At 38.3% G+C, this 61041-nt stretch overlaps 3 protein-coding genes across 29 annotated transcripts in view; 2 read left to right on the top strand and 1 right to left on the bottom strand.

Annotated features, from left to right (window-relative positions):
• Positions 1-477: 477 nt before the first annotated feature.
• PRXL2C (peroxiredoxin like 2C) lies at positions 478-6124 on the top strand. Of its 5 annotated transcripts, none has more exons than XM_068928598.1 (6): positions 478-885; positions 1451-1519; positions 3129-3182; positions 3602-3716; positions 3984-4115; positions 4794-6124. In XM_068928598.1, the coding sequence occupies exons 1-6, from the start codon at positions 598-600 to the stop codon at positions 4919-4921; spliced, it is 786 nt and encodes a 261-aa protein (XP_068784699.1). In that variant the 5' UTR covers positions 478-597; the 3' UTR covers positions 4922-6124. The 5 variants fall into 5 exon arrangements, with proteins under 5 accessions (XP_068784699.1, XP_009680178.2, XP_009680180.2 ...); XM_009681885.2 differs by having other exon boundaries at positions 623-844; XM_009681884.2 differs by having other exon boundaries at positions 623-847.
• A 2342-nt stretch (positions 6125-8466) lies between these two features.
• Positions 8467-53841, top strand: CDC14B (cell division cycle 14B). Of its 20 annotated transcripts, XR_011137876.1 has the most exons (16): positions 8481-8669; positions 16048-16141; positions 17177-17252; positions 19111-19203; positions 28762-28838; positions 31378-31444; positions 32897-32959; positions 33889-33976; positions 34310-34540; positions 36906-37044; positions 37177-37330; positions 38089-38189; positions 40784-40929; positions 46255-46371; positions 49983-50048; positions 50298-53841. XR_011137876.1 is itself a non-coding variant. In XM_068928150.1 (15 exons), exons 1-15 carry the CDS (start codon positions 8504-8506, stop codon positions 50335-50337), a joined length of 1572 nt encoding a protein of 523 aa, XP_068784251.1. In that variant the 5' UTR covers positions 8482-8503; the 3' UTR covers positions 50338-53841. The 20 variants fall into 20 exon arrangements, 16 of the variants coding, with proteins under 16 accessions (XP_068784268.1, XP_068784257.1, XP_068784256.1 ...); XR_011137878.1 differs by lacking the exon at positions 46255-46371; XR_011137877.1 differs by lacking the exon at positions 49983-50048.
• A 6632-nt stretch (positions 53842-60473) lies between these two features.
• Positions 60474-61041, bottom strand: part of HABP4 (hyaluronan binding protein 4) — a 24691-nt gene continuing 24123 nt past the window's right edge. For all 4 annotated transcript variants that reach the window (XM_068928169.1, XM_068928168.1, XM_068928170.1 and 1 more), the window contains one exon: positions 60474-61039. In XM_068928169.1, coding sequence (XP_068784270.1) covers positions 60983-61039 — 57 coding nt within the window. In that variant the 3' untranslated portion in view covers positions 60474-60982. The remainder of the gene's footprint in view (positions 61040-61041) is intronic.

Genomic DNA, 61041 nt, shown 5'->3' with positions numbered 1-61041 from the left:
ACAGGTGCTGTCCTCCTCATAAACTTTCAGCTAACAAAACACACCTTTACAACTTGAGATATTCTTCGTCTGTTTGGTGTTCTTCTTGTTTTAAGAAAGTCTGTTCTGTTCATTCATTTCTGTGTTGCTTCTGTGCTAACATGAACATCTGTACTGCTCAGCATCCTCTGCATCTCTGTTTACCTACCAAAGTCAAATAAAGTTCTACTTTTACTTCAAAACAGGAAAACGGGCTCCACCCTTTCTCATGCAGCAGCTTGACAGTTCCTAGAAGACAGAAGTTTCCAGTTCATTCACAATCCTCTGAGCCGTTGTGGCATCCTGCAAAATGAACCCTGATCTTGAAACCTTACAATAACATCAGTGCTATAATTACACATAATTTCTGGTAGGTTTGGTTTGGTTTGGTTACGTTTTCTAGGAACAAACTGCATTCTGGCTCTCCTTATAGGTAATTTTGGCAGCTGATTTCTCTTTTTTTACTGAAAGAGCCCAAACTCATCAACTCCTCCTTAAGTGAGTGAAGTGTCTGCAGACGTGGAGCGTTCAGCTGCTGACCCTGCTGCTATTGGAGGTGGATGCGTTCCAGGAATAGAGATGATACCCTCCCACCAAGCCTCACTTCATCACAGTCACATCCTCCCTGAGCTTTTCTGTCTGGCTCCGCCTTTCTTTTCCTCCGTTTTCCAAGGCCAGGAAGGCCAGTCAAAGACGAGGAGAACTGAAGTGAGGCCATTCAGCTATGGCCCATTCTCCAGCAGCCCCTGTCACGCAGCAGATCTGCAGCACGCCTGTCTCACAGCACCGGGAGCCGGAGGAACTGCGAGAGGCCGCCCAGTGCCTGGTGGTAGATGCGGACGGGAAAAAGATCCCCTTCAGGGCCCTGTACGGGGAGCAGAAAGCGATCGTGGTGTTTGTGCGGGTGAGGAGAGAGGAGTTTCCAGGCAGGGTTAGTCGCCTGTCTGGAGCTTACAGGCACTTGAGCAAACTAGCAAATAAGTTACATGCCGGGAGCTCTAGCTTGGCTATAAACAAAAAGGGCCTTAAACAGGCTAGGCTGGAGCAGAGAGAAAAGAAAATATAAAGCAGATCAGTTATTTCCAGGATCTTCCATTCTTTAGTAAAAAGATATAACTTTTATTTGAAGGGAAAGAAGTCTATCATGTGTTTAGGGAAACAGCTATTATGTTCCCTGATTTCCCTGGCTGATAAGTCAGCTGTTGCGCTCCTAGTGATAAAAAATAATAGCAAGGCCTCAAACCCAGTGTCCCTGTTCAGCCTTGGATAAAACGAAGATCCTAATCTGAATTTGGCTGCTGCAGTGAAGTCTAATCTTTCCCGTTCCCAGTTTCTGGTCCTCTCCAAAATGGTTTCTGCCTGAAGTCTGAGTCTGATGCTGCATTGCTATGCAATTATGTCTTTCTGACATGTCCAACTGGCTATGTTGCAGAATTTTTTATGTTACACCTGTAAAGAGTATGTAGAAGACCTGGCAAAAGTCCCCAAGAGTTTTTTAGAAGTAAGTACAATGCCCTTACTATGTATTTGTACATGGCGTTGCTGCAGTCACACAGATCTCTTACCTCCTGCTGCATGATGTTTAAGCCTTCCGGGAACAAAACAGAAGCTCAAACTAAAGTTAGTACTTTCATTGTTTGCTACAATTACCGTAATGTATCTGCCTAGGAGACACATGCAGGAATCTATTGCCCGACATGCTCATTTGCAGCAACATTATTTCTCCCTACACTATTAGCTTGATGCTGTTCTTCTGACTGTGTTCTGAACAGTTAGGCAATATTTGACAGGTATTTCTTTCTAAATTAGTTCTACTCCGGGCAGCTGCCTATTCCCTACTGCTAACTAACTACTGCCCTTTCTATTACACTGGTACAGCTGATTAATGGTGGTGCATGGAACAAAATCAGGAAGTTGATCTGGATTAAAAATAGTCTTTTTCTACAGGTTATTGGCAAGCTGCATCAGTTCTGTAACCTGTTCACCAGGCAGCTGCACAAACAGGAGTGAAATAGTGACAGAAAGGAGAAATGGAATAGGTAGCAGTTGCTACAGACTGGTATCTATTGAGTGGTAGGAGATAGCAGAGAAAGACAATGATCCCTTGCTAAATTAGAAAGATTAATCTATCTCTTCTAGTCTGCTGATTGAAGTTTTGTCATATTTTGTTCCCAACAGCAAGATAGCTGAGGATAGAGACCCAGCAGGCCTTAGATGGAATAGGAAATTGGGGATGGAAAGGAGTAACTTCTTCAGGATTCCTTCTCAGTAGAGAAGCTTCAGCTCCCCTTCCGAGGGCAAGACTTATCTAAGACGCACAGTTAATGTTACTCAACATGACATTTTTTAATTTGGCTGCTCATATAAATATATAGAGAAAATCAAATTCTTTCTTACTTTTTTAGTATGAGTATTTGATTTTTAGGAAGATTCCTTTTGCTAAAAAGCAAAGTGATTCTACTGGGGGATGGGCAAGCACTATATCATAATATTCAAGTAACCTTAAGTTCCATTAGCTATATCACTGTCATTTAAATAAACTTACATTTTGGTCTGCATTTTAGGCTCAGCCCTAATGTTGCACTTGCAAAAGATATCAGTACCTACGGATCTAGGTTATATACATATACATATATGTGTGTGTGTGTGTGCGCATGTGTGTATACACACACACACATATATATATAAGAATGGGCATTGGTATAAGTAAATCACAGAGGTACTTGCACATGCACCAATATTTGTGTGTTGCTTTTCTAGATGTAGGTAAAATTCGGTAGGAATCTTACATTTCCAAGATCATAAACTGCTTGCAATCAGTTGAAAATATGACTCTACTAATGCTACAGAGAACATAAAATTTACATACCTGTAACTTAAAAGCTATCTTTAAAAAAAAACAATTTATTCCTTCATAAGTTAGTACAGCCACTTACTGTAGGTGACAGACAAAAGTAAGTGCTCCAAGTAGGTAAATGACTTTAATTTCAAATAATTTTAACACAATACACCCTGATGATTAACTTGGAGCACTAGATTCTGCTAATGTTTTGCAGCCATGCAGAAACAGAGTTCCTCTTTATAGTTTCAGTATCTATGTTCTGTTCTAGGATGCAAATGTGAGGCTTATAGTTATTGGACAGTCATCTTATCATCACATCAAGGTAAAGCAGTCATTAAGTAAATTGTATACTCTATTGTGTTTTATGTGTTAATGATTTGCACTGAAGGATTTTGTTCTGAGGGAAAAGGTGGTCATTTACAGTCACAGAAAAATGAGCTCTTATTACTTCCTCGAAGCAATCCTAATAGTAGCACATGAATAAAACAAATAACTAAAACTTTTCGTTTAAAATCCACTAAGATTTGTCCAGGAAAATCTTTGCTTAATTTCACTGGAAGCTGTGTTTTAGTAAAAGCTTCAGGGCTAAAAATTTTTGACCTTTACTTTCGTTTAACATGATGGATTCAGAGGTTTTAAAATCAGGATTTTTTTCAGAATATTTTTCCACTGTCAGTAGATCCTAATTAATTCCTATCTTAATCTTAAACATACTATTTTTTGTATGTACATATTTTGCAGCCCTTTTGCAGTTTAACTGGGTATACACATGAAATGTATGTAGATCCACAAAGGGAAATTTATAAAACACTTGGCATGAAAAGAGGCGAAGGTAACAACATATCAGGCACATCAGGTAAGAGTAATTTTCTCACCTTGATTTGTCTCACTCAGAACAAAACAAGAATATTCTGATAAAATAATATGATCACGATGGAAATAGGAAGGGAGCAGCCCACCAGACCTCTTGGAGGCTGTACTGTACTTTGTCTAAACTTTGAAGAACTTTTGTTTCTTCAGTAATCGGGAAACTGTAAGCTATTCATAGCAACAGCTTACTTTTTGGTTTTGCCTTAAGTAGTTTTGTATTTCTAGGTAAAAAGTATATTGCTGTTTTGTTTAGTGCAGAGCCCTCACGTCAAATCAAACGTGCTGTTGGGAAGTATTAGGAGTATGTGGAGAGCGATGACCGGCCCAGCTTTTGATTTTCAAGGAGACCCAGCTCAGCAGGGAGGAACTTTGATTCTAGGCCCAGGTGAGCCTGTTTGCTCCGTCTGAAAGTGACAGTCCCCTCCGTCAGCTGTTCGCCATATCTGTTTCTGCCTTGGCTGTTGTCCTGAGGCTTTCCAAGGAGGAAGGAGAGTCATGTGTTGTGCAAGTCTGCCACCCAGAAGAACGTGGCAGAAGTGGCATTGTGTTGTTTCACCTCCCACAGAGAGGGGACAAAGCTCATCGCCATCCTCATCAACAGGAATGTTGCCTTCAGCATAGTGGAACAGCTAGCTTGAAGTTCGGAGGGTTGGGTTTTTTTTGGTTTTGGCGGGGGGCGGGGGTTGATATCTCCATGTTTGCTTACACTCTGCTTTTATATTTGATCTTAGGCATTTAATATGTTTTTAATAGAGGAATGAAGCATGAAGGGAGGCTATAATGTGACTAAATCACCTACATGAATAGTTGGAAAGCACCCTGCTACAGTAGATTTAATTTAGTTACATCCCTCAATGCCCCATCTTTCTAAAACTTAAAAAATCTTAATTTAAAAAAAAAAAAGCCATAGTTTAAAATATAGTGTACTGCAAAATCTACAGAGCTAGTGCACAGTTCTACAAGAACTAGTAGGAATTTAGAATGCTTCTTTGATTTATTTATGTCTTAAAATAAATTAATATTTTATTCGGCTATTTAAATTTTTTTTCTCATTCTTTTCCAGGTAATGAAGTTCATTTTTTGCACCTTGATAAACATAGGTTGGATCACGCTCCCATTAACAGAGTTTTGCAGCTGGCAGGAGTTAAAACAGTAAATTTCACAGACAAATCCCAGATTATTGACATATGACACTGAAACAATATATCAATTTCTTATTTGTAATCTACAAGGAGAATACTCCAGAGATTTCCCACCAGCATCAGTACTGTTCTGTCTTTATGGGACATCTGAAACCATATCCAGAATATCAGAGCACTGAACAAACTGTGCACTTCCTTGCACTGCAGATGGACACAAAAGTGCTATTTCCATTGTACATAAGATAAAAGTAACTGATTTTATTGCAAAAATTCCTTTTGCTTATTATTTTCTAATCAAACAATCTTGTTAATATTTCTAAAAATTTTTGTTCAGGATGCACTAACCTTTACGGGAAAAATCTCTAAACCTGTCTTTGCTTAGAAGGAACTTGGGTTTCTTGTCTTTCAGCAGATAACACTGACTTTTCAATTCAACACGTTTCAGTGGTATTTTAAAAGTGCCAGCATGTGTGACATGAAAAATCACAATTGCAAACACAGAGGCTTAAGCTTGTGCCTACTCTTGCATCTGGCAGTGACAGACACTATGAAATACTTTTTATAATTTTAAATAAATATTTTAAATATATCATCTGTTGCATGCAATTCTTTTCTATTCACACAAAAAGGCAGGTTTATAAGACAGGGAGAAGTGTGTCTTAAACATATTTCTGATCAGATTGTCAGTTTTAAATAGGCCATAGTTGATTAACTGTCTTCCTATGAGTATTTGCAGAAAAATTTTCCTTTGTAGGTAAATTTTCCCTTGCTCTCTGAGCAAGAGGTCTGTGACAAAATATCCTTAGTTATTTCTGCTATAGACAGCAGAGCTGAGGACAATAACATTTTAGTTTGTGGCTGTGTGTCTGATTTCTCATTATCTATTTATCTGGCAATATTTATGCGCAGAATCTATTGCTTTCACTAGAGTAGAACTTCCCCTCTGTTATCCATGAGCCACATTTTAGCAATTTTACAACGAGATTTTCTGAGATTTATGGAGGAGCACATCCTCTTCTGCAGCTTCTGATTTTTGGCCTTCACTGTAAACTGCTACTGTTCATACATACTTCATGTGCAAAATCTCTCCAGCTTTAAACCTTAGCAATAATGCAATTGTAAAATGTTTTTCTACGAAGAGGTTTGTCCCTGCATCCTGTAAAACCATTGGCAGGCTCAGATCAAACTCTACACCATTAAGATCATGTGAAATTAAATGTAGTTTCTTTGACCAAAAATAAATCTCATACTTAAAAAAATAATGATATTGAGTAATGTAATTTCAGCAGAAGGTACTATCCACAGCAACTTATTAATTACATATGTATGTTTTACAGTGATTCAAATGCTTGAGAGAAGGATATTATTACCGTGAAAATACTGTATTCAATTCCCTACTGTGATTAAACAGCACTCAAAACAAGACTAAACGTGATCATGTGCAGACTTTGAACTCTCATGATGTCAGAGTTGGTCTAAGCTTCTCTCAGTATTTAGCATAATAGACTGTGACCAGCTCAAAAGCCTTTCTGGTGGCTACGATTCACAGGAGTAAAGTCTGCTTTTAATGAACTACTCTCTCTACCTTCATAAATGAGGAACTATCCTCCCCTCTTTCCACGGTTCCCGCACCTTAAGAACATTTCTGAGTAAGCCAGAAACTCTGGATTCCAGCTGCCTGTAGGTTACTAAAACCACAGCAAAAAGCAAGCTAGAAAACTGTTCCTGTGTTTGTTAAACACAAGTGTTACTAGAAATGCAGAAAATTTAAAATGTGTTCAAAGTGAAAGAATGATAAATAATCAGTTTCTCTGTACTGTTTCCACTCTAATTCATTTATCTGATCATCACTGTCAAGGATATCGAGCTTAGTTCCACTTTTGTTTTGCAGCCATTTCATTTTCATGTTCTTGGTGCTGCAGTGCTTTGATTTTAAAGGAATTGTTTGGCTGCTTGTTTTTCTGCTTGTTTTGCTGTCAGCAGAATTAAAAAAAAAGATGGGAATACTTCTACTATTAAATTTAACATACAAAACAGTAAATAAACTTAGCTATACCTAAAAGAAATGTGTACTTTTGACAGGGATTGGAAGGCATTAGGTTGTACTTTGACAGCTCTGTACATTGAAGTCAACTGTGCTCACCATTCCAATACTGACAGGAACCATACCATGGTCTCTTGAGTTATCGCAGCAAAATCACTTCTTCTTCAGAAAGCAAAGACAAACAAACAAACAAACAAGAGACACAGAGGAGGATTCAGTAGAAGAGCAATCCTAATTAAGGCATAAGCCCTACATTTGTTGCATGCAGATGGACTACTGCATCTGTCCACAGGTTCACTGGAGCTCTGTGAGACAGCAATCCCCATCATACATAATAAATTGCAAGAATTATTGCCATGTTTCTCCATAAAAGAAATGATTCTGGAAACATCAGCACAATTTTAGGTCTTTTGTGCTATTTTAAAAAGTATTTTTAAAAGGGAATACAGTGAAAGGTGGGAAACAGTGGGACATAATCGCTGACCTCATACTCAGCTGAGGGTAGAATACTGTCTGCGAGGGGTTTTGGCATGGCCAGTTCGACAGAGATAGGACAGGGCAGGTTTTAGAAGTTGCTTCAACTATGCTCTTGGTTTAGTTGAACACCTACTTATAATACTAGTGTATTTTAAACGGTCCTGGTGCTTGAGAAGCAGATACAAAAATAACTAATGTAACTTTTCAAATAAATCACTCGTATCTTCAGACCAGAAGAAAGATGCGTGCCCTGGGTTGTCTTCTTTCCAACCGCACCAGTTGGTCTCACAAAAGAAAAAAAGAGAGAGCCTTCTCCACAGAATCCTTGCCTTGTATATATGTTATTCGGTATCCAAAAGACTGATACACATCAAGCACGCGCTTTACGGTACGCTCTTCCCGCGAAGACACAGTTTTACGTGAAGGAGCAGCGTTCCAGGCCTTTCCACGGGGGCCAACCCCTCACCGGGCCGTACAGGCAGCCGGCACGACTTCGAGCGACCAGCAAGGGCTCCGTTAATTAACTGCCGGGGGGCGGGGGGGGCGCCCCGGGAGCCCTCGACAGTCTCGCCCCCTGGCTGAGCCCGCCGACGCCTCCGCTCACGGCTGCCCCGCGGCGGCGGAGGGCCGCTGGGTGCCCCAGCATGGCGGGCCGCGCCCGGGCGGCCGCCAGGCCGTAACGGCCGCGCTCGCGCCCCGTCCCCACCCGCCTCGCCCCTCCCGGCCCACCTGTTACGGCCGGCCACTATGACATCACCGCACCCCCCCCCGCCGCCGCCACCGCTCCGCGCTGGTGACGCCACGCCGCCCTGACCCAATCAGCGGCGGTGGCGGCGGGGGGAGGGGGGAGGGGGGGGAGAGGGGCGGCGGCGGCGGCGGCGGGGCGGCCGCGCCGCCGGTTCGGGGCGGGGGGCGGTAGGTGCATGGGGCGGCGGGAGGGGGCGGCGTCCGCGGAGACGCGTCAGCCGCCCGCTGCCGCCGTCGCGGGCTCCCTGCCCTCCCGTCCCTCCGGCAGCCCCGGCCCCGCCGGGAGGGGAGCGGCGCGGCGCGGCGCGGCGGGGATGAGCCGCGCCGCCTCGCACCCACCGTAGCGGCGCGGCCGCCTCCGCCATGAAGCGGAAGAGCTGGGCCGAGGCGCGGCGCCGCGCGGCCCCGGCGCCGCCGGCTCTGAAGAGAACTCGGAGCGCGGCGTCGAGGGCGGCGGCGGCGGGAGGGGGCGAGGCGGAGCAGCGGCAGCCGCCCCCCGCCGTCCCGGAGACCTGCGTGCAGCTCACCGGTGAGGGGGCGCGGGCCGCGGCGGAGACCCCTTCCCTCCCCCCCCCCCCCAAACTCCTTCCGCGGGGCGGCAGAGTCGCCGCTGCGCAACTTGGCCGTTGCCCGCGGGGACGGGACGGGACGGGACGGGGATGGGGCGGGGCGGGGGCGCCGCGGAGGCCCCGGGCGGCGGGCGTGACCGCCGGGAGGGAAACTTACTGTCCGCGGGTCAGCGCGGCCCGGCCCGCGCCGGCAGCGGGGCACCGACTGCGGCTCCGCGGGTCCCGGCCCGGCCCCCGCCTCCGCGGGCTTTGTCCCGGCACCGAAGCGGGGCGGGAGCGGGAGCGCCCTGGGCGGCTGGACGGCGTGCCCGAGCTGTTTGGGCTGTTGGAAAACACACGAAGGGGAAAACCACCCCTCTCCCTCTTTTATTTTCTTTTTTTCCCCCTTTATCCACTCTGTCAACTTGTGCGCGTGATGCGATTCGCAATTACTCGCTGAAGAAAAACGCAGGCACACGCACGCAGAAACAAACCTCGCTTCCCTCTTTTTCTGTGAAAGACGGGCGCAAACGGGAGAGCGTGTGTGGGCAGGGCGAGCAACAATGCCGAGTAAACACGGACAAAAGGTGCCAGCCTTCCCCTCGCAGCGAAGCCGGGTTGTTTCGGGTAGCTGGTGTCCAGAAAACCGTGGGACTCTGGCAGTGTTTCGGAGATTAAGCGCAGTGATGTGGGGAGAATGTAAACTCCCATGCAGACCCCTGTTTTATAAATTCGGATATTTTTGGGGAACAAAGTCCCCAAATACTCCAGCCTGAAAAACAACATTTTAGGCCTAATCTACACAGGGGGGACATAGTGATATAAGCAGCGTTATAATTTAGGATTATGTTGATACAGAATTATAATAACTCCATGTGTGTATGGTGCTGTGCCTTCTTAGCTGCAATCTCTGTATAGACTGGTCTGGTACAGTTTTAAGGTTTACTGTAGAAACCTCCAATTTGGCAGGTGATACCTTTCTGATATCAAAAAAAATGTTACTAGTTAGAACAGTATTGTGCAGCCCTACCCAGCTCTGATCTTCATCAAACAGGTCTGCCTAACCATTCTTACACAAAAGTTGTTTGGGTCTGATGATACAGTCTGGCATTAAATAGGCCCCTCAGATTACTGTATTTTCTCTTCCCAGGAAATGTTTCCCTGTTTAAATATTACAGTGGAGCACCTAGCGTCTGACTTGTATTTTTCCCTGGGATGTCGTCACACTGAGCAGTATATGGTATACCAAACTGGATTAAAATGCAGTAGATTCTTAGATCTAATCATCTAATATTCTTTGGGGTTTTTTTCTTACTATGTGTATTGGCTGCTGTTTACACGCTTCTAATAACAGAACAATTACACACTAATCTTTATTTCACCAGTATGACGTACTTATTTTTTAATAGCATAACCATAAAATAAGAAACCCACAGGTTTATGTTTTCGTTCAGCTACTTTTAAAAGTTATTTCAAGTCTTGAACTGACAGTTCTGCCTTTGCGTAATGCAGTTCTGAGAAATGAATTAATTGTTCTGTATTGGCGATAGATAAAGACATAAGGCTCTACTCTTGCAAATGGGCGTGCTCGTAAATATTTTAGAGTCTGTATAGGCTAAAAGATCTGCGTTAGCTTGTCTGCTTACAGAAACAGTGCAAAACTCATTAGGAACACTGCACGCTACCCTCATTTTCGTCTTTGCTAATGACAACAGTAGTAAACAAACCCAAATACTTGTAAAGACTCCTGGATGTAACGTATTTTCTTGCCTTAGTTACATTCGTACTCAATAGAACCTGTAGTCCATTATGTGCATAGATTTAATACTCAGAATACCTACAATATTTTTTGCACTTATTTCCTGGTGAATTTTTTCTGTCAGCTGTGTGTCAGAATCATCTTCAAGGAGCGCTCTGAATATTTTTGTTTGCTATTAAGAGTAGTTCAGAAATACTGTTCTTTAAAAAAATTCTTTATTATGCTCTGTTAAGTTGCAGGGAAAGTCGTACCATTTTGTCTTTGTCAACTAATGCATGGGCTTGCTGGTATGAATTCAGTTTGCTGGGTCTGAATGTATTTCTGCCATTTATTAGAAGCATATTCCCATATCCTTGTGATCTCTCAAAGGAGTAATTTATATAACCTGAAGAAAACTTAGCAATTTTATTTGAGAGGCTTGAAAGATTTCCTGCAAAGATTTCCTTTCTGTGGCTGTTTATCTTTGCCCTAATTGTGTAAGTAACTTTTTAAAGAAGATGTGCAATTGTAACACACAGACTTTGGGCAAAAAGTGTGTATTTTTCCCTCACCTCTTTTCTGCAGTTAATTCCAAAATGAATTTGGCAAAACTGTATCTGAAATTAGTTTTTTCTAAGTGGGGCATTTACTGAAGATTGTTTTTCCTCCTGCTAAATGGATGTCCGCTTTGTTTACAGTGAAGAACTAACTTAAAAGGTGCTCGAAATTGTATCATAGATGCCTTTTTTTTTTTTTTTCTTTAACTGAGAATCATTTTACTTGCCTGCTGTTTGGAGTTGTTATGAAATAGCATTTGGTTTAATATATTTATTGATGAGTTCATTGGTTTCAACAGGAAAAATATTTCTTTCCGTATTGCTGGTTTGTTGCTTTAAAGCTTCTGCATTATGGAGAAAACAAAGTTTCCTGGGAATGATAGGAACACTTTTATTAGTGAGTGTCACTAAGCTTTTCAAGATTGTCAGTTAGTTTTCATCATACAGCTACCTCAGCACAAAAGTTGTGTTTACGTTTTTATCAAAATGATCTCATTTGCTTGTGAGTCTTGACCTGAAGATTTTAAAAGTGAGTTTAAGGATTTTACTGTCTAATCCAGCACTGGAAGTGCCTGAACATGTGTGATGTAGTCTTGTAAATCTGACAGGAGCAGTAGCATAGGGACTATATGTGATAGGTAAAATAATACATTGCTGATCAGTCATGACACGACCCTGAAATAACTTTCCATAGTTGTCTCTTAAATAAAAAGTTCCTGTAACTTTTTAGTGTCTTCATTTTCTTTTTCAGAAGAAAATTTTTTGTTATAATTACCAACAATATCGTGATGTAAATTTGAAATATATTGTGGTGATGAGTGACGGAACCTTTTCAAGGATAGAATGACTAAAAAAAAAAAAAAAAAAGCTTGTATTTTTACTTATCATTTTGACATTGCAACAGCATTTCTGTCTTTTATGTTTTCTATTGTATCTCCCTTGTATCTTGGAGCCTTTTAAGTCTAGCTTATAACAAAATACTGCGTGCTAATCCTAAATTTAAAAATACACTGCAATTTTGCTGCAATAGTAAAAAAGTTCTCTGGTTACATTTCTGATAATTCAAAACAGACTTAAGCTGTTTTCAGTTGTAGTGTTAGTCTCCTCTGCATTTTTTATGAGGCATCTGTTTAACAATCGAATATAGAATTTCTCTTTTTATGAAATAGTCTTTGCTCAGACTTCTTGTCTGCAGTAAGCCTCTAATCAGTATTTGGTTGCTTCTTGAATCATTGAAATTTTTTTTTCTCAAAGGCCCGTACAGCAGATCCCCAGAAACATCAGGCTTATTGAGAGTAAAGGAAAGGAGATTATTTTGTGTCGTCTCTAGAATTATATAAACATTAGTATGAAGTGGTAGCTCTCAGTATTCTACACGGATATTTGCACGAAACACTGTTGATCTGAAAAACGAGCAAAATGCTTTTCTTCCTGTATGCCTGCTGCAGTCAAATTATAGCTTGTGTAGACATGCATGTGCTAGCTTTAATTTCACCAGTTCATGTACCAGGAGCAGTGAAACTATGGTAGCATAGTCTTCAGTTAGGGATATACAGGCTTATTTTGCACCTGAGATGCTTACTGAGGTTAATAGCCTGCGGTCCAGTCCATGTTTCTGTATTTTTAACTCCCATTATTTGAGACTAACAAAATTAAATGTAACTGAAGTGTATCTAGCCTGCTGCAATCATATCTTCTAATTGCAATGCAGAAGCAGCCTGTAAACTGCATCTCATTCTTATATTAGAGGATTAGAAAAATCCTATTAGTTTATGATAGTTCACAGATGACCTTTTATCAGAAATTTGAAAGAATTTGGGAGTGTTTAAGTACATTAAATGTAAACGCAGTACCAAAAAAACTAAAATAAACCAAGGAAACATAAAATTATATTAAAATGGAAGCCTTGCTCCTTCAGTCCAAACCTTTGTGGAGTCTCATTGGAAACAATTCATCAGGGCTCCAGTGTATTATGTGTAGTAAGCCCTGATCCTACAATCAGACACTTAAGGCTGGAGTGTGCATTTCACAGTGTGTATTACTCCTGTTCAAAAATGAGTGCAGTAATCCTTGGCTACTGTAAAGCTGGGAATGTGTTTGCAAAAACGAGATGAAAGCAGACATAGCAAGTAATTTATCGTTTGTCTAAATGTGCTAAGCCAGTAGACAGGTAAATACATTTATGGGAAAAGACTTCTCCGTGTAGTTCGTATTTAAATCTCCCAGTAGGAAACACCTAAAAATGATGGTGCTTGCCATTTACTCAATGGGGAGCAATTGTTAGTAGTGCACTGAAATGGACAGCTTGTTGGGGTAATGATGTTTGACACACTCCGCTCTTATTGTGCGGTAGCTATGTAAATTCATTAAACTTGAGTTTCTAAGCTAAATTCTTTCAGGTGTGTTAAGAATAGCAATAACTAACGTGATTCAAGGATACCAGTGCTGAATATAATGCCAACAGCAATTCAAAAGGCCGCGGATGTGCTATTCGCTCAAAACATGAATTCTTATTTTTGCTGAGGAGCCCCAAGTAAACAAGTGATTCTTTTACTCCAAATCCAAATGCTGCATTTTGGAGCAAAGCACTAAGGTCTTTTAGTTCTTTGACTTAAGCAAACATATTTCTTTGGGTTTTTTTTTTCCCTTGCTTTTGTATTTAAGGTTTTGGACTACTCTTACTATAGTGCTTTTATGTTTGCTACAGTGATGTAGGGTTTTTGTGAAGACCCTGGTAGGCAGGAGGGTAGCACATGAATTTTGGTACTGCAATTGTTCTGCGCAGACAGTGGTATGAATGTGTTCACCAAGAGCCCAGGCCTATGCGGTGATGAGACTGGTCTGAAGAACGGATGCCGCAGAGGAAGAGCTGCTGGCTGTGTGTTCCCACTGCTGACCCACGTGGAGGTGGTTCAGGGAACTAATCGGAAGAGAGTTTTTCCATGTTGGGAACCTGGTGACAGCTAGCCACTAAATGAGTTTAGAAGTCATGTGCAATTACAGCTTGGGGCTATAATGTGTTTAATCTGCCAATGCCAGTTTAAACACAGTACCTGGATATCATATCCTCTCAGTTCTTTCTTTTACTTCCTCCTCTGCCCCTAGTCCTCCCTGCCACGCAAATGTTAGTGCTCGTCCTCAGGGTAGGAGGAACTCAACCAGCAATGAATTTTATTTATTTTTATTATTTTTTTGAATTTACTAGGACACCTGCCATAGATGCTGATCTGGGTTCCCAAAAATGTATCTTGGCACGACATAGGGAATAGTGCAGGGACAGATGCAGGGGAGGTGTGGGAGGCTGGGATCCCCCCCACTGCCTCGTGTCAGCCAAAACGTGTTTCTGAGGCTGCTTCTCTGTGTAACTCTCCCCCTAACACAGGCTGCCTCCACTTGGGGTACTGGTGCACTTGTTCCTCCTCATTTGCTGCCCAGCATGGGCCAGTTTAGCCACTTAGGAAGTCACAGCGTTACTCTGTCAGCTTGACGTTAGGAAACGCCTGGCTAAATGCTGGAAATAACAGAAGTTCCTAAGCAGGGAAAGCAGCTACGTACTGCAGCTACTGTGCCTACGTGATGGGACTCCTAGTAGTTAAATAACTGAGTTTGGTGCCTTGCTCCTTCTGAGAGTGGGAGGGAAGCTGGTGCATAACTTGCTCAGGAGTTAGTGTGCATCCCACTGGTTGCTTCTAGCCTATAAACGTGGAAGTTAACTGTTTGTGTCACATTGGTGTTCGGCAAAAATGTACAGTTACTGAATGTACGCTGTCTGGTGTCATCGTTGGCTGTGTACCCCCCGCCATACCGTTATATATAGGTGAGCCTTGAGAATGTGAGCATTGAGATAGAGGTCGGGGCCTGTTTTGGTGTATATTTTGGTGTTGTATTTTGAAGGAACAGTTTCTAACTGCTAGTGAACTTGATTTTGATTTAAAGACATAAAATGACTTTCTTTTTCCCTGCTGTCAGAGAAAGGAGTTACAGTTCTTCTCCTTTATGAAAAAGGGTGCGTATACATTTATATGCAGGTGATAGGTTTTTGTGTTTAAGTAAATATATCTGTTCCAGGCAACTAATTTTGCAAAAAATAAAATCCATCCTTTTAGGTTTGAACTTTATATATTTTATAATGCTATTTTTTTTTTCAGCAGGAGGAAAAAGTACTGCTATGTGCTGCAAGGCTTCAATTTTTATTGACCAATTACCACATGCACTGCAATTTACAGCAGCAGCACTGTCAGTATTTAACGTTCACTGAGGCTACAGCTCTCACAGCCATAAAAATAATTTATTTCAATATGAGTACCAGTTGCATTTTTTTTTCCCCCTCAGCCTAACAAAACAAACCAGGGCAAAACTAAGATGCCTGCCAGCGTGTATGTCTGGAAGAGGCTGCCGGGGTTAGATGGTGACAGATAGCCGGGGCCTGACTGCAGCCTGCTCCAAGTCTGGGAAACTCAACTGGGGCGAGAAGCATCAGTGCAGTCACCTCCTAACCCTCCTCATCCCTCAAGCCTGTGTCCCCTGCAAACTTTAATTTCACACCGCTATCATCAAAGTCATCATTTTACCAGAAGATGGGAAGCTTCTGATAGTTCAGTGTGAATATAGCTTACAGTTTAGTTTAATGAGGTGCTAGGAGATATCAGGGATTTCATGTTTGGTGGAGGAGAGGGGGTTTGTGTTTGGACTGCAACAGCTGGGGTTTGCTGTGTGGTGGGCTGTTGCCAAGAGGAGGTGGGCCTCTTCTGTGTGCATGGATGCAAGTTGGGTTCCTGCTGTATTTCAAAGTCTTCAAACAGGCAGCTTTCCTGGGAATGCTTTGTTTGGCAAAGAATACTAAAGAGCCGTGGATTACAGGAACCACTTCTAAACAAAAAGTCTCAATCTTTGTGTGTCTCGTTACCTAGCACCTGAGAAATAACAACATCTAACTCGGTAATAGTTAAAGGAAAATGTGGTTCATTTTATACCATATAAAGTTGTTTTGCTGAGAGCAATACTTCAGACTTTCTGCATAAAAATATGATGTTTGTAAAAGATTTAAATTCTCTTGCATTTCAGATCGCCTTCATTTTGCAATTCTCTGCCAAAAACCAAAGAGTGGAGCTGCAAATACCCATTATTTCTGCATAGATGATGAACTTGTATATGAGAAGTAAGTACTGTCATTTTATTAGTCAGAACAATAGTAATGAGGAACCACTCTAACTGACGTTCTGTTTTCAAGTGTATCTGAGGGAAATGCATCATTCCGATTATAGAATTCATTATAGAAGTTCTGTCCTCCCAAACTTATCTGCCATAATGTTTTATACCTCTTAGAATGTTTTATTGGCTTCCCATCAGAATTTCTCAGGAATCTTTTCAAAGCAGAAGCTCTCATTGTAACAGTTCTTGTTAGAAGATACTGGGATGGGTTGCAGCAATACCTGCGCAGAAGTGTGTCTTGCAGTACTGAGCTAACGGGGATGTCTTCCGTTGTTCAAGTGTAAGGTGGAATGTCGAAGCATCCTAGCTTGAGAGAAAAAAACGTCAAACTTATTACAAGCTTTTATGAGCCAAGGAAGGATGTATTTCTCCTTAGTGAATAGCATATGCCTTTATATATAATCGTAAATGCTACTAATACTTGAAACATGTTTGACCAAGGACATACTGTTTTTTAAATTCATTTCAGAGTTGAAATACAATGAAATTCATGAGTGAATGAACCTTTGCTGTCTATATTCACATTTCTCTAGCGGTACTGGGTATTGTGTCTTTATTTCATTGCGGTGTTTTACCACAGAGTGTACCAGGAACACTGCATATGTGTATACAAATTTATTTCCTTGTTTATGAGATACTATTAATTGCCTTCTAAAGTCAGGCTTTCAGATAGTTCTCAAAATAGTTTCTGACCTGGTGCCACCGAGTGATGTTTTACTGAGAACTTTTCAAGCCTTGAGTATTCTAGTTAGTTTTTGAGTGGTTTTGTGTGGAAAACAAAGAAAAAAGTCTCTCTTTTAGTTTCTATTGAAAGATGACAAAACTGTTTCCTCCAGTAAAATAGTATGAATGCAAGAAGGCAGTCTTGTATTTAGAATCAGGTATGTATGTGTTATTACTCCTTGCTTAGTACATTCACTTTAAAAAAAGAAGGCATTTACAGAGTTCACGGACAAACAATTTTTCCCCTTTTTCCTACAAGTTTCTATGCAGATTTTGGACCGCTCAATCTGGCAATGGTCTACAGATACTGCTGCAAGCTGAATAAGAAATTAAAGGTAACAGTTTTTTATTATTATTATACAATATTCTTGCCTTTTTAAAGAAGAAAACAAATGGGCCAGAATTTTTTTGTTCAAGGGCTTGCCTGGGTTCCTCATCAAGCTAATTTTTGAATGTGCATGTTGAACTTTTTGAAGGGGCATTTAGGGAGGAGGAGACTCAGGAGAGGAAAACTGCTTGCTTTTAAGATGCAAGTTGCACCATCATGGCAGTTAAGGATATTAAGCTGCTGGAAGATAGAAGTACTCCTCTACTAAGTGGGTACAGACTTCTTTGAATGTAAAGCTTCTCTCCTCTGGAATTTAGTCTCCATGGTGATCTGCCAATATTTAGTGAGCTTGAGGGTACAATGCAATGTATTTTTATTTTTATTTGAGACGGCTTGTGTTTGACTAAGGTTTCTCTTCTGGTCCTGGTATCACATGTGTAAGAAGCAAACATTTGATCTTCAAATGATAGCATTTACAACGTGGTCCTGAAACAGACTGTTACACTCCCACTACAGGAATTGAAGGTTAGCATCTGTGAGGGGTGCTCAGTAATCTTCAGGATTGGACTCTTGGTAGAGCATAGTGTCTTTAAAACAGGGAGTTCCTATATTAATGAAAATGAACCACTGCAAGTTAGTTGACCTCTAGCAGAAGCTGGAGTACAAAACCTGTTAGGCAGATAAAAAAGCTTATTAGCGTTAATGTGAATCACAGTTTGCCTCTTCCAGAGTGCTTAGATCTTGAAACAGCCACTGAACTGTGAAAATTGAGAAGTATGCGAAACATTATAGCTTAACAGAGAAATCTCTCTTTTTTGTTTTGTTTTGTTTTGTTGTTTTTTTCCTCTCTCCATTCCTTCATGTATATTCCTGGTTCTAGTTTGCATGATTCAGATCCATTTTGTGCCTGTGGCATTAGGAACAAATTTGTCTGAGACGAGATTATTTGATTTTTGTTAAGAAGGTACTCTGAAGCAACACAAGGCTATATTATAATTCTTTTGAATATGCTGGGTTGTGATATTTCAGAGGTATGTTAAGATTGATGAGAGCCTATTGCTGCTAGTTATCTAGGGTTTATTTGTCTTGAGTGCCTTGAATAACTGAGGAAGTAACATTGTTATTTAAATAGTGATCTTTTATGGTAGATTCACAGCTGATCATTTGAAGCGTACAGCTTCAGGCATATTGAAATTTGTCGTAAGGGCAAGTTAGGATTTTGCTTCCATCATAGGTGTCGTTGTCCTTTCTATTAACAGGGCTGTTTCACTCCCTTTGTAAGTTAGAGAAACTATATGGCAAGCACTGAGGTGAAATTTTGAGAAGTTATTTCTGATAAGGTTTAGAAATATTTTCAAAGTATTTTAATATAATCCTGTATTTTCCAATGTTTCTGTTCAAGTCATATTTTAGAAACAACTATTAGTAGAAGACTAATTTATGGAGAGTCAGTATTTCTCTAAAAATAAAAAAAGTCTAAATTATATTTTCAAAACTAGTTAAGACTTTAACATGTCTGTGATGTTTTTAAGAATGCCATGTAGTATATACTTCTCATAAACACATATCTGTTACTTAGGAATAGAAGTGAGAAACGTTGAATGTATCCAAAGAGGAAAAAAGAAATCAGTGTAATTTACATCAAATATGATTTAGGCTGGGTGCTAGTGGAAGTACTGAAATAATCTAACTAGAGATCCAATAGACTCTTTGGAAGCTATTGAGAGATTAGCCTACCTGGTGCACTCTGCACATATGGTTGAGAGTAAATTGTCCCCAGCCTAACATTTCTCTGATTTTGTAAAAGAAGGCATAAAAATTCTAAACTGCAAAATTACAATATTGCTGTTCATTTCTCAATACAGTCATTATCATTGATAAGGAAGAAAATAATTCATTATACTGGCTTTGATCAGAAAAAACAAGCAAATGCTGCATTCCTCATAGGCTCTTACGCAGTAAGTATTTAAATTTTTACTGTTACATCAGCATGCTAAATGTTTTCATTTTTTCATGTTCAATTTTAAAATATCAAGATAGAAGGGGTTTTTTTGCCTTAAAAAATCTTCCTGCAAATGTATTTTATAATAAGGTACCACATTCTAAGACACTTCTTAAAGTTTAGCAGGTATGAGTAGATGGGGCTTTGTTTCCCCCCCGCCCCCCTCCATTGCAATCTGTGCTCTTTAGCCATTTTAATCCTTCTAGAGAAATAAGAGCACTGCTGGGGGAAAAATAATCTTTTTGAATGTTTTCATTTAGAAAAAAAGACTGTTTCTTGATGTTTTTCCTCCCCCCCCCCCACACTCTCTGTTTTTCTTTTTCAAATAGAGAAATGTTATCTTGCACAAAATATGGTGTATCATTTCCTATTGTGTGCACTTTGAAACATGCCTTTTATTCTCCAGTTTCTTCTTTTCTAATGTGAGGTGATCTCTTCAATTAACCTAGGAGGAGGAGCGAGATCATGTGTGAAAGGCACAGAGCCTGTATAAAGCCTGGGAACGTGCAAGGTGGCTGAAATTGTCCTGGGTCAGAGCCATGATGTTGGAGGGGAAAAAATGACTTGCTTTTTATCATAACTACCTCTAAAAAAATCAGTGTTTGGTGCAACCAAAGGGGAATGTCAGAACAAAACGCTTAGTGCTTAAGAAGGAAAAATGTGATGTCCAATATTCATTTTTTGCTTTGACTTGTACCATGCCTGTGTTGTGACCATGTCTTTCTCTTGTTCGCTTATTAAGAAAGTGAAGAGAGAACCTGTGCTGCTTCTTATGTTGGAGATTTGAGGGGTCAGAGTTCATGTAGCCTTAGGTCATTCCTTTTTATTGGCTGCAAGGCTGTGCAGTACTCAGTGTGATGCTAGCGGTCTCCTTGCTGCTTCTTTACATTATGGCAGGAGTTCCATTTCCTGCTCCCCAGGGTTTTCTCTGTTGTCCATTTTCCAGAGTACTTATAAATAAAGAACTTGACTTTAAAATGTGTCAGTGTTCTATGTGAAGCACACAAAAGCTTTAGGAATGTTACTGTTGACCCTTGCATTCTTAGTTACTAAATTCGTTTGCAGTTGAGGCTTTATGTTAACCAAGAGCTGTAGCTTTTAGGAAAACTAGTTTTTCAAAGTGACTTGGTTGTATTATAGACCCAGAAAATTAGGGTGCATTGGTTTCAGTTATTAACTGAAACGTCCGTTTGGATGGACGTTGCTTTTGTTCTTGCCCAGACTTTTGTTCTGAACATGTGTAGTATTGCTGTGCAGCCCAGCATCTGCCTTTTGGAGCAGCATCAGCAATACAGAAGTAATTAACTAGTAACTGTCTGATTTGAAAATATTATGGTTGACTACCCTAAAAATGAACAAAATCTCTAACTTTATTTGTGATTGTTCAGTAGCCCTGCCATGTTGCATTAACAGAAAGCAGATGGAAGGAATCCTTGGATAGACCTAATGTCTTAGATTAATATGATGGTTTATGGTGGTGTGAAACTCAGGGTTTGGTTCTGCTTTTCCTATAAGGTAGTATATAATTTCTTCATGGGTTGGTGTGGGAGGTATTCCAGTGAAGGAAGATCAGAGAAGAAAAATTCTGCCTACCCCGAGGCATACTTTTTTTTTCCTGCACCTTTTGATCATCTTTCATGAAGAGTTGTGCTTAATTACAGCAGGCATTTTTAAAGTGTTCAGGCATACACATCCAACGTTTCCTCTTTCTGCAGGGAGATTTTGGTTGTACTTCAAGTGGTGAGGAATGGCGTAAGATATGTTTAGGATGTATGATACATGTATGTCTACAGTCATATTTCCTTATTGAAAGGAAATGTATTAAGGCTTTTCCTGTTCTAAATAGGTTTAAGCATCCAATTACTTCTTCAATTGCAATGATAAAGCTTTGCTTTCTGATGAAGGATGATCTGTTTAGCTATTGGTCAAAAACTTCAGGAAGCTTTTCTGTAACTTTAGTTTATCGCACCATGGACCTGTTGGTAATACTATTTGGTGTTTGAAGTGAAGATCATAATTTAATTTCTGATTTCTGATCTCTTGCTGTTTACGTGGTCAGTTGTCATTGTATTGTGTATTCTGTGAGTTGAATTTTGGGTTTTTGTTTTTGTTGTTTTGCACTTCCAAGTGGGTTCCCACTTCTATGGCTTACCTATAGAGGTAAGCGTGTGACAGTGCATCACGTTGGATAAGAAGTACTCAGGTGGGAAGATGAGGAAACTAGAAATGGGAAGTAGCATCCACCAAGCTACCCATAATATAGTGGTTGTCTGTGTGTGTCTTGTAAGGCCTTCAACGACTAAAGCCTAATTTTGGAGGCAAGTTATGCCTTTGCTGCAGATGCGTTAAGTTGCTTGTTAGGAATAACAGACTGCCGGCTTGCAGGAATGGCGCAAGCACAGCATGTGCGCGCTTTGATTTTTTTTGTTTGTTTGTTTTAAATGCAAACATACTTTAACACATAGCTACATTAATCTATAACGAAGTGAATATAACAAGTTCTCCTCTGCAACCTATGTCTCTAAGAGCAAGCACTCAGCGTTATTATGCTAGCAACTTGCAAGTCTGTCATTTTATAGGCTGGTTGACCTTACAGTTGCATTCCTGTGCAGTCTTAATCAGGTGTTAAGTCCTGCTTAAACAAATTGGAATATATCAGCAAGACTTATCATTTGACCCCTTTTGTTTATATGTGTGTGCACATATACGTTATGTATATATACATATACATATCATGTGGGGATATGCTAATTTTGACTACTGAAGCAATTATGAAAGTCTTCATTAACTGTGGTGAAGTGTAAGGGCAGCTGTTAGTGTTCTGGTTTACAAGCAAAGTCTGTTCTCAGTCTTTTCTTCACAGTTGGTGTGTTTTATTGTTCCCTCTGACCCCATCATCTAACTTGTCTTTCCTTCCTCTTTAGTGGAGATAGTTTCTGAAGGGGCCATCCAGGCTACACACTCCTTTCTTCCTCCTGCAACTACTGCTTCCTTCCAGGTGTACTTTGATGTGCCAGCACAGTCTAACTAAAGCTACAGGGTTCTTCAATATTAAATGGCCTTAAAGATGAAGAACAAAGTTTTAAACACATTGTTATATATGTAGTTTTATACCACAATAAGAATTTTAGAGTGAATCTTAACAGTTTAGACCTTAATCCCTTTATCGTTCATCTTGCATCTATTTTAATACTGTATTTTGTTTAATTTTTACAGATAACAAAATAATGCATAATGGGAATAATATTATTCTGGGAAGATTAGGATAAATTTGGCATGTTCAGCCACGCAAAGGGTACCTAAAATTCAGTGTGTGGGGGGTGAATGTCTATACTTTATTTGGGAGGTGGCGGGGAGAGGAGGGAGGGGAAAGAAAACCTTTGTTCTTCACCTTTTAAAGAAGAATTGCTTTTCCTTGGAAGCTGTCTGCACTGTTCAGGCCTTGCCACTCTACCAAAGCAGCAGTGATCTTCTGAGTTGATCTCTACAGTGGCCTCTCTTGATTCTCGCCAGGACTTGGCTGTGGGTGAGGAAAGTCTGCTTCTTCCATCGTTGCTCCTTCTATATTAAGAAAGAAAATGTACCCTCTGTGCCCTGTCCACCCAATTCCCAAGCTCCCCCTCTCCCCTTCACTGCATTAACTTAGTAACAGTGTTTCTTTTCTCAGGCCTGGCACTAATTATGTACTTGGAGGGCGACCCTCCGTGGGTACCTCCCCATGAACTGCTGTAATTCAGGTCACCTTCTCCAGGACTCATCTCTGTACTTTGTCTATTTTCTCATCTTCTTTCTTCAGGGTAAGCAGCGTTTCCTTCATCTGTTCTGATCCATAGTACTGTTTTTGCCTTTTCAATTTGTTAGTGTCCTTGCCAGGTGTGGCCTGTCGTTCAGTAGAAGTTGGAAGCTGCGGAATCGATTAGTATCAGTATTGAACTGCTCTGCTCTTATAGTGGCTATTGGAGAATTAGCTCTGGCTAAGCAGTGGGAAAGTAGGTAAACCTGCCTGTTTTGTGGTCCAAGCGGAGTAACAGCAAGTGGGTAAATGCTGCAGTGCTCAAATTAGAAGTGGGTAAACTATGTTTACCCTCAGCTACGTTTTGGCAAAGGGCTTGAAAAAGTGCCTGAGAAGTGAGTGGCAGAGAGGAGATGGAGAAAGAAGTACCTGCTTTTCATTTAAGAAAAGTTGCCTCAAGTCTTTTGTCTTTCTCTGTACTAATGTTCTCTAAAAGAGCTACCGCCTCGGAATTGTGTTTTGGAAATCGTGATTAGCCTTCATGATGGCAGTTTTTGCTGCTATTTCTGCCAGGTTCTTCCTCAACATGTTCTTACCAGACTCCTTGTCTCCAGAGTAGAAGAAGGGTTGCTCTCTGGGGTTCCCTCACTGTAGTACCAGCTTCCTTTCTTAACTGTCATGCAGCACTCCCAGTGTGCCCAGCCTGGTCTGTTCCCAGCTAATAGGGATTTTTATGCCTCCTTTCCCTCTACTATTTGAAAAGTCCTTCTGCTTATGATGAACAAAGAGAGTTGCTAGAGGCAAGCAGTCATTCCCTCTCTGCCACTTGTATTAACTTCTGACTGTTTACTTTAATAAAGGGACATTTGGCCACTTGTGTGTTTCTTTAGGTCACCACACAAGTTTATACAGGAGGCTTTTTTGTTTTAATGTGTTTCTAGTTTAATTTTGCTGTTTTTAACCTTGTCTTATAAGGAATTTTGTCAGAAAAATGCAATTTGTTAACGACTAGTATATTCAATGGAGCCTTAATGAAATAAAATATTTAATACTGTGAACTTACAGTAAAATTATGCATGTATGTGAGCTTATGTTTGAGCCTGGTCGACATCATAAAGGACTTACCGTATTTGTTCAGAATGGGTTTGTGTTTATTTGCAGCTTACAGCTTTTGAGATTATTTTAGGTGATATTTAAACAGTTGTATCACATGAAGTATGCTTGTATTGATTTTAAGGCAATATGTTTAGCAAAAAGCATGATTTTGTTAGCAACCTTAATTAGATTTTGCAGTTAGGATGGTCAGGAAAACAAATTTGATTACACCAAGCACTTTATGAATGGGAATTCAAAGTTTTATGTCCAGGCTTGCGTTGATATAGTTGTTAACAGGTTAGTATATTTAAATTTCAGATTTAATTTTCCTGAAAAAGCAACAAGTGATATCAAAGAACATTATCAAACATATTTTGCCTGGCCTGCAGTATTGCTATTTCACTTAGTAATGCCATATATTGACGAAGGTGCCTTTTTAAGCTGGAGCTTCCTTTCCTTTTCTGCCAAGAGTACTTTTTCCTCTGATTGTGAATATTATTTTCATGGTTCTACCGCTAATCAAGGAAACCTCTGTTTAAAGTAGGGCTGTTTTGAAACACTAATAAGAACTAGGCAATGACACAGCCTGCTGAAAGAACTCTCATTACGCAGTTGATTTTAAATGCTCAGAAAGAAGGACTAGGTAGTTCAGTCTTGCAAGCCCTTCTATTTAATTCAGTGAACATTATAGCGGCTGTTGGACTGCATGCTTATGTTGGCAGGGAGCAGTTCCTGAGTGCACCTTTCCCGGTACTCAATGCTTGGATGGTTCTTGACCATTCACAGAGCTGCATGCAATCTCTTAATTAGAAACAGATGTCCTAAATGAAAAGGATGATTAGCAGTATGTTAATGGTTCAACTGCTAATTTTAAATTTATGGCTATATTTTGAGCTCAGCAGGAATTGTTTGTGTGTGCATAAAGACATTTCTAAAGAGTTGGTACACAAGTGATTATACAGGGTGATGAAACAATACAGTATTTTGTTTGAAAGATGTCAGTTCCCTCTTGTAAAAATTTTTCTGGAAGGTCCCTAAGTAAAGGATTTGTAAAGGATTTTCAGAGTCTCTTTCTCTCTCTCTGTGTGCATGCCTGTGTGTATGTATCTCACCGAAGTGATTCCAACTCTTGTATATTTTAAATTCTAAAGCTTTGCCCCCCCACGCACATACATCTCATGAATTCAGAAGTATATCATGAAATGTCTTGGTTTTGCTGTTCATCAGCTCAGTACTTCCATTCTGTTTTGAAACTTGGCTTCTACTTACTGCATTAGAAAGTCCTTATTTCCTCCACTTGCTACTACTGCAGGTCTCTCTGAGCCTTTTTGCTTTCTAGCTCCCCTTCATTGGCTTTTCCTAATCCCTGGATTTGGTCACCCACATCACTCCAGTAAAATTATTCTCTTTGAAAGCTTTAGTGACCTCCTCCTGGTCAGGAACATTAGCTGCCACTCTGACCTCATGCTATTAGATATTTCTCAGTGAGTCTACAGTATAGTTTTAATTTTGGTCAGGAATATGTTTTTTGAAGTGTGTCTTTCCTTAGCTCTGCTCAGCACACTCTGGGTCACCTCACAGAGCAGTCTGAGAGCGCTCCAGCAGCTAGCAGGTATTCAGTCTGCTGGAACGACTAGAACTAGTCTGCAGTTAAAACCCTTGAAAGCGTAGGGCGAGGTGTCAAATCTTCAGGACCAGCTCCTGGTCTACAGGTCTGTTTCTGTTGGTGCATGCTATTTCCTAATGTGGATGTGGTCTCTGCTGCCTTTGCTTCTGTTGCTCCCCTGGGCTTTGCAGCTCCTTCTGTCACAGTTTCAGTGTCACCTGTTTGTAGGCAACTGGACCTGCTTACCCAGGCCCAGGCTTCCTCCAGCCTCGCACCCATCCAAGATCTCGCATTGGGTGTTCTCTTGTGCTTTGAAACAGTGCCAGAACTGATGTCTTCATTTCAACTGTTGCAGCTTCCTGCGTTATGTTACTGCCAAGATATTTTCCTTGTGAACTGAGTATTAGTTTATGGTCTTTCACATTCTCTGTAAAAACTGAATGCCATTCTTCCCTTTTGAAGGACTCCAGACCATCCCAGATGTCCAGATAACCTCATGCTAGCCAGTTTTTTGCAAGCCATTTTTCACTGAAAACCCCATATGACCATTTTATCTACTCCTGTCTCTGCAGTTATTCACACATCATATCTTAGGTGTGTAACAGTGTCATGACTGAAATACCACAGGATCTCTCTTGTTTCAAAAGGTTCTGAGAAATCCAACTCCATTGAAGAGCCTCCTTCTTCAGTGAATGTACTATATGTTGCTTCAGATGTACTGCAAGTACTTTCCATTTTTGCTTGGTACTAGTTCCTTTGAGCTTGTCCACGCTGAAAAATGCTATATCCTTGAAGTGTGTTTTCTGTACGTACTAAATGATGTTAAACATTCCAGTGCTTAGAGATCTTTGCGCCAGAAATCATGTTGGCTTAAAGTGTCCTCATCTGTAGCTGAGTGTTCATATAACTATGTTAAGTATATCCGCGCTCATTCACAGGTATGTTCAAACAGTGTTTCTGCAACTTCATTACTTAGGTCATTTCTTAAGTTGGTTCTGTGCTTAAGAACTAATATGTTTCAATATGATGTAATGCTATTTGCCGCAACACTTGTGGCAAAAACTACTCTTGCTGTTGTTGCTGTTGCAGACAAACACTTTTGCTATTGAAGCTTCTTTGGTTCAAGAAGCTTCTGAGAGCTCCGCTGAGGTGTGGGAGTCCTTACCCTTTCTGAGCCACATATGTCTACAGGATTAGCTTCTATTAGCTGCATTTATATTTGTCTGTAGTACAAGTAGTACTGCCAGTAGTACCATACCTTACAGCAGTGAATCGCAACTGTTTTTCTGGGTGACTCATTTCTGCATGCAAACTCTATTTCTGCTGTTTAACTACAGTCTCTTCCATTTTCTGGTGCTGTTTTGCATCTCTGATTTGTAAGTTTTTCTGGGGCGGGGCTTCCCCTCCACTCTGATAGGCAAGCAGTGCTGTGTTTATAAGGTTGCTGGCAATCTGTGTGCATTGTGCTGCCAGATGCAAAGTATCACTGTATCAAAGCACACAATCTGAAGTTTCTTGGAACATAACGTTTAAGTCCGGTTTTATGCAATGACTTGTATATAGTTTATGACTGCAAAATATAATTAAAAGCTGAACTAAGGCACCTGAAGAATAACTCTTGAATGATAGTTTGGCTTTTTAGTCTCTTTTTTAATTCTGGGTTTATGCTTGTGATTATAAATGCAAAACCCACCAACCTCACCCTAATGAAAACAAATGCATGCAAAAAGCATGCAGTTGTCATTACTTAACTACTTAAAACAGTGGATTTTTCTTTGGTTTTGCTAGTTGCACAGGAAGAATACTCAAAAAATACTTAACATGGTAAACAAATCGGAGGACAAGCAGAGAGTCACCCGTTTCCATGTGTGTTTAGCCCTTTGCTGGGGATATATCTCAAGCTTTTTTTTCCTCTTTGGCAACATCTGTTTCACCTCCCATTCTCACTCCACAAGAATGCGTGTGCATGTGTGTAGAGAGGATATTAAAGGTATGTTAAACCATTTGTTCAAGCTAGTTTTGCAGCAGCGTAACAGAAATTTGGAAGGCAATGCTAACTTTTAAAAGAAAAAAACGGCAAAACCAACAAAAAGCAATTATGCCAGACTTAAATTTTTGGAGATGGTTTATTAAATACTCATTAGATTCTTACTTTTTTTTCTTAGAGGTTTTTTTTAAGTAATTGATAAAGTCCTGTAAATTATTTACATTTCCTATAATAAAAAAAAAAAACTTCTTGGAGTATTTTAATGCTTAGTTAATGCAGTTTTAAGGAAAAAAGTAAAAACTTTAAATTACTGAATGTTGACCTATTGCCAACAGCTTGTTTTTAACAGTTGCTCTCTTTTGGCCATGCTGGTGATTGTGTTTGATGGTATGGACCAGATAATTTTGGAAGACATGATCTGTGTAAAGAGCGAGCTTAGTGTTAGAGGCTTTCAAAGACAGATCAGTCATGTGGTGAGGGAAGACCAGGCAGGTATTGGGATTTGATCTTTTGTGAATCTGGTACATTTTCTTGAATGTTTTTAACAGTAGAAAGCTTGGTATTTAGTGTTTACAGTACGTTGCTTCAGTATATTCTTAGGATTTTCCTTCTTAAGCTACAGATTTCTTTTTCACTTTATGGCATCTGGATTTATAGACAGGCTAATTCCAGTTTTGCTGGAATATTTGAGGGTTTTTGTACTTTGAATTACATCTTAAAAGCATAATTAAAAAAAAAAAAATCTACCAAAATTGTCCAGCCAGGTTGCAGTAAAAATATAGAAGAACCTAGAGTGACATAGGCTTTTTCACTGTAGCCTAAAGCTGAACAAAGCCTGGGGAAATCTATAGATTTAATATAAAAATAAATGCATCTATAGCTTGAGCAGTATTTTATATTGTTTTGCTTTATTTTAGTTTTATGTTGCACACTTAACATTCTTTCATTCTTAATGCCACTCTTTTCTAGCACTTTTGAGCTGTCTGCAATATTTAATTATGCCTTCTGTAGTAAACAAGTAACTTGAAAGTATTCATATCAATCTTAAAATAACCATTAAAATGTTTTCTTTGTCTTTTTCTCACAAAAATAGATAATATACCTGAGAGAATCTCCAGAGGATGTGTACAGGCTTTTATTGGCTGGAAACATTTCATATCTTCCCTTCAGGTAAATACAAAGATGTTAGAACTTTCTGTAGCTTGATTTTTGAAGAATAGTATAGCGTTTACAGTCCTGAGATAGGGTTTTTTTGCTAACATTTTAACACGTGACACATTCACTGCCTGAGCTATGAGTAGAGACTGCTGAATGGGGTGTTGGCAGCCAGCACTGAAGTGTACTGACAGACAAGCAGGAGCTGAAGTAGCTACACTGCTTTGTATATAGTCTTGTTGAGCTTTTTAATCTATATTTTTAATCTACGTTGTTTCTCACTTGACAATCTATATTTGTGCCAGTAGATAAACATATCAAAATATCTGCCAGTCATCACAGATGGCTTGTAAAACAATTAGCACTCCATTTTTTTTTCCCCACTTGCTGAATACATGAAGCAATCTAAAACACTATTTGGTGCATAAAGAGTGCTAGCTAACATCCTATGATTTAGTGCAACTTCAAAGCATTTCTTTTTACCAACAAGCAAAAGTGCACAACCATTGCTTTGTGGCTGCTTGACCCTGATGGAATGTAATCATAGCTGTTACAGACCACAGACTTCTCATTATGGTACCTACTGTGCTGCTTTATGTAGCAAATACGGTTGATCCATCCTGCAGAGGAACAACTTTCTAACAAGAGTTTCTAAAAGTTGGAGCAAACTAACATTCCATTGGCAGCCACAGTTTTCAGAAAAGAATGTCCAAAAAGCTTTTCAGAAGGCAAGTCAGCTGTCCAAATATGTTGTTATGGGGTGATTAACTCTGTCCTTGCTTGTTTATGTTTTCCAGCTGCCTTGCCAAGAGCTGGGCTTTTGGTATTCTGAGTTTCCTCCCCCACTGCCCACCCCACCACAGTGCCAGCCACCACCGTGTAGAAGCACCTACCTCTCTTTGTTTGCACATTTTCCTCATCCCAATTTCGTCTCTTTCTTTTTAATTCCTTTTTTTTAAATTCAAAGAAGAACATAAATGCTCCTTAAGGAGACCTGTAAAGTTTGTTCCTAAAGATTGTATAGGAGTGTGTAGGAGGGGCAAAGAGTAGCTTTTAGCTCTCTGTGTAAACCCTACCTGAAACCTCAGACCATCATCTCTTCAAGAGCACTACTGAAAGAAATGCAAAGAGGTGTTATATAATAGGAATTATGGAGAGCTGACTTGTGAAGAAAGCACAGATATGTCCAGCCTCTAGGATAAAGAATACAGTATGACATCGCCTACCAAGTGTCTGGGAACTTTACCATTTTCTTTGATCTACTAGTGCACTTAAACCTGGTGCAAACAGAGGAATTCTGAGTAAAAGAATGGTGAACTGGGATGTTACTCTGGACCCTGTTCCTTTCAGGTCATATTCATCTCTGCAAAAAAACATACCTTAGCATAGAATAATAAAGGGTTAATCAGATAGTTTCTACTTCTGGTCATTATAAACAGGAAATTTTTTGTTAGTGGGATGCAAAGAATTTCTTTTATCAGTTTCCTGAATGGGATTCTATTATTTCCTTCTCCTGCTGATTTTTTTCCACTTCACTCTGATTCATTAGGGAGGAGAAGGATACAAAAAAAGTGTAGAAGTAGCCATTCAGGTACTTCAGAAGTACATCCTTGTGTGAGTTTAAATTTGAACATAATGGTATGTGTGCGTGTATATATATATATATATATATATATGTGTGTGTGTGTGTATATATTTGTTTATAAATTTTTTTACTTTATGTCAAATTAATGACTGTAGCTGTAAAATCTTAGAACTAGGTGTTCTGCGAAAACAAAATATTCTTTGTAGATTCACAGTTTAATTTTCAATTCTTTTTTTAATTTGGCTATAATATTTCTGTAGAGAAAGCTTATTCTACAGTGCTTATGGAATCTACTAATAACGGTACTAAGAACATGCTATTCTAGAATCAAGAGGATTTAAAAAGTAGTAGTTGAAAGGACTTCAACGAAAAAATCTTTCATGTTTATACATAAACTGTGTTACACTTCTCTGTCTTAATATATCTACACAAATGTGCATCTTGACAGTTTACTAAGATGCTGTTCACGTAGATATATAATGCGTCTGCACAGTATTTTTTATTTTAAGTAGAGGGAAAATCTTACAGTATATTACAGTTAGAAGGATGAAAACTGTTTTTTGAGTGTACTTCCAAAGAAAGTGTTTAAGAGTGTCTATCAGAACATGATGTTCATTTTGGCATTAGTTTTTACCATGGGGAGTTTTTGTGATTTTTTTTTTTTTTTTAATATACCTGTCCTTTTTTAACATTAACAGCTGAACATGTCAGTTTTACTGAAAAGTATAACTGGAGTAACCTTGGTCTGGGATCATCTGTTAGCATAATCTATATTATGTTTTGTTATTATTATAAGCTGCAAGATGGGGGAAATAATCATCTGATGTAATTATTTTGTTGTAATTGTCTTGAAGTAATCCTCTTTTAAAGTTGTTTTTTGAGAAGTAACTTTAACTGCTTTGACTTGGATTCAAACGGGAATGATTTTGGTCATGAAAATACATGTTCATGAAAACACATGTGTTACAGGGATGCTTCATTTGGTACTTGCAGTTTTCATCTAACATTGCTGGATTGTTTTCATGCAATAAACAAGGTCAGTAAAACAATATTTTTACTATGGCAAAAGGTCAGCTAAATATGGTCCTGGAAAAAAAGCAGCTTAGGAAGCTAGGAGCCAGTTAAAGCAGTTTAGTAGCAGATTTCCAATTGTTGCCTAGCTTAGATATTATTGCATTGTAACAAAACTAGATATGGCATCTGTAGCAGTTGACTGATATATAATCAACTAGAGTTTTTAAATAAGAAATTTTGATTTGTGTTTAAGTAATCTTTTCAAGACAGTAATTTGCACCTCTAAACACTAAATGTTGCCTGACAGATTTATCAAATGGCCCTCTGGCCTTGCGTTTTCAGGCTGAATACTCCCTTTGAAAGAAGTTGTGCATAGCTTAGTGATGCCTTTTAGGCATTTGCAGCTAATGACTTCTAGTTTTGCTGTGGTAATACAAATAAAACAAATGGTAGGAGGCAGGTGCTTGTTTTTTGTTTTTTTTTTTTTTAAATACAAATTGTCATCATCTGGTGTCTTATTGCAACACAGTGGTGAAGTAACGTGGCGTTTAAGGACCGAGGAATTTTCTGTCCATTCTTCGTTCTTCTTAGTGTGCACAAGCAGTAAAATGGGGAATTCTGTAGCTCTCCACCCTACCTTTTTTTTTTTTTTTTAATGGGCATCTCTGTCAAATACTGGTGTTGCTACTGACTAAGCCAGCCCACTGCAGCTTTGTGGTTTGCAGGTTTTTTGGATGTTCTGACATTGGCTGCTCATCTGCCAAGAGTGGTGAATTGGTATTCTTGTCAGTACCGGTGAGCAGCAAGAAAAACGCCAGAAGGTTGTGCAGCAAAAGAGGAGATTAGGAAGTGGTATTTAAAATAGCCGGGGATATGGGATTTTTTGTGTTTGTGCTTTCTCACTTAAAAAGTGGATAAACAGCCAGTTACCCAAATATTTAGTACAGTATAAAAATCTAAACTTAATGCCTGTAGATAATGACTGAGCATCAAGGACTGGCCTGAAGTCTGCTAAGGATTGTAAACAGACTCAATTTTTAGCCAATTTAAAATCAGTGAAGATATTAGAATTGTAATGACAGAGAATAGCTTTCATGCACCAAAAATATTTGTAATCCTTGAGAGCAGAGTTTAGAATATACTGGTAATTTAAGTAGTTATTTTTTTGCCAACTATTTTTCTCTTTGGCACTCTGTACTGCTAGCAGGAGTAAGAAGAGTTAATATTTCTGTAGTGTAGAGTTTTCTAGTGGTTAGTTGAAAACAGAAAAAGAGTGGGCTTTCTTCTTTACCCTCACTTTTATTAAAATTCACAAATCTATTTTGAACCAAGACTGAGTTGATCCTTATTTTTGCAGATAAGAACTGCAAACAGTAGAAGAGGTAGTAGGGGTTTTCAGTAACCTAAAGGAGTGTTGAACTGTCCTCAGTGAGAGGATGTTATCTTTGTTTAAAGGCTGTATTCTGAATTTTAGGCTTTGCGGTATGGTTTCCTGGATTTCAATGTGTTTGATGTAAATGAGTATGAGCATTACGAGGTAAGTGCTCAGTATCAATATTCTGGTTTGTTTGCAGTTATTAATGCGAAGATAGCTGTTTGATCATTTATACTGTTTCTTTTGTAGAGTAAGGTTCATTTTCTGTGTTCCACTTTTATCTCCTTAAACTTCAGTTCTTTTAAAGATGTAAAAGAGAAAAGGTAAAATTCAGATTTAAGCATAGTCAGGCTCAGAAGTGGGGAGAAAAGGTGACTGTTGCAGAAACTAAAGGGAAAATCCGTTTTTTTTCCACAGTTTTATTAAATCCCCGGACGATGAGGGGGAGAGGTGATTTGTTTCTTGGCCGTCTTTTAGAAGTTTTGCATACTCCTGAGCAATCTTGATAAGAAACATGAGGACATACAAGTCTGTGTCAAGTTGGCTTTTGGAAAGCAATTAAAGTGTATATCTATGAACAGATTACAAAGGTCTGATAATACTCTTTGAGGTAAAGAGAAAAACAGGGCTGGGAAACGCCAAGCTTATAAAAATGGCTCTGGGGCATGGGAAATTAACGTGAAGGTAAAGAACTACAACACTTCACTTAATATGTATTCTCATAAAGGCAAAGCAGTCATTTATCTATGAAGAACAAATTAGGTGTCTTTAGAATCTAAAAAATTATTTAGGGGAAGTATTGCCAAGGCCACAATTTATAAACTTATAAAAAGTTTAAAAAATTGAAGTTACCTTTCATCTGAAGGGCATTAGTTGCATTGCTCTGAGACTGTAATTTAGAAAGAGTAGAATGTGGGCAAAAAGAGTGAGGTAGAGAGCACCTAGCATTCTCTTGATGAAACAAAATGCAGGCTACTAACATGCTTCCTTTGGCAAAAATTGTACACCTCTTCTATCTAGCATGTGTTTTGAAACAATAAGGAAAAGCCTGAAAATGGGTTAATGATAAACCAAGCATTTTCTCTTGACAGAGAGCAGAAAATGGAGATTTTAACTGGATTATACCAAACAAATTCATTGCCTTCAGTGGACCTCATTCAAGAAGTAAAATTGAAAATGGTACGCTTAAAAAAGGAGGTGGGGGACACAAGCCCACTGCTTTTAGTTGATTGTTTTCAGTAAGAATAAGCTTTAAAAATTTTTCCTCAAAGGATGTGTTTTTTTCCTTGGCTATTTTTCTTTTATAAAAGTCCTAACAGTAAAAATGTAATGCTTGGTTTAATTGTATCTGAACTAGATGATTATATTAAAATTCCTTTTTCAGTTAGTCAATTTCTTTATGTTGAACATGAGTTGTATTTTGAAAGTATTTTCATCTATTGATTTTGGGTCTTCATATATTTCTGCAGTTTGAAGCTTATTCTTTTTTTTTTTTTTTTTCCTCCCCAATAGGCTATCCCCACCATGCTCCAGAGGCTTACTTCCCGTATTTCAAGAAACATAAAGTCACCACTATAATACGCCTCAACAAAAAGCTATATGATGCCAAACGATTTACAGATGCTGGATTTCAGCATTATGACCTCTTCTTTGCTGATGGAAGCATACCTAGTGATACTATAGTTAAAACATTTCTAAATATTTGTGAAAGTGCTGAAGGTGTTATAGCCGTTCATTGCAAAGGTATAGTGCACAAACTCTTTATATTGCAGATTATGCTTATAGTTACAGTTCCTGAGATATTTTGCACTGTAATTCCATTATTTCCAGTTATTAGCAACTCTGCCAAACTGCAGTTTTTTCAAACAGATTATTTACAAGGTTGGGGAAAATGAGTCCGCCAACATTAATAGTCCTTTTTCTAGGAAACGTTAGCACTTTGAGGCTTTTGAGCAGGGACTTGAAGTACTGGCAAGGTTTATAGTAGGTCTTTCAGAAAAAAACACAGTTAAATATACCAAACGGTGAGCTTCTAAAATATCGGTGGAGCTTTTTGAAAAGAGTCTTCATAAAGTATTGCAGTGTTCCTCCAGAACAGCAAAAATCTTTAGCCCTCAGAAACTGTTTTTACTAGCTGCATTGGACATGCTCTGAATATCTGTTCCGTACGTGGAAAGTTCAGAGTTAGACTGCCAGAGGGGATTTCCATCATAGCAGAAACAGAGTTTCCCTTTTCTCATTCCTTGAGGGAGATTGGAAGCCAAGGAAAATCTTCCCATTTTTGGTTCCAAAGCCTTTATACAACCCTCGTATCTGAGCAGCATTTCAAAACTTTTACTTCTAGTCAAGGCCAAAAATTTATGATTTCTATCTATTTTATCTCCAAGTTTGCCCCTGATCATTTCAGGTTGAGTCAACAATAGAATTGTTTGTGCTGTTGCAAGATTCAGGTGTCCTTCATTTGGCTTCTTACATTTTAGAATTAATATGCTAGACATGTGCCCAGCTGTACTGTTTATGATCAGTATTCAGCACGTTCTTTTAGAGCTAAGAAAGAGTCATTCAAACCATAATTTTAACACTTGGGAAATTTTCTACAGGTGTTCTCTACTCCTTTAAGTTTAGCTGGCAGAGGAGTGTACGTGTTTAAATGTCCTTCATTTAGGCCCTTCTGTCCTAGAGAGGAACCAAAATAGTTCTGCCATTGACTTTCAAATGTTTCATGTTTTTCTCTCTTTTATTTTTTTAAAAAATAAAAGGGGGCGGGGGAGCGAGGGACTGTAAATCCATACAAACAAACCTGTCTTTAAAAGAATACAACATTAAAATGTCAAGTGTTCCAAATGGAAAATACTAGGAATAGTTGCCTGTGAAATACTAATGCAGTTCCCCTTCCACACCATCTTTAGCTGTCTGCCACACCCCTTTGGTTCTCCACCAACTCTGCCTCAGTACCTGATGTAGTAGATCCTTTCGCTGTGAGTGAAAGAGAAAAGCCTTTTAAAGCATATACCTGGGACATGCAAAGATTGTAATTTTGTTCTTGAATCTGCCACTCACTGGCTGTATGTTCAACAAGATTCCACTTGCATGAAGTGGAAGAATTGGTTAAAACTGCTACGTTATTTTTTGGAGGCAAGTGAATACTCTTTCTTTCCACTGAGGTGTGAAATTTGGGCATATTGGTTAATTGATGGCACTTGTATGTTGCGCAGCAGTGGCTCAGGTTCTTTGTTTTCATTCAGATTAAGATGGTCTTTGATCTTTAGCATGATAAAGGTGTCTAGACTACCAAAGTTATGTCCCTCTCTACCTGATGCTACCTCTTGAGAAAGCAGAGAATGCTGCCACCTATTCTTTATGTTGGGCAACGGGTGGAAAGTGCTGTGTGGTTGTCTTGGCTATTGGACCATACTGAAGATTCAACACTGATGTTGATCAGCCAATTCTTAAGTGAGATCTGGTGATGTGTAGCTTGGCATTCAGAGCATATGTTCAAGGAGAGGAACGCTTGAGCTTGGAGCTATCTTCCTTTCTTTTTCATGTTTGTCAATGTAAATGGAACTGTTTCTAGTGCTCTTTCAAAAAAACTTTCTCAGTTTGGAGTATTCTTTGCCTGTCTTGGCTAGTGCCCAGCCTTCCATATCGCAAAATTTAGCGCTTCCTTAAGAAGTAAAAACAGAGGGAGGTTGGTTAGAGGAGGGTTTGGAAGAGCAACTGTTTTTAGTATGATTTATGATTAATTTACAATTGAAGTGCTTTGATAATATTGGGAAGAGGCAGCTGTTTTATACTATACATAAAAAGATTCTCATATATATATGTATATATGTGTGTGTGTGTGTTTATGTGCATATATACACATATATATATATTTATGTATGGTGGCTTTAGAAGGTCACCTCACTGAAAATGTGAGCAGTGTGTTAGTAACCCTCTAAATGGGGAGAAAAAGATCAGAAGGTAGGTTGTGCTTACCCAGTTTGACCAGTAGCAGGTTTAATAAGCTAGGAAGTTAATTATTTATCCAGATAACAATGTCTATAGCTACAGCAGGTTCCAGCTAGAAATGGATGTATAAAATAAGTCATTCTTCTACCTTGTGCAGCTGGTCTTGGGCGAACTGGCACGCTTATAGCCTGTTATATTATGAAGCATTACCGGATGACAGCTGCTGAAACTATTGCCTGGATTAGAATAAATAGACCTGGTTCAGTGATTGGACCACAGCAACACTTCCTGACGGGGTAAGTAGATTGGCTAGGATCAATTATTTTGAAAATAGATCTAGATGTCCTTTCTTCTTGTATTGTACTCTTTATCATCCTTGGTTTTAATTTGTTACTTTATTTGCTTTCTTTTTTTCCATACCGTGATAGGAAACAGGCAGAACTTTGGACAGAGGGAGATATTTTCCGTGCAAAGTTGAAGGAAAACCGTAATATTGCTGTAACAAAAATCCTGTCAGGAGTAGATGATATTTCAATTAATGATGTGAAAAACAGGAGAGCCATCCGAAAGGACATTGAACTGGTAACTGTCTGAACATTATGCTGTTGTAGGAGTTGTTACCGCTGTTGAGGATCTCTCTAATTCTGAACAAACCTGTACAATAAGTTATCAAATTCTTCATGTGTGTTCCCATTTTGTACCAAGAGATTTGGGGTCAAAACCGGTAAGATCAGCAAGTACGAAAGATGAAGTGCAGTGCGCACAGAAAGTAAGAGTATACTTATTGTATTGCAGTTCTTGTAAGAACAGGAAAGGACTCAAGATCTGCAGTCAGAAATGCTTTGATTGAATTTTGGATTCACTTGATTACATTACTGTGCGTGCTTTTGGGGAAGGGATGAAGGGTTTTCTGCTCTTTTTAGTTTCTAAGTAATTATGGCCTCTGTAATCCTTCTTCGTGCTGGCTTTTAAAACACTGGTAATGCTGTTTCCAAAAGACAAATGGAGGAGGAGGAGAGGAATGCTGTAGTTCAGTAATGATTGTGCTATACCTAAGCAAAAGGTTTAGGATGTGTTTCTGCTCTTTTAAAGGTAGATAACATTGCAATGCATATAATTCATGACATCGCTTAATAGTTTAGAGCTTTAAAAACAGCAGCTACAGGAAACAAAATTGTACTTATGCAGGTGAATTTGTTTTCATTTTATGTTGGCAAACTTTCCTCCTGTTGAGATAATTCTAATTTTAAGATTTATAATAAGGTTAACTCTTAAACATTTAAGTATATATTTTAATTCTTGCGTTTGGGGGGGGGTGTTTGCTTTTTAACTTCATCCAGTACAGTGATGAAGACGAAACAAACTGTGTAACGCAGGGTGATAAACTTCGTGCTCTGAAAAGTAGAAGGCAGGCAAAAACCGCAGCCACATCTCCGCTAACGTAAGTGCGTTTCTGCATGTATGAATGCCGTAAATATTTTAACCCTTTTCTTGCAGACTTCTTTTAACCCCTAAAAGTTTGTTGGCAACGTATTTTCACTCATTTAAAATCAGCATGAGATTCACCATTTCTCTGAAGGCTTGATGAGTGTTTAGGAGGCAGGAGAACTGTATTACTCAACTTTTAGTTTTCTGTTTTGTTTTTTTATTCCACTACTCTGTGCTGCACCAGTTCCCACTGTATTTCTGAGTGGTGTAGATTTAGTTTAATTACAACTATTCTGTTTTCCTTTGTTTGGTAGTATAAAAATGGAAGACTATCAGTCTGTGTGGTAGTGTTTGATTGGCTGGAGTAAGGTACGTGCTTGTTCTTGAAGTAAGGTCAGCTACTTCAGAAGAAGAATTGAAAGAAAAATCTTCAGCTTTGTTTGATTTTTTTTTTTTTTTTTTTTCTCGGAGTAGAATCTTCCCTAAATCCTGTGGGCTTTAGGAGAATAGCTGGTAGATCTGGAAGGCAGGGAGTAGCAGTATTTCACTAAAATTCAAAAGGAGCACGGTTCTGTCAGGGAGCCTGCTGTGCTCGTCTCTTTATTTGTTGGGTAAGTAGTGCAACACCATCCGTAAAAGAAAGTTCATAGTCGCCTTTACATCTCTTGTAGCTTGTGGCAACTGCAGGTAGAATAACTTTCTGGCTGCCCTTGCATACGCTACAAGAGAATACAAGACTTGCAAGGTATATCTGGGATTTCTTTTGATTGCTGGGAAATGAATAGTGACTCCTAGCTGTTAGATTTTTGCAAGTAACACAGCTCCAGCATCACAGTCCAAAGGCAACTTGGGTTTTACTAAGGTGTCTTTCTAGAGTGGATGACACTCCAAAGCTCATAGGTGGCTGCTGGCCTTTTTTATTTTATTTTCTTTCTAGACGAAACTTTTCTTTTACTGAGTATTACATTGCAGTAGCTATGCTTACAAGAGGAAAAACAACAACAACAACAACAGACAGGTTCTGCAGAAGACATGTGGCATTGCCTGACTTTTAGAAAAGCAACAGGTATGTAGTAAGTATACACTGAAAGAGCAGGGATATGCAGCAATGCATGAGGGTTTCTAAAGATAGATGAATTCGCCTTTGTTTTAAAAAGTCTTTTCTGTCCATGCTCTCGTCATTTACACAGGCAGTTGTATAATGAAGGACATATTCAGACCAAAGCCAGTATTCAACTGAAATAAATAAATACACCACCTTAGTTCCTTCAAATAGTACAGTGAAAAGCAGCCAACTTGCACATAGCCTTAGTTTTTATTTCGTAGTTCTTTTTCATAAATGGTATTTTAAGTCACGTAATGCAGTCTGTGAAAGATCTCATTTACCGTACATTCCATAGAAAAATATTGACTGTATGATACAGTCTATTCAAAGCCATTTTGTTAATATGCAGACAGTCAGCCATTAAAATTCATGAAACATTCTGCATCACTGCTTTAATTAAAGCAACTAGCTAGTTTGTGTTTTTGTAGAATTCAAATAAAGAAACCTGGAGTTTGTAGTAGTATTCCATAGGGTGTGGTGTGGCTAGAAGAAAAATTCTCTGAAGTGCATTTTCACAGGGAGTTTGAATTTCCCTCCTTCTCTTCTTCCAAAGTATTTGTGTAGTTATACATTTTTCAGTAAATTATTTCAGCTGCAAACTTCTAACACACTTTGAGTTATTATTCCTAAAACAAAGTACCACTAGATATATTTAGCTGCCTTACTTGAGTTAGGAGTCTTTTTCCCTTTTAGTTCAGACTCTTTAAAAAAAATAATAATTGCTCTTGCTGTGAAAATTATGAATGTTATTGAATTATTTGGGGAAACAGAAACAGATTTCTACATCCTCTCTGTCGATTTATTTCAGAGAAAAAGCAAGCAAAATAAGAACAGGAGAAGCTGATGAGAGCTAGAGGCATTACCTCCATTTAAGTTGCAAGGGATTTGTGTTAAGCGTTTGTTAATATTTACTGAAGTTGGCTGTATAAATTCTCTATGTCTTGATGAATGGATGCTTTTTATCTGTATGTTCCAATTAGCGATATGCTGCACCTTTGGCAAAGGGATTACTGAATTAGCTTCTGCTGTTTTGATCACAGGAAGGTAATATACTCTCACCATCTGGATATTTTGCATAAATTGTTTGTTTGTTCCTAGAAAACCAATCTGGCTCTGATTTAATGTTTTAATATTAAAACATAAGGTAGTGAAGTAGGATCTGTGAATACAGGCTGATCAAACTGCATTCTGAAATGGCAGCAAGTGGTCAGTGATACACTGCCCTAGAATGCATTTGTTTTCAAAGGAGTGGTATAGACCTTCTTTGGAATAGAAGACTTCAGTGAGTATGTTAGAAAAGTTGCTTTATGTTGATGCCAGTAACACACAGAATATTTGACAAGTTACGGTTGCCTGGATCTGTTACAGGAAGTGAGAAAATGCTTGGCTAAGATTATAGAGCAATATGCTTTAGAAGAACTTAAAATGAGCTAAAATGCACCAATAGCTTTTGCTTTTGAATTTTTGTTCATCTTTTCCTCCCCCTCCAACCCCTTTTTTAGATGGCTCCTAGCTATGCTGGTGTCTACACTGTGTAGCATTGTCATCTGGTGGATTGTATGTGGCTCCCTTCTTCCCAGCCTGCTATTCTGTCTAGATGGTTTAAGAACATAGTAACCATCAGGACCCCCTGAGAGAGAGCCACTGTGTAAGTGTCCCATTCCATTTCTCTACAATAGCTCACGCTTTCTGTCTAGTATGTCTCATAAATGCATGCTTTCATATCACGTTTCTTACTGGCTTTGTTGCAAGAGTAAATTTCACGCTCTCGCTTTTTTGTCTTTTTGTATATATGATTTGGAATAACAGTGATTTTTGTGGCTGGCTTGCAATACAAAAGATACAGACCATTCATAATTAGGATACTCCATAATTTTCAAGCCCTTTTTTTCTGTATGCTCTTGCAAATAATCAAAGTTACATTTGTAAAAAGGAAAGAAGAGTGTTTTGCATATGCAAATGAAGAAGTTAACTGCAGTCTTGCTTTGAAATTCATTAACTTGCAAAGGTACTTAGTTTCCCAAGGGAAGGTGTTACCCATGTGATAAACCAGGAATTAGAACTTGTCAGAAATGTCAGTAGGTCTTTGCTTTTTGCTAAGAGATTATATTACTATGCCATAAGAGGCAGTAAAACAGGACAAATGTATGTGTTGCTTTTTTTTTTTTTTTCCTCTCTAACCTGATAGAAGACAATGCAGGTTGCTGTACTTGGTCAAGGCATATGTAACACTTCTTCACCTAGGCAATCTGGCTTCATCTTCTTCTGTTCTTAATTGTTTTTCATAGGGCTTTATGAGACTAGTTCAATCCCTTCTTTCTGTTACTTAGATTCAGGCGCTGATTAAATCATTACAAATGTATTTGTTCCTTGAGTACCATCTTCACTTTTTCCTCCTCCTTGCTTTTGTCAGAGTAGCTGCACAGATTGCTGTGCCTAGCCTCCACTTAAGAGGTGTTACGGTTTCATCAAATGCAACTTTCATCTTTTGGCCAAATAAAACTTCAGCCGTATACAGAACTGCCTAGAAAACCACGCTCTCCTTTCTCTTTCTCTTTACTGCCCTACCTCTGTGGTGTTTTTTGGAGGGTTTTGTTTATTTTGTTTTTTCATTCTTCTAGATTGCTAACAAGCAAAATGGTATGGGAGCATGCTTGAAACGTCAGTGCTCCCAGAGAGGAAAAGAAATTGGTCAGAAAGTGTTTTACATCAGAGTGATAAGTAAGAAAAGGCTTTCTTTCCTATTAGAACTTTGAGATTAAGAATTCCTATCCTTCTCTTTGGCTTTGCGACTTCTTATTATCCACACCTCTAAAAAAGCAAAGAACTGTTCCTCTTTGCTCTGAAGAAAATGATGCAATAACCAAGAATTGGGGCACTTGTAGGCAATTTGGTTATCCTGTTAACCTTAGCTGAGATCATCTCTTTTCTCTCCCTCTCCTCCTCTCCCCCCCCCGCCCTCTCTCTCTCTTTCACATGTACGTGCTTTTTTTTTCCCTTTTTTTTTCCTTTTTTTGGAAAAAAGAAAGACTTAAAGATCAGTTGGGTTCTTTTTCTCTTAGGTACTTACCTTTGTCAAAGAACATATCTAAACAAGAGGCTTGTTTCCCAAGTTTCACACTGAAGTTAGCAGTAGCTTTAGTCTCAATATTTTATAGAATTCAGATGTCAGATTTCTAAACACAGACTAAAGAGCAAAACTTAAAAACTTTGTTCAAAAAATGGAACAATCTTTCCTTTTGTTTTCCTGAACTGTAAGTGAATTTCACTTAACTGTCTTCCTTCCTCTTAACATTTCTGTGTTCTCTCAGAAAACACCCTTGCTAGAAGCAAAGAAAAAAAGACTATTTGATATTGGTAAATGTGTTATTATGTAAGCAATTGGGATACTGGTGCTACTGCCTCATATCCGGGATTGATTATCACATGGTGTTTTGTGGCAACGGAAGAGAAAACTTTTTTTTTAAAAAAAAAAAAAAAAAAGCTAAACCAGTGTGTTCTGGACTGGACAGCTAGTCTCTCTTGTATATTTGAAGAGATCAAATTATCAGTCAGGATCTCTTGGCTAGTCAGCTAGTGCTGTAGACTGAAACCCTACACAACAAAAGAATATCAGTCATTTGTTAATTATTGATGACTTGAACAGTAGTAGGTATCTGAGGATCTGGGAGGGGAGGGGATGGTTTTCCTGAAAATCATAAGGTGATTAGGGAGAAAGCAATACTGCATATGATAGCCCTCATAAAACAGATAACCTCGGCAAAACTAAAACTCCCAACAGGAGGTGAGAGAAGATATGGTCCCGTGTAACCTCTTTTCCCCACATCCCCCCAGTGATGCTGTAATCGATTAAATTTTGAAAAAACTTCTTATATGCATTTATTTCCCTCCAAAGCGTATTACCTTGTTGGTATTCCAGGTTTTGGGTGTTTAGTGGTTTTTGTCTTGGCTTGTGGTGGTAGGATTTTTGTGTCATTTCTCTCTCATTCACCCTCACCCCTCCCTAAGTTTACTGATGAAACAAAGTTGTGAAATTATTTAAAAGATAGTTCCTCTGACCTGAACACTGTTTCAGTTTAAGAAGGTTTTGATTTGTTTGAAGACCAATACATTAGAATGAATAAGAAAGCACTGTGTGAATCAGTATGGTATCTGGGGAATGCGTTAGGTTCAGAACTACTCAGTGAGGCTTTCATTAGAGATTAACTGAAAATGAAAAATTCTTGGGCTACGTGGATTGCCTATTTTAACAGTATACATATTATAATATCTTGTAGCATGCATTCAGGAGATCTTCTGCATGTTTTTTGTTTGTTTGTTTGTTTTAGATCAGGCTCCAATAATATTTGCCTTCATTTATATATATGCATTATATACGTACATACCTAAAAATTAAATTTATATCTACATTTTATAGATAAAAAATTATATATAATTTATATACACATTTCTTATACACTTATGTATAGGTTTGCGTATAATTTTAGATACATTTATTTTTCGGTATAAATTTTTATGGGTAAATTTTTACATATATAAATATTCACTAAATTTTTAGATTATTTTTTAAAAATATGTAACCTTGAAAGTATAAAAGCCAGGAAGAACCAAGACTTAAAATAATTTTGATGTGTATCTGGTGTTTGCAACGTTTGAAAATGCTACTGCTTTCCAAGCTAATTATGTAACTGAATTTTTGTACATTTCTCCATATACTGAGTGTAAAATAAAAGGATCATAAAGCGTGACAAAGTTAATTTCCTACACCTTGCCTTATCAACTCAGATATTGCAAAAATCCTACAGCTTTTTCTGTAGTGAAGCAGTATTAGAGGAATGAGAGTCACAAGGAAGGAGATTGCTTGTGCCTCTTGGCACGTATTCGGTGTTAACTTTAAGGAGAAAACATGTTTCTTCTATGTTTCTGTTTTCATGAAACCATTTGTGACATAATTTGGTCAAACTCATATTTAAATGACTAAATGTAACCAGTTAAGCAGGCTTTGTATGCTTCCATTTAGTCCCTGAAGTTGCTAGTGGCACAGATTAAAAAATACAACGCCAGAATCTCTTGCTGTTGGTATTATTTTCAAAGCTTAGTTCAAAATGCGAGAGCCCAAATCTGTTCACGTTATATGATAATCATGGCAGTGAAAATAGAATTGTAAATGTTAATATTAAAACTTGTTAGAGTTGCTTCATAACAGCAATAGAAGGTATAAAGTGAACTTGAAGGGTTTTAAACATTTTAGTTTACAAGGAAAATAGATTCTTATTAGAAGAACCTATCTTGCCTACTGAACCATTCTACGGTTTTGAAGGTATCTGTTATTTGGTTCTCAGCCTCGCAAATAGCTGATTAAGCTAAATATGTTTACATTCCTCCAATTTTGCCCGTCTTGTGTTTACAGTAACGTTTGCCTTGCCTTATAGTAATCTTTGGAACACCAGTCTTACATTATTTTGGAGGAAGAGATGATTATTTGGTTTGGACTTCTTACAGATTAAGTTACAAGATTTTGCAGCTCTGAAATATTAAGAGAGATTTGTTCAAATAAAAGTTTAAAATAATCCAACTTTATTGTAGTCATCTGTTTCCTAAACAATCTAGAATTAGGTGGTAAGCAAGGTTACTGATCAGTTTTACTGCTGCAGAATGGAGAAATACAGTACAGAGTGGAATTTAAATGAAACTGTATTATGTCATGTGCGTATTTTTTCTTTCACTAGTTCTAGTATCAGACTCATATAAAAGAGTGATAGCTTAGGGATTTGTTTTTCTTTGTCTTGATTTCTGCTTTCAGTAATTGCCTTTTGAAAGGTGAATCTGTTTTGAAAATGATTTTTTTTTTCCTCCTAGTGTGCTCTGAATTTCCACGTTTTATGTTCATATCTCAAATTCTTTGAAAACAGTTTTTTCAGAGTATTAAGCAACCAAACTGCAGTTTATATAACTTTATGAAGGTTTTGGTTTTCAATCTAATACAATCTGCTGGCACAGATGGACTCAGTGAAGCCCCTGAAAATTAGAGTGCTAATAACTCTGCAAGAGAAAAATGAATGAATTTCTAAATTACAGGAATGTCTTAAATGATGTATATTTTTTTAGTTGGAAACTTACACAGATGGAATTACTTGAAAATAGACCTATAAGATATTGCAGTAATATCTGTGGATGCCGTTGACCTGTTGTCACTTTTAACTCCTTAGTATGATAATTTTACTACAAGTATATAGAACTACAGAAGAAGTGGTCTCCCTGCAAATCAGTTGGCTAATGGCTAAAAATATTGATTTATTTGCATTTCACAGTCTCTAGTTCTTTCATTGGTCATGCTGACACTGTAAGCAATGCTAGGATGTCTACCTGTTTAGGAAATAGTCAGTACATCGCTCTAGAGAAGCTGTTGAGCACAGCCAAGGTTTGAAGCTGGGTTTTGAGTGTGATGAGATCATTCTCTGTTACAGCAAAGCACTATCACGTTCAATGTTTTTCCCAGCTTACTGCATATGAAGGGAATATTTCATGACTGATTGTGGACAATTAGACTCTGGTCCTTAGGAGTTGAATTACTTTTTCGTTGTATTTGGTTTTTTATGTCAGTCTGGAAAATTAACATTTGTTGCATCCTCCAGATTTGCTCTTTGTTTTCTTTTGTTAAAATATACTTAAAATGTGCATTTTACAGTTTTTTGTCTTCCAGAAACCTAAAAGAAAATCCCAAACTATTGTTTCATCTATTCTTGAAAGGGAAAAAAAAACTTAATAAAACAACTTGCATTAACCTAATTCTTACAAGGGCGTTATAAAGTGAAGGCTACATGCTTCAGGCAAAACGGTTTGCTTTTCAGAATGATTCGTGGAAAGCCATATGATATTTGTTAGCTCTGCTGCAACTGGTGATATCCTCTTTGCACTGTTTTTCTAGAAACTTTCAGCTTATATAATCTTTCTTTTTTCCTACTCTTTTCAGAGTAATTCTACAGTCCAGTGTTCAGAAAACTAAAACCTCTGAACCTAGCATTTCTGACTGTACAGACATTACTAAAAGAACTACCAGGTCTGCTGCAAGAAAAAACAGTTTAAAAAGGTGAGAGTTATCCATCCTCTTTAAAGATCCAGACACCATTCACCAGACAAATACTTTGAGCAGTTGTATCCATTGCTGCTAGGGCCTTTGGCTGCTGTTCAACTCCTTCTCCTAGTAAGGAGAAGTGAGTAACACTTATCTGTTTAATGTCATGTACTAAGAATACCTGGAGCTTTAAATCTCATGTCATTTGTTTATGTTGCTGAGTCTTTCAACTTTCAGAATTTTCTATTGGACTTTCTAATGTTAGTAAGAATTACTGAAGGGTGAGGGATTCAGGTAATGAAAAACTATGCTTTACCAAACCCCTGCCTGGAATAAGAGGACGAAAACTGGTTCACAGCATTGAGTAAAGTATTAGCACTTCAAGTCAAAACCAAGAGGAATTAGATAGACAACTGAAATGCAGGAGGAAAAACAATTTGGCTATGTATATTGGAAAGGTAAAGTGTATAAGATGTACATGTATTTATTGGTATGAGATTTTGTAATGAAAGAAGTTAGAAACCTGAACTAAACCTGTGCTGTAAAGCTTAACAAAATTTAAAACTTGGATGGATTTGTGCATGGCTGAAAGTAGCTTTTGGCCAGGAAGCATACAGACACGTTGCAAGTATAATGCTTCTGCAGATGCTGGTGTGTATGCGCGCGCGCCTATGTGTGTGTGTGTGTGTGTATGTGTATGCGCACACACACATCTCTAAAGTTCTCTTACACTGTAGGTCAGATCTCCCTAGCCTGAGAGTCTAGCTTTAATCTTTGCTTGCAGTCCTAGATTAGGAGAATATGAACAGCTCCATTTCCTTCCTCGTGATGTTTTGCTTTCATGTGTGCAGACATCAGTATACTATAGAAAATTATACTAAACTGGCAAATGCCAGTTAAGCAAATTTAAGCCCTGCTTTAAATGAAATGGCATGAAACAGTTTCAAGCAGTTTCCAGGGGTTACAAGGACAACAATTTGTCTTGTACTTGTGGTGAAAAACTTTCAAACAGATCTGTCAGGTGCTAAAGAGAAACTTCTTTTTGCTGAGAAGACTAAAAGGTGGCAAATAACGTAAAAATGACTGATAAATATTACCAAAGATCCCAAGTCCTTAAGCAAGTTTTTTCCCACAGAGCTTTTCTTTCCCCTGTCTCGTCCTCTTTTATAGATAACAGAAGTTACTAAAAATCCTCTCTATGGGGCAAGGGAAACAGTATATTTAATAGCAATCTGTAGGGATATGCTAGTCAAAGAATTTTCTACAGCAGCTATATAAATTACCTTTTGATTCATATAGCAATTTGTAACAAAACAAAAAAAAACTTTTTCCTGATTTTTTTTTTCCCCCCCCCTCCTTTTTACGTTGTTTTTCCCATGTCAGTTTTGGTCCAGACTGACTGCTGTGATTCTGGCTGCTTTTCTTTTATGCCTCTCCCAGTTTTAAGCTCCTTACAACTCTTGGTAGCTGTATATATGCATATGTGTAATTGAACAGACATGGTCAGTTCCTGGAAAATACACTTCGGAGTACTTGTTTGTGTTGTGAGAGATGAGAATACCTATTCTGAGGAGGAACAACTTCCCTATAATTAATTTCTTGGAAGATTTCAGAAACTGTAAAAGAAATCGTTCATGTGTATTACCACATGTATGACTGAGGACAGGGATCAGGTTTTAAATATCTCAAGCTTCATAAAGTATGTGATATTTTGATGTATTTTCTAAAACTTCTACCCCAAATATTTCATTCCATGTACTGTTTCTTTTTTCCAACTTTTGAGATAAAACAATTTCAGTCAGGTTATGCTTGGATCCTGTCATCAAGGTTGCCTTAAATAGCTATGTCACGGTTCTGAAGTACTTAGCATGTTTTCATCTGAGAGGGCTAACTGGTTGTAGGTCCCTCTGAAGAGTATTTGAGTATGATTTTACAGTTTCATTGACTTAATAATGCAGTGCCTTCCTATTATCCTATTGGTGTGCTTCCCTATAGCATTTGACAAAACCTCACCTCATTTTTTAAGCTTAGCCTTTTCTCTTTTTATCTGAAATATTTTTGACTTTCCTGAAGTGTATTCAGTTTGTGTAATCTTATAGTGGTCAAACTGATTTATTCCCCTTCACCTGTAGCGCAGGATGGAAGAGAATACCTATATATATTGTTGGAGATTTGACATCTTGCCCTAACCCAGCATCTCTCTCTCTCCAGGACCCTATTACTTCTCCAGACTTCTGACATTACCATCTATCCTCATTCTTTTATTTTTTTAACCTCAGTGGAAACATCTTTAAGTATTTTTTACATTAATCTCATGCGATGTAATGAGCTATAGCCCATTTTAGTCACTTCTTAACACAGCTGAATCATGTTTGTATCCTTCCTAGTGCAATATAATCCAGAGTTACATTTGCCGTTTCATCCTCAGACAGATCATATCCAGAATCCTTCTTATGTTCAGCCAAAAGAGCCATTTACAGCTAAATTACTCGCTTCTGGTTTTGCAAAGGGATCTTGGAGAGTTTCAATCCCATTCATAATGTTCACTGCATTTCCTTTACAGAACATATCTAGATGTCAGCTGCCATCTAAGGAGGATAGTACTGGTGGATGTGATACATAATATCTTGTGACTGAAACAGCACAATCAATGAACTGCAGAAAGTCACATTACTAGAGCATTCTCTCTGCGATCTTTTTCTGTGGATGCCCTTGATCTAAGCCTTGTTTTCCAGTTAAGATGTGTGTCTTGTAAATATACTACTTACTAAGTATAGTAGTATAGTATTACTTACTAAGTAGTAATAAGTAGTATACTTATTACTGTGATTTAATAATATACATGTATCAAATCACTCTAAGGATAAATGTGTTATTTTCCTCTCCTTGTTTTCTCCTTGTGTTCTTGCTATTTAATCACTTGTAGTAGATGGAATAATGTGCTATCTCAGCTGGAAAGTGAATAGGGTAGAAGTAGAATCCCCAAATCTTAACCTTTAGCATAAACAAGCATTGCCTGGTTTAGTCCCAAAACACTTGGAAGATTGGTATAGCATCCTCATTTTACAGCTAGATGAGTAGAGATACATAGCAAACTCACATCTGTGCCAGGAAACAAAACCTGTGTGTCCTGGACAACAGAGGGTCCCCTTTTGCATAGATACCCAATAAATCTCCAAACCAGCTGAATCACATTACAACACAAATGAAACAGTCTTTCCTTTGTTATCACACACTACAGAATTAGGATCTGTCTCTAACAAGTAATTGATGGGATTTTAGTAGGTAGCAGTACTCAGTGGAATGGAGAATAGTTTTTTACAAAAAAGAGCAATCAGTAACAACTGTTGTTACTCTGGGAGAAAGAGGAAAAATGTATGAAAAATGTATTTTGTAGATTCCTTTACTTCTTTTAACCAGAGAGGTATATCACAAAAGCTAATGAGGAGGAATATGCCTTGATAATCTAATATGCTTTTGCATTGCTGGGAATTGTAAAGCAGCCTTCTGCTCCCTTGTTTAACTGAAAATTGCTTGTAGCATTTCAGAGCTTTGTCTATGTGTAATCTAAATCCAGCTTTAAAAAAATTAATATTTCTTTACTGTTCTTTCTACTTTTCCTACAGTCTGATACCTCAGAGGGAGAGAAGGAAAAGGAATGCTTTACAGCAAATGCGCTTAATGAAATTATGGTACTTTGATTCCTCTGTTGCTTTTCTGTATGAAACTGAACCTTTTCTCATATTGTCTGTAATCAGACCAGTCTGTGCTTTTTTTACAACTGATACTGCTTTGTTCTTAAATGCAGTGAAGTTTGTTTTCTGTTTCTTTCTTTGAAGTATTGTTGGCTTATTTTACATTGCCAGAAATGTTTGCTTGAAATACTGGCTTTTGAGAATATATTTAACTGTTTTCCTCAAATATATGTTTTATCATTTCAGCAGCCAATCCATCCCAAGGACTAGAATGGTATTGCGTTAAATTTCAAATAAGCAACCAGTGTTGAAGAGATTATTCAGGAATGAAAGGGATATCACTAGAAAGGACTTAATGCAATTCAAAAAAGAAGATACTTTGCCTCCATTTTTCAGCAAAGATTCAACAGAAAATCTGTCTGTATTTGTAGAATAAAATGAACTGTCAACATGCTTAATAGACAGCTTCCTAATGCGCTAAACACTTCCTCAAACAAAACCAACAAAATTTAACTGTGTAAATTTAGGCTCAGGTGTAAATACCTAAGCTCTCTATTATAAAGAGGGCTTGCTAGTATGTATGATGCATGTGTATAAATTGTGATGGCAATCACTTAGTTGCTGACCACCAGAAGTGAAAAGAAGGTGGGAGCTTTTAAAATATTTCAATCTGTCTTGTCCATTCAGATTGGGCTTGAGTTCAAGTCTCCAACAGAGAGTGAAACTCAATTGCAAAGGCTTCATTCCTATAGTGTGGGCACTCTCCTATGTTAATTGGTTGTCCTTTCTTATTTTGTATGAAGTTTTTTTATGAAGCTGTCATGTTGAGTATACAAAGTAATTATCATTCACCAAAGAGTGCTTTATTTTCAAGGGTTATGTGTTTTCTTTTTTAAACCTAACTAATGCAATTAACTTGGTTTTAATACTAACAGGTTTTCAGTTATTCACAACCAATAGCTCTTTTAACTCATTGAAATTGCTTTCAAGCTGGTATGATGTAAGGGGGAAGAAAAACACTTTACCATTTAAAGCAGTGCTATCATATTGAAATGTCATTACTATTTCTTTTCTTATTTACAAGTGTTTTAGCTGAAACTCTTTACCGTATCTAAAAGTTAATAATTTTTCCCAGGTTTTATTGGTACATGTGATAACACTGGATGTCACTGTTAGCTTTCGAGACACTAATGAGCACAACGCACAAAAAATGGCAAATAAGATTGCAGAACCACTGAAATTGGCACTGGAACTCAGGAGCAGGTATAGTCCATCCTGTTAAAACAAGCTATTTCAAAATAAGTGTTTAACATCTGGTTAACACTTCAAAAAGTACAGCTTACCTCTGTTAAAAAGCAGTGTAGTATGTAGAGGAATCTGTTGAGATTTAAATTTTCTCCCACTGCAAGCCTGCCTTCAAACACCAGCAGCATTTTTTTGCCCTGTCCTTTTTCACCTTGTGAAAGCTGCAGGCTTACTCCTCCATGATGAATCCTTGGCTGCCAACTTGAAGTTTGTACCCGTATATCCCTCAGACTAGATCTGTTACCACATAGCCTTAAGTGTATTCTACTTATCTATTGATTAGGTAACAGTTGTATTAGAGAGGAGTGAGTAGAAATGGAGAGATCTGAAACGTTTTAGCAATGGACTACTATCCTAAGTTTTTAAAGACAGCTATAGATACAAATGACTTCTGCAAAGGGGGGATTTTCTTTCTGTGAATGTAAGTGGGCAAGTTCAGCGGCTAGTTCTAGGAAAGAAATTCCTAGAAATTAAGATTCCTGTTAGCAGGTTGGTGGTTTTGAATGCTCATATGAGAAATGCAAACTGGCTTGAATGCATCTCTTTGGTAAGGCAGAACATCATGAGTTGGAAGGTGGACAGGGTGTGGAATACAGGTTACAGGTAGGATCTTTGAATTTGGACACTGTTCAGCTTTGCAAGTATGAATACAAAGAAGACAAAAAAGGCTTGTATGGAGTGAAAAACAAAGAGCAGGTGAGACTTGAAACCAAAATAATTCTTGTTTTCCTCCTAATCTTCAGAAGAAGCACCTAAAAGAAAGGGACGGAATTCAGCCTGCTATTTGATTAAAGCTTTTTGGCTTTTTTTTTTTTTTTTTTAATGAGCCATTTGCCCCAAAAGCAGATCTAGAGGTGACTGCAATAGTAGGTATTTTTAGTAAAAGTAAATCTATGTGTATGTTTAAGAAAATTTTTATGTTAGAAATTGTCAGTGAACCTACTGTGACAAGCCTTAACAAGCAGAAGGAGAGGATAAAACCAGTAAGGTGGGAGGATGAGAGTCAAAACAAGAAAGACGTAGTAAGATTTATAGACTTTGGCTTGTCCTTCCTCTGTTGCTGCTTTGATACATAGAGCTTCTGCTAACTGAGAGCAAGAGATTTATAACTGTAGTATTTGCAAATATTGGATACAGAAGTAACAAATATCATATTTGGATCAAATGAGTTAAAAATAGTATCTCCCATAAGTGTACTTCTCTTGTTCTGAAACTAAGTCTGAGTTATCTGTGTTTTTACCTGAAAATAATCAGGTTATTCCACACCTCTTCCACATATCTATCCCAAAAAATGAACATTAGGAGAAAAACAACAACAACAACAACATGTTTTATGTAGCCAGCAGAGCCATCAGCACTTTCAGGTTTATCAGAACATCAGGAATAAATTTGCATTAAAAAATGCACAAGAAACACTATGCTGGCAACTCTAGCTAAACCAAAACTGCATGTTTAGCATGAATGTTTTTCAGGCTACCGTTTCCACCACTGTATCATATTCAAACACATGAATGTCAACTGGCATTTTGCATTTGAATTCTCCAGACAGCCTTATAGGGAAAACTAATCCATTACCTCCTTGTGTCCCACCTAATTGTATTGCTTAATTTGCACTTTTGAGTTTTAATACTTTGCCTTGCATTTTTATTACACTGCACCAAAGCCATCTTAAGTACAATTATAAAGAGTGGGCATGGGTGAGGAAGTCCTTGTCTGCTAGGTCTTTCTTGAGTTGTGAAAAACTATGTGCCAAAGGGAATGTGTGTGCAGCAGCTGCTTTGGAGGTATAGGATGGAGTGCTGAAGGAAGTTAGTTATTTCTGCTGTCATCAGTTAATAGTTTTGATTAAACTTTTAATTCCTCCTCCTCCCCCCTTTAAATTCATAGGAGAGACAGATTCACCCTTGATCTCCTACTCAAAAGACACAACATATTCAAATACTGTAGTATTTTGGGTCAAATTGCTGGCTTCCATCTACAGCATCAATAACTTGCACAGAAGTTAACCACAGACTTTGTCCTTTTGCCTCAGTTAGATAAAACAGGAAGCACTGCTGTTTTTAAAACAAAAGTTAAAATTTCTAGACTCATGCATTAAATGGAAAAAATTAAGTGATGTTCACCAGTTTGTTGCACTGCATTTTTTATATTAACGGTTTGCAGACTGTTTGTCTTGTGTAGACTCATGTACAGACTATCAAGTTCTAAAATTTGACTAATCAGTACTGTTCATCCTGATTATTTTTAAATTGTATATTTCTAATCATATTTTTTAACTTGGACTGAGTGACAGAGTGGGAGTTTATTTTGCTGAAAGTATTTTTAAGAAAAAGCTTCGTATTATCTTGTAATATTTAGTAGTTCAATATGCATTTGTGTCTCATTTGAAAATACTGCATATTGTATCTGGTTTTATACAAAATATTAAATAGTGAGAATTGTAAACATGAATTGTGTAAAATTAAAGATAATAATCAGAAGTTCATTTTCTTACTTTATTTATTTCCAGCATTCTAAAAACTCAGAACAGAAAACATAATGTTTTTATAGGTAACATCTATGACACTTTAACTCATAACATGTGTGCTCTTAAAAACGTAATCTTAACTGCGTGAGAACCTTTATTTAAAGCACAAATCCGTAACAGATGCACCTTTTCTACTTTCAGAATTAAGTAACTTTTTCCAAGGGGGAAACTTTCCCTTGGGGGAACTTTTCAGGGGAAAAACTTCCCCTGAAGTGTGATGCCAAAAGTGGTAATTGTATTTGAAGTGTGGGGATACTATTGACCAGTAAAAAAAAGAAAAAAAAAAACAAACCAAGGGGGGAAAACAAACAAACACCATGGGGCCAGCTAGAACAACAGACTTCTTATGCCTTCTTCCTCTGCAATTGTGTAGTACTTGCTTTTGGAAAGTGTTTTATTAAATGCTACATACTCTGATATGAAAAATATGATATACTGTGATATTAAAATGAAAGTGAAAAATTATCAGAAGTGAAATTTTACTTTTAGGAAAACTTTTTGCATTAAAAAATGGTGGTCTGTTTTAATCCATTAACTGTTAAAAAAATATTAAGAAAAAATATATTGACCATTTATAGTCACCCTTACCTTCTGCACATTGAAAAAGGAAAGAGGCAGAATATGCATCTTGAGCAGAGCAGAGCCTGTTTCATAAATACAGAAACTTTCTCTGCACTTGCTCCAAGAAATGAGATCTTCATTTATGCTTGAAAAATTTATGCTTTCACCTGGTGTGAGGTAACCTTTTTCAGACTTGCACAAATGCTTAAACTGCCTTTTCCTGACAAACTAGTTGCCTGCTGAAGAGTGAGTGATAGACTTGGTCTGGGAAAACATCAGTGCACACACCTTATCATCTCGAGCAAAACACAGTTAAGCTGTGATTAGAGATTTCAGCAGTACTGGCAAGGTGGGGGAAAACAATACAAAACAAACCTACAACCTAAAAACCACTAGTGAGGAAGACACTTGTCAATGGTTGTGACTTGGTCCACTGGTCACTGTTACAGATTATTCTTGTAGTGCTATCATTTCCAGAATTGATTTAACTTTGATTTGGTTTTATTTAGCTACCTTAGTATTATAATTTCTACATAGACCATGTAGGAGCAGAGAAAGAATACTGTAATGAAAATGTTGTGATGCCTTTAGAAACATTTAAGCTGGAGCTTAAAACAGAAACTGCATTATTTAAGCCTAAGTGACTAGGAGTTTGATAATGGAGAAGTTTTTTTTTTTTCTTTTTTTTCTCCAGCTTTTGCAAGGGGAGAACCAGGAAATTGTGTCCTTAAACACGATTTGTGGCCTGGTTAGCATACTTCCCTCAACCCTCTGCCCAGATTATCTGTGCAGAACCAAGGTCTTCCTGGCCCCCAAGGCCACCTAAAACCTGCAACAAAAACCATGCTACCCACACAGCCTCAGCTATTTGTCATTTAGGTGGATGGGCACAGGCCCTCCCCCCCAACTGCATCCCTCTGTGTGTGTGTGTGTGTGTGTGTGTGCACATGCATGCACACACATGCAAAGCAGTGTTGTTAACACCTCTGCATTCCAGCTCTTCCCTTACCTCAGGCCCTGTGGTCAGCCCCCGACTCCTGGTGCTCTGGATGGACAGAGGAAGCTGGTCCCACAGTTGGAAACCTATCCTTGGCAGTAGCTATTATTAATGTGGGGGAAAAAAAAAAAAAACCCACAAAGTAGGCTATTAAAAGTGAGTGTTGCCAATGGCAGGAAGATAACCACTAGGTAGAAGCTGAAGCAGACCTATTCTTACCACAGTAGGCTTATCATGTCAGTGCTTTGAGGCCACCCTCTCAGAGGAGGCTGGGCATCCCCTTGTTTCTGTCACCATAGCAGAGTTCAGCTTCCTCATTAACCCTGTCCCACCTGAGTTTCTGCCCAAGTTCAGGTTCTGCCATAACCAGGACCATCTCTCAATATTCTTCCCAGACTTTCATGCTTCTACAGCTGAACATCTACTCAGTACCCACCATAGGCAGGAGGACTTTATCCTTTTATCTTGGCAGGTCCAGAACCTTCTGGAGTATCTCCTGTTCTGTGCCCTCTGTGGGAAAACCCCAAGACCTCTGGTGTCCCCACACAGCAGCTTTCCCCACACGCTGCTGCCTGCATGCAGGCCTGTTCCAGAGGAGAAACTCCAGGAAGGGGCACAGCACCGCCAGGACAGAGGCACCAACCAGCAAGGCAGTGCTGGCCACTTCCTTCCTAAGAGGCACCTGCAGCCAGCACTGCTTCTGGCAGGGCTGCACCTTACACACCTGAGGAAAGCCTGAAATCCCACCATGGTGGATAGTTCACATTTCATTAAGACTCTATATCAGCCACTGGCCAAGAGCCATGCTCCCCACCCACCCACACTTTATTTATTTACTTTTGGAAATACACAGTCCACACATAATTGTATCCACCCCTACTCTGTCAGATACAATTGCTCCAGCAAGTAACACCAAAGGAGCAACAGACAGGCCCCATTTCTGTGCCCCAGACTAAGGGGAAAATAAAAGTTTCCCAGCCTTGTATGGCTGGAAACATGCCCAGTACCAGAATACACCTTTCACATACCCCACTCCAATAACACCAGTTACTAGTAACAGTTCTTCATCAGCATCCATTTGCTGCAGGTGAAGAAAGGGTGACTGAGATAGGAATGGAAACCAGTAGTCACTTCTTCTTCAAAGGCATGTTTTTTACCCATCCCTTCCACTTTCACACTACTTTTTTTTTTTTTTAAAAGGAAACCAGTGTTTAATGTTTTTTTCTTTTCTTATTTGAGGAATTCCTTTCCCCACTGATACAAGGTATTTTCCATCCTAGGCTCTTCTTTCACTTGAGGGAAAGCTTCAGTGATAAGGCTACTAGGTTTTACCTTTCCTCCCATAGCTGCGGCTTCCATGTCCCAGAGCCCACAGCCAAGAAAAACCCAAGGTCCTGGCAATAACACTATATTACTCTGAAATACCAACACTTCTGAAAACAGCATTCTATCCATAAATATTAAAAAATAAAAATTAAATCGCTCCCACTAACAATCACAGCGTTCCTGGATTACATCGAAAAATCATTAAATCAGATCTTTTTTTTTTTTTTAAATCCTTTCAACAAGGCTATACTGCATTATGCAAAACTATGTTTCATTCAAGCAGTAACTGCTGTACAAATCTAAGCAGAGGAAATACTTCTGCCAACAGCAGACAGCACCCTATTGTTTCCTGTTATAGCTAAAACTAAAATATTGTAGAGACAAGAAAATTAAAAGATAGGTATTTACACTGGCTGCTCAAGCAAGGAGAGCAAAAATATTAGTTAAACATTCAGGGCTAGATGGCCTCAAACATGCTGCATCACACACCTGGCAGCATTAACCTTCCTCTGAAGGCTTCAGTAGTCTGCAATATTTGTTGCACCACATCTTCAGAAAGGCATTTGCTTGCAGACAAATAAACCCCAGCTGAAGATTTAACACATTAAGTTTTAAATAATAGAGCCTAAGCATAGCAGTTGTTACTTCTTCCAGAGACTGAAACTTACACACACACACACACCACCTTCTCCCACTAGCTTTTTCAGTAACTTGCCCAGTACACACTACTGGCAGATAAAAAAAAAAAAAAAAAAGAGCTCTAATTTCTAATTCCATTTTTGTTATTCAGTGATTGAAAGGTACTTTTTCCTACGAAGACAACCATGTTTCAACCTCAATTGTTGGTCCAGCAACAGTGAGTCAATGTTACATTGTTTTCAACACATATAAAATTTATATAAGTATATACAAAAGTGTCTATATTTGCATCTGTCCCTGTGAAAATTCAAAGGGAAAAAAAATTCAAAGGGAAAAAAGTATGAATGGCTTCAGCATTACATCTTAATGACATAAGCATTTGAGGGCTGTGGATTTTTTATTTTAAGCCGAAATGCCGTGCCTAACCCCTAGTACTGTATTCACATGTAAAAAGTGTAACAGTTGGAAGATCACCTCCCACGAGCAGCTTCAGTGGTTCTGATAGCTTAATATTACCACTTATCAACTATATTTTTCTCCTAGGGTATTTACTATTGAGTGTTTTTATCTTCATACATTAAACACAGCCCTCCTTTACTTTCCTTGAAAGGCAGTCTCATAGGAATCTACCCTTGCGAAGTCATATGCCATGACACCACATATGTTTCAGCTGCACCACATAATGCCATTTATAGCTCAGAGTGTTGGTATGCTATCTATCCTTTCTATATAAGCTTAGGGTAACTAATATTAGTCTAAAACACAAAACTGAAATGCAGCAGTTTTTCCTAGATGACTAGAGTAATTGTAACAGCAGAATACCTTGTAGGAGTGCATTAAAGAGTAGCATGACTGAGATCTGCAGTGCTATTCATTCTTTAAGATGTATGCCATATTTTACTAGCATTTGCAAATATATTTACACACACTACCATTTAGTTTACATGAGCAAAGGTAAAGTTAAACCAGGAGTCACTGTTAGCAGCAGACATGTGCAGAACAGATAAAGCTATTTTGGTATCTAAATCTCAGATATAACAGAACACTGAGGTTTAATAACGTGTTTATTTTACAGGGCTAGGCACTATTACCATTTAACAATTAATAACTTCTTCTCTATATTTAGACAAAATTAATCAGGGAAACTCTCAAGGCATACTCAAGTGTGTCTAAAAAAAAAAAAAAATCACACCTAGCTATTCTAAGACACACTTGCTTTATTAAGTGGTAACCAACTATCCTAAATCTCGTCCCCAAATTTTTTTTCCCCATTTTCCCAGGTTAAACAAAGTCTTAAAACCAGTCCACTTTTTTTTTTTCCTTAAGCAGGATTTTTAAACAATCTGCTGACCAAACTGCTTATTTTACAGATATACTTTGACAATCACTTTAAAGCAGTCCCCATAGAACCTATTTGTTATTCTGTTTTAAAAAGCTGATCAAAGTTAGATCAGTAAATAGCAACTTTGCAGCAGCAGGCACAAATCTGGAACATACAGGTGATCCTTTCACACCTTCCCAAAGAAGGGTCAGAACTGGATCAGCTGCAGGCTTCAGACTGAGTAGAAAAAGGAGGGTTTGCTTTTAAGTACTTCATTACTTTCCTTAGCAAAAAGAAAAGTTAGTAAGAAGAGAGACAACTAGAAAACACATGCCTTGAAAATCTGATGGAAAATAAAAGTGACACATAAGGGAAGAGGAAAAAAAAAAAGTCAGACTTGTTCTTCCTTCTCTCTTGGCAAATAGGGACATGGCAGGGAAGAACAAGCAAAACAAATTTAAGAGCTCCATAAGCAGGATCACTTACATTTCATAATCATGAAAACTGCCCTTTTTGGGAGAAAGACTCAGATACTTCTTAAAAGAGCAACAGCAGATAAATCTTAAGTTACAATAGTTGCAATACTTTCAATTAGTAGCTTGCTCCTACAAGGTGAAATAGCCATTTACATCATCCAGTTCAGTAATGCAAGAAACAGCAGCATTGGTTCCTCTAACACCAGTACCTTTGGTTGCTTTCACACATTCTTTCTATTACAGTTTATCAGATTATCATTACACCATTAGAATGAGCTCCTTTTGCAATTTAAAATCTTGTATTACAGCAAACTGTCGTATGGTGGAATTTAACAACAGGAGAAGTGCCCCTTGGGCTCCACCACTTTGCAGAACTGTTTGGAGCATATTAAAAAAAGAAAGAAAAGCAAAGGAGAAAAGAAAAACAGTGGTTTTGCTGGGATTATACCATAATCGCATAAAGCTTTACCACTGAGATAAGAATTACTTTAAGTTTCTAAATACCCTTATTAGAACTTACTTCAAAGCAAAGCAACAGGCTTTCCCCTGCCCCAAGTGTCATCTGCCATTTCCTCTCAAAGGAGATTGCTTAGAAATGGTATAAAACAAAGTGAGGCAAAGAACAGGAACAGAGAAAAGTCTATATTGGAAAAGCAGGATGAATAAACTGACAGAGTCCAAGCTGAGCAGGAATTTGAAGACTCCTTTGTGGCCGATGGCCATTTCCAGTACGCCTGGCGTAGTCCTCCTCTCATTTCTTTCCCTTATAATTTCTGGTACAATTTGCTTGTTTCTCTCAGGTCCCTGAGAGCAACTCTGAATATTCCTTTTGACAGGGATAGAGTTAGGGTATCTGGCTCAAGGTAGGAAATCATGTTAAAGCTGCAAGAAAAGGACCATTCTATTCCATCCTCAATGTTACACAAACTTCTTGATAAAACAAGAGATGTTTTTAGCAGGAGCAACTACATGCTAAAAGAGAAAGCTTCCTTAGCAGTTTGGTTCTGTCTTTAGATCAAAATTATTCAACATCTTGAAAGTAGTTGCAGTAACAAGCAGTAATTGCTTGTTACTGAAGCAAGGATTGTGATAGTCTGCTATCAGTTGAAAGTGCCTGCACTGTCTTAGTTTTAAGATCACTCCTATCTAGAGAGATGTTCACTGTTTTGGGTGAGCAACATTTGCTGTTTAATTTTTTTGGACTACAGCCAAACAGCAAAAGCTTCAGTCTGCTACTCTGACTTGTGAAAATAACACCTCAAACCCAAACCAATGAGCACTTTCCTTTATTTGCCAGCCTCCAAAGAATTGCAATTTGTAACTGCGTAAGATATGCAAAGGTACATTTCACTCAAAGAAATACAGAAAGCAACTTTCAGGTGTCTACAGTGATTTGCTAGAGTCCCAATTGCAGATCATGTTGTACAGCTTATGTTTCATTGTGCTGTCCTGGAATACTTGATATAATTGCTATATAAACTTTTTAACCACTGTACTCTTGAACTTCACTTAAATCCTTGTAGTAAAGTACCAGATGCCTTCACACAGTTTCCATAAACAGAAGCAGACATCGGAACCTGTGACAGAATCCCAGTCTACTGGTATCTCCAGAACCCCCCTCCAATAGCAAAGGGGTGCAATCATTTCACATCAAGAAGAAAAAAACAAAATCAGTTTTTCCTGTAGACTCAGACTTTCTTTTTCCACAGCAACATAAAATTGGTCTCTTCACAGCTACATCAAAGCTACTTCGAGATACCATCATTCACGATAGTTCCTTCAAGCTAAAGCAGGAAAATCCTCAGGGTCATCTGGATTTGGAGCAACAATTTGCACCT

This window comes from Struthio camelus, chromosome Z, assembly GCF_040807025.1.
Source record: "Struthio camelus isolate bStrCam1 chromosome Z, bStrCam1.hap1, whole genome shotgun sequence".
In the NCBI taxonomy this organism is placed as follows: Eukaryota; Metazoa; Chordata; class Aves; order Struthioniformes; family Struthionidae; genus Struthio; species Struthio camelus.
This window is presented reverse-complemented; position numbering and strand designations above follow the sequence as displayed.

Coding starts and splice junctions, on each gene's coding strand:
- PRXL2C (XM_068928598.1), top strand. CDS start 598: ATGATACCCTCCCACCAAGCCTCACTTCATCACAGTCACATCCTCCCT. Junction 1,520..3,128: donor TCCCCAAGAGTTTTTTAGAA/GTAAGTACAATG, acceptor GTTCTGTTCTAG/GATGCAAATGTGAGGCTTAT. Junction 4,116..4,793: donor AACTTTGATTCTAGGCCCAG/GTGAGCCTGTTT, acceptor ATTCTTTTCCAG/GTAATGAAGTTCATTTTTTG.
- CDC14B (XM_068928150.1), top strand. CDS start 8,504: ATGAAGCGGAAGAGCTGGGCCGAGGCGCGGCGCCGCGCGGCCCCGGCG. Junction 8,670..16,047: donor GACCTGCGTGCAGCTCACCG/GTGAGGGGGCGC, acceptor CTTGCATTTCAG/ATCGCCTTCATTTTGCAATT. Junction 33,977..34,309: donor AAGAAGTAAAATTGAAAATG/GTACGCTTAAAA, acceptor CCTCCCCAATAG/GCTATCCCCACCATGCTCCA.